Source organism: Chanodichthys erythropterus, chromosome 16, assembly GCF_024489055.1.
Source record: "Chanodichthys erythropterus isolate Z2021 chromosome 16, ASM2448905v1, whole genome shotgun sequence".
Lineage (NCBI taxonomy): Eukaryota > Metazoa > Chordata > Actinopteri > Cypriniformes > Xenocyprididae > Chanodichthys > Chanodichthys erythropterus.
This window is the reverse complement of record NC_090236.1, coordinates 27,013,033-27,073,980: the sequence shown is the minus strand read 5'-3', so window position 1 is coordinate 27,073,980 and position 60,948 is coordinate 27,013,033. Positions and strand designations below refer to the sequence as shown.

At 39.0% G+C, this 60,948-nt stretch overlaps 2 protein-coding genes across 12 annotated transcripts in view; both read right to left on the bottom strand.

Annotated features, from left to right (window-relative positions):
- Positions 1–1,013: 1,013 nt before the first annotated feature.
- On the bottom strand, positions 1,014–49,758 carry map4l (microtubule associated protein 4 like). Of its 10 annotated transcripts, none has more exons than XM_067363791.1 (18): positions 49,705–49,758; positions 33,774–33,955; positions 26,934–27,047; positions 26,745–26,834; positions 26,436–26,630; positions 22,977–24,080; positions 11,718–12,151; positions 11,271–11,468; positions 9,688–9,811; positions 9,271–9,315; positions 8,022–8,278; positions 6,094–6,147; positions 5,680–5,706; positions 3,765–3,857; positions 3,479–3,560; positions 3,266–3,375; positions 2,099–2,279; positions 1,014–1,167 (listed from the first exon to the last, which is right to left on the bottom strand). In XM_067363791.1, exons 2-18 carry the CDS (start codon positions 33,952–33,954, stop codon positions 1,163–1,165), a joined length of 3,294 nt encoding a protein of 1,097 aa, XP_067219892.1. In that variant the 5' UTR covers position 33,955; positions 49,705–49,758; the 3' UTR covers positions 1,014–1,162. The 10 variants fall into 10 exon arrangements, with proteins under 10 accessions (XP_067219892.1, XP_067219891.1, XP_067219894.1 ...); XM_067363790.1 differs by having other exon boundaries at positions 33,774–33,958; positions 49,705–49,751; XM_067363793.1 differs by having other exon boundaries at positions 3,269–3,375; positions 33,774–33,958; positions 49,705–49,751.
- Positions 49,759–51,863: 2,105 nt separating this feature from the next.
- The window catches only part of kcnh2a (potassium voltage-gated channel, subfamily H (eag-related), member 2a), a 56,139-nt gene continuing 47,054 nt past the window's right edge, over positions 51,864–60,948 (bottom strand). The window contains exons 6-15 of one of the 2 annotated variants that reach the window (XM_067362241.1): positions 60,583–60,948; positions 59,828–60,224; positions 58,295–58,494; positions 57,898–58,150; positions 56,975–57,168; positions 56,754–56,874; positions 56,419–56,673; positions 52,671–52,866; positions 52,384–52,576; positions 51,864–52,279 (exon numbers count right to left, since the gene is read on the bottom strand). The exon at positions 60,583–60,948 is cut by the window's right edge and continues 57 nt beyond it. In XM_067362241.1, coding sequence (XP_067218342.1) covers positions 51,896–52,279; positions 52,384–52,576; positions 52,671–52,866; positions 56,419–56,673; positions 56,754–56,874; positions 56,975–57,168; positions 57,898–58,150; positions 58,295–58,494; positions 59,828–60,224; positions 60,583–60,948 — 2,559 coding nt within the window. In that variant the 3' untranslated portion in view covers positions 51,864–51,895. The remainder of the gene's footprint in view (positions 52,280–52,383; positions 52,577–52,670; positions 52,867–56,418; positions 56,674–56,753; positions 56,875–56,974; positions 57,169–57,897; positions 58,151–58,294; positions 58,495–59,827; positions 60,225–60,582) is intronic. The other variant, XM_067362242.1, reaches the window with a different exon arrangement.

Below are 60,948 nucleotides of genomic sequence, written 5' to 3'. Positions count from 1 at the left end.
GATGATTTGGACCTTTGAGCAAATAATCATGACCTGTGTACGGAGTGTAAACATTTCCATTCTAACTTTCTGACATCTTTCTTTATCCATCTATATTCCTTATTCCTTTCCATCCTGTCTGTTTGGTTTGCGTGCCACTGCCTTTTTCTCTTGCTGTATCATGCTGTAGTTTGTGTGTCATGTGTCCTATTAGTTCACAAGATGCTTTGAGAGAAATGGAAAGCGGAAGATGTAATCAGTTGGTTAGACATCATTATGATACAGCTCATTGTTACAGTAATTTACACAAACACAATACAGCAAACTCATTGAAGATGTAAATATGCTATTGTTTGAACATCCTATATGTTTCAAATGATTAAGTGCTCATTTAAATACTAGGGGAGACCAGGGGTTATAATTCTTGTGAGGTGGACAAGGTCAGTGGAACAAAGGAAGCAGATGAATGGATGGATGGTGGCTGGTTCGTCCCTTTTGACTGGGATTTAAGACAGCCCCACATACTAACAATACAGGGAGCTTAACTGCCATAATATGATGTAATAAAGCTACATCTCGAGTGAGTTCTGGGGTTCCCATTGGAGAACATCTACTGCCAAACAGATACAGAGAGAAAAGAGGGTGTTTACCTCTAAATTTAGGTCTTTCTAACGGACAACACAGGCTTGTAGGAAGTCTAGAAAGAAACGCTGTGCTTATAACAAAGGTGATATTAAGAGCTATGCGGCTGGACAACCATCCAACCATCTCCAAACATCTGGAGACTTCATCTCAAATCTAGCCTCAAACCAAACCCTGCGTTCGAACAGGAGCGCTGTAAATTAAGTCTTTCCCAAAACATGATCTCATTGGTGCTCTCCCAGCAAGGAATAAACAAGAAAATGAAAACTGAAACCAAGAGAAGAAGCTAATGAGAAGATGGGTTTTAAAGGGACAGGCTGTGTTGAAACACCCTTCTCCTGCTGGTTTGCACCCATCTCATGACTGAGTGAATGGGACAAGCTAGGTTGAGTGTGAGGACATGGCGGACCCCAGAGAAACACTGAGAGAGGTGCTGCGATGTGGGTGGGGGTGGCTGCCACTCAGGGGGGACCAGGAGATGATTTTAGCGCCGTGGTCCGTGCGAGCTCGTGCATTCTCGCGGTAGTTCAGCTTGTAGGACTCAGTCTGGTAGCAAAGAAACAGAAAAGCTGTATTACAAACGTAACAACTGAATTTCATAGACAGTGGCAGGAAAAAAACACAAATAGCTGGGCACAGATTCATACATCGCAATACATTTGTCAACTCTGAAATATCCAAAATGTTTGATATTTAAAAAAAAAAAAAAAAATGAAGATTTTTCTCCCTAACCTAATCTGTTCCCAGTATAAATAAGAGTTGTGCGGTATTCGGAATTGAACTGAGAATGCCTATTCAATTTCAGTTTAGTTTCTGAATTTGACTTGGGGTAGGAAACAGGATGTAGAATTGTTAATCGAATTTAAATCCTTGTTTGAATTTTGAAAAATAGTACAAAAAGTATTTTTAATTCATAGCGCTTTATAGTTAGAGAGAATGACATTAAATAGATTTTTTGAAATTCATATATTTCATCTTATTTAATAAATTAAGCTTTGTACAGTTTAAGAGTTTAAGAACTCTTCATTTCCCAGAATGCAACACTTCAGTATGGGAAACAATTCTCACTGTTAACTAGTTGTTTATTAGCCTGCATATTGCCTGTTTATTAGTACTTATGAAGCATATATTAATGCCTTATTCTGCATGACCATATTCTACATCTCTTAATCCTACCCAAAACCTGAGCTTAACCACTACAACAACTACCTTACTAATTATTTATAAGCAGTAGTCATAGTTAGTAGAGACTATGTGTTCCCCATACTAAAGTGTTACCATTGTAATTCAGTAAATTATTTTTCCTGTCATTCCAGTTCAACTTCCAGTGTGGTGTGGCCAATTCAATTCAAATTCCAACTCAAGAATTCAAAGGGAGCGAATTCTTGAATTCTGCTATCCACAATATAATATGTATTTCCGTGTTCGTCTACATAAGGTGTCGTATAAGGGCTTAATCTGTCAAGTTTGTACTTACTTGTCCCAGGGATGCGCTTGTCCAGGCCCTGGGAGTCCCGGGGCCCTTCTCCCAAAGAAGGTATGGGAGTAGGAGAGCTCTCTTTCAGCCCGTTCTCTTTTGCGCCATTGCCTGCTTGCAAGGGCGGGGAGACGGCAGGGGGAGATGGACTTCCCTCAGATTTCTGCTGAACCCCCTCTCCCTGGAAACACATTGCAAATGCAAGGAGTCAAAAAAATAAAAAATACAAAGGAGATAAAGATGAATTTATTTAACAATAAATGCATCTTTATAAATTTAACAATACTAGTATATAGTACAATATAGTATTTGTGCTGAACAAGATACACAAGATACACTACTTAAAAGTTTAGGGTCGGTATGATTTTTTTCAAATTTTCATGCATTTATTTGATCAAAAATACAGTATAACAGTACTACTCTTTGCAGAAAAATTCAGTGTAAACAAGCATGAATTCCATGTTGGTCCTGGCTGTTTTTTAGTAGGATTGTGAAATAAGATACTGTGATGGCAAAGCTGAATTTTCAGCATCATCACATGATCATTCTAATATGCTGATTTGCAGCTCAAGAAACATTTCTTATCATTATCAAAGTTGAAAACAGTTGTGTTGCTTATTTTTTTTTGTGGAACATCTTTACTGTTGTGCATCTTTTTCTGAATAAAAGTATTAATTTATTTAAATCTTACTGACCCCAAGCTTTTGAAAAAATAAAAAATAAAATAACCAAGTGCAAAAACATACATGCACACAGACTAAATGAGTGGTGCTCAGCCATGTGAGGTGCCATAAACCTGACCAAATTTCCATATGCTGAGGGGGTTAAATCTCCTTACAAACTGTCTAGCTCATATTCTCCTTTCCACGTGGGTAACTAAGGAATTATATTATACGTTGGTTGTTATGCTCAACCTTCAGTGGGCATATTTAATATGGTCTGTACAGTATTATATTACCCAGCATGTGATTGTGGACCACATACTGGACCACATCATGTAACTATGACTTTGTTGTGCAGTACTTAAAATAAATTCTCTGGTACTGCTAATTATTAAATGAAGGTAAGTACTTTACTTGCTTTTAAACAAACCCCACGAAAATATAATATCAATAATGAAAGAGGGATGGTTTCTAATATGTAATATCCTCTCAAGCTATTTATTACCACTTTAACATTGCCACCTCCTGGTTCATGGCCTACATTGTCCAGTGATCCCACTTTGGCCTTGGCCTTGACATTCACCTTATGGGATTCAATCTTCACTTCTCCACCACCTGAGAGAGAGCAATCATCATTCACATGGCAATTTATTGCATGTACTCACAATGAGATTCCATTCACAGTAATAGGCAACATTAAAATTGATCCATCTCATACCTGGCTTGTGCTTTATGTTGTCCTTGGATCCACATTTTGCGGTCACTTTGCTCAAGTCAACCTTTTTATTTAAAATCTGAACCTGGAGACCATGAGTAAAAAGTCGCTAGATTGAATTGTCATTTGTTTCTTATGATGGAATGGATGTCTTTAGACTAGAGGAAAGTCAAGCTAACTCATTATAAGCTGATCTGGTTATATTTGGCTCATCACATGCTTGTACTTCTACGAGCAACATTTTGTTATGAAATGAGTTAACATAAGAGAGGTGACACTGTACACTTACGTTTCCTCCACCAGGTACATGCTTGATATTGTCCTTGGAGCCACATCGGGAGGTTATATGGCTGAAGTCCAGTTTTTTGTGGACTATCTGAACCTGAACATAGCACAACAGCACAGAGAACACATTGTCATTGGTTATTCTACCGTAACACATGCAAAACAGAAGGTATGAAGGCTATGAGTGTGTTAAACAATGTTGTACTAAAGTAAAAAGTAGCACTGAACACCACTGAAAATACAAAATCATCATGTTCATGTCAAGTAGCTGAATTTTAATGATCAAGCTACACATTTATTTATTTTCACAGGTATTTTGTCTTTCTTGTATTTGGTGATGTAAGCTGATTCCTGGACGTTTTATGTGGCCGCCCTCTGGTAGATTCAAATAAATGTTCATTGTCTGCTGTGTTGTTTGGTGCAGTATTTGTTTGTGTGACTCATATATTTGTTTGGACAGAGTAACGGCAGGCCAGGAACACTCTGTCTGACTCAGAGGGTGTTTTTCACAGCCTAAAGCTCAGTTTATTGCGATAATCTCAGGTACTGCTTAAACACTCGAGGGTCTACAGTCTAACTCTGATTCATTTGACCTGCTGTAATGGACCACTCCAGGAAAAACAAACAGGATTTGGAGTTAACTGCATAGCTCAAAGGCTGTTCCAAAAACATGAATTTGTTGAGAGAAAAAAAAAGAAGAAAAAAAAACATGATCATGATGATTCTTTGAGCAGCAAAGAAACACCATTAGCACTAAAGTTTACTTAGTAATTAACATGCAAAGCACTGTTGGATATTTTCTATGGAACTGCATACATGATATAGAGTAACAGATATACAGAGGCACAATTTCTGAAAACACACATCTGGCATTGTGAAACAACAGGAGGCTGTAGGTGATCTTGGGAGTTAAAACACATTTAGTAACATTATTTTTGAATACTAGGAAAAGCTTTTTTTTTTTTTTTTTTTAAATAACACACCAATAATATATTTTAAACAAGATAATGCAATACAAATAATATGACTCGAAGGCACCCCACTGTCCAACACGATATTCAAAGGCACCCTACAGTATATAATATTAACAAAACTAATATAAATGTTAACAATATAACATTATTATGAGAAACTAGGAGTGTAGATATATTATAGGTAAATAAATTAACCATAATTCATGTAGTGATTCTAGAAGTTTCAAGAACTTCATGTTCTTAAATAAAGACTATAGTTACTGAGGAGGAAAAAGATTTCACCATTTAAATTAATTTAGATTATTTTAGTCATTTTAAAGTCATTTTAAGGCCTCCTTGGAAGTTTATAGAAAATGAAAAGTCACATTTTTCATTTCATACATTCTCCAAGAATAGCTACAGTCTCCTTTGTGTTGCAAGAAAGGTGAGATAAATAGCACTTATTATATGTGCAGTGGAAACACATTTTCCCCCCCTTAAAAGCAAAAGCAAGTGTGCAAATCCAACGTAGAGTAAAAAATTAATTGCACTACAGAATGTTGATACAACTGCTGAGTCTGTACAACATGCAGTTATGCTATTTTTGGACTATGGTTAGTGCAAAGCTCAAGAACAAAACACTATGACATTTAACTGGTAACAATGGTAAACCAGACTCTACAAATATTCGACAAAGAGTGGCACAATGTTCATGGGTGAACTACTGAGAGACACAATGGTGTGGTGTTAAATCCACAGAAGACATACAGGGACAAGGCTGAGTTAAATCGACTCTGCTCCGATTACATATGATCCCTCTCTACTAAGTGTTAAAGTAACACTGAAGCAGAGTTAAAGTTAATGAGATAATTAAGTGATTAATTAAGTTATGATTGAGCATTAGTGATGAACACCTGCTGTTAACAAGCAGAATCACTGAAGAGAAACACAAGAACTACAACTGACCTCTGCCACAGCCTTAGATGAAATCAACTGAAGATAAAAGACATAAAATATCTCAAGATCTGATGAAACAACTCCACAAACAGCATGTTATCTCATTAACTTTAACTCTTGTTTTAATTCCATGTAGAGAGGGACCATATGTTCTCTGAGCAGAGTTGATTTAACTGTGATTTTGCTGTGTAACGTGTATGTGGACAAGTTTATCTACAATAACAACAAATGTGCTCTCATGTTCATTCAGAAATCCATTTGACCCTAATTTCACTACACAAACTGTCTGTATTTAAATGTTTAGTGGTTCTGTGTACACTCAATTTCTACAGGATCTGAAGATCTTTGGAAAGACAGCGAGAGTAAGAGCAGAGAGTGATACTGAGGCAGTGAGTCAGGGAGATGTTATTGGGAGGGACTCACTTTGCCCTGGCTGGTCTTTGGCAGAGCATCGGTCTTGCCCTGGGCTGCAGGGACCTGAGGAGACAAGCACCCCTTTAGTCAGTGCAGTGCAGGGAGGAGATACAGAAAGCCCAGGGTCGCAAGGTTGGAGGAATAGGATGTACCACAAGGACTGAGTCAGTATGCTAAGTTTACTTTTAAATCTGGAAGAATCACCTGACAGTTTGTGTCTGATGAATTGTGCATGAGAAATAGTGTGTTTAACTGTGTGTCTTTTTAATTAACTACATATACAGATCTATGGCACCATTGGAACTGAAATGGATAGTTCACCCAAAAATGAAAATTCTGTCATTTTCTCACCCTTACTTTGTTTCAAACCTGTATGGCTTTCTTTTTACTATGGACCAAAAAAAATGAAGAAAATAAAATATTTTGTGTCGTTTTGTGTCAATACATTTGAAATCAATGGGGTACAATGCTGTTTTGGACTAGCAAAAACATTATTCAAAATATCTTCTTTTGTATTGCACAGAAGACATAAAGTCATACATTTTTCGAAAAACAAGAGGGTGAATAAATTATGACAATTTGGGGGGTGGGGGGTGAACTATGCATGTAAAAATTAATGTATGTGAAAATCCAGAGAGCAAACTTAATTAAAGAGTTAGTTCACCCAAAAATGAAAATTCTGTCATTAATTACTCACCCTCATGTCGTTCCACACCAGTAAGACCTTCGTTCATCTTCAGAACACAAATTAAGATATTTTTGATAAAATCCAATGGCTCAGTGAGGCCTTCATTGCCAGCAAGATAGTTAACACTTTCAGAAAGCTACTAAAGATGTATTTAAAACAGTTCATGTGACTACAGTGGTTCAACCTTAATGTTATGAAGCGACGAGAAAACAAAATAACGACTTTATTCAACTAGTGATCTGTTGTTTCGAATCAGTGGTTCGGAGCGCCAAAGTCACGTGATTTTAAGTAAACAAGGCTTTGTTACTTGATAAGCGTTTTGAAATTTCAATGGTTCACCACTGGGGGGCGTGACTTTGGCAGTTTGATACACGCTCCGAACCACTGATTCGAAACAAAAGATTTGTAAAGCTTTGAAGCTTCATGCATGCATGAAATACGTCTTTAGTAGCTTTCTAGGTACTGAAAGTGTTAATTGTCTGGCTGGCAATACAGGCCTCACTGAGCCATAGGATTTTATCAAAAATATCTTAATTTGTGTTCCAAAGAAGAACGAAGGTCTTACGGGTGTGGGACGACATGAGGGTGAGTAATAAATGACAGAACTTTTATTTTTGGGTGAACTAACACTTTAATGGAAGGCTTCATAAAAAAGATTAAAATATATATTGTGGCCTTTAGTTGACAGTCACTCTCTGAAATCCAAATGCATTGTGTTTTCTAGATCCTTCCTGATAAGAGAAAAACATTTAGGGAATCCTTTCATAAGGTCTTTTTTATTTCAAAGTGATGGCTGGGAGATGGCTATGGAAAACAGACAAATTCATTCTACATCAATTCTGTAAGAAAATCTCAGTGTACAATGAAAAAGTGAAAGCTTTGTTTTCCATTGTGGCAGGTAGACGTCAATCACAGAGCATTGATGGAAGTTGTGCATCCATGAGCTCAGTCAAAACTGTCTGTATCTTAAGGATCAATCAGATAATAGCATTTACATTGACCAGCAGCGATATGAGACATACGTATGAGAAACAACTTCAACAGAATTTGAGATTTCTTAATGGCAGCAATAGTGCAGAACATGAGCTTATGATCATGTGTTGCCAAATATTGCATCAAATTTATTCTAAATCTGTAAAGAAAATAATGAGGTTATGTACAGTATCTATGCGTGTCTTTAAAGCCCAGATTGTTTAATTCCTTGCACGCATGCAAATTCTCCTGGTTCTGTCCTGACCAATCAACTCACCTTGCCTCCTCCAGGTTGGTACTTCATGTTATCGGTGGAACCGATCTTGGATCGCACGTTTTTTAGATCCGGCAGCGGTGCGTTGGTGGGCCGAACGTTCCGGGGGGCTCGAGGCACAGGAGGCTTCCTCTCTAGGGGTGTCTGCTTGGGTACGGGGGGTTTGGTGATGCGGGACGGGCGAGGGGTCGGGGTCCCATTGGTGGCTGCTGTGCTGGTGGCAGAGGATGGTGTGCGAGTTGTCCTTGGAGTTGTTTTAACTGCGCAAATATGAAGCAAAAAAATGCACATTAAGTATTGAAGCAGAAAACTACCACAACACAAGAGGTTTAATCCAGTATGCATGTGAGAGGTCACAGACAGTCATTGACCTCATGAATGTTTCTTCTTCCTAAGCCACTGCAAAAGTGGCAAGCCCTCATCATGAAGAGAGGAGTTGAAGGCTCTATCAGTGTGATGGTTTGAGACAAGCCTTTGTGAGTAAGTCTATCCCTGACTATGTCAGCAGCTTCAGATCTGATGACTAACAAATGTACTAGTCAGTGTGTATTATCTCAGAACTGCTGTGTTTTCAGGAAACTTCCCACCTTTCTCTTTAAGCCTCCATCAAAGCAGCATTTAGTAACAGCTACAGACAGGTAAGCACCTTTATTTGCACAGAAGCACCTCTGCTGACCACTGTAAAGATAAACTCTCGACTTTTGAATCTTGGATGGTCTCTGTTTACTTGACCAGGATATATTTCTCTACATTATTTAATTGAATCTAATTTAATGGTTGTTATTCAAGTCTCTGCTAATTGAAACATTTGTCTTAATATCTTGATGGCTTGTTTGTTATATCACAGTTAATCACACTTCATATTACTTCCAGTCTCATAGCTTTAGATTGTTTAATCATTTATATTGCTCCTAAAAATTGAGGAGCAAGACTGTTCGGAAACCGCAAGTTCCAATCTTACTGGCTGCCCTTCAGCAACTTTTGGGAGTTCAAATGTACGGGAGTTAGAATTTACTAGTCCAGTGGGAAATAAATGTTTTGTTTATAAGGTACAACACTGCTACAATAAGCCAGGAAACAACTAGTCATTGAATTCTGACACAGTCTTATTACTGTATATAGTAAATATAATTTCCAGGTCTTCTAACATTTCATGTAGTTTAATTTGCTATGTGTAATTTACTATACCACAAAGTCTATTGCTATCCTATCAAAAATATTTCTCTAGATAAGAAAACAGCTTCATTCTCACCTGGTGCCTTTTTCACCTCTCCTGCTTGGATTTCAGTCTTAGTAGCTATAATCAACACACAATCAAATTAAATTAAGTACATTTTAATGTTATTACATCATTATGCCTCACTTAACCTTAACCTGAGATCCTAAATACTGTACCTTAGTCATGGTAGTGCCATATTTAACAGGACTTTTGACAGGAATCAAAATGAGGCTCTGAGGGACAGAGGTACAGTATATTCAACTGATTGTACTGTTGTTTAGCAACATGCCAATTGTTTGGCTGACGAAACACCTTAAAACTGTTTTGACTTTCATACTATGCATGCCATTGTAAATACTGTAAGTCTATGACTCACAGCCTCATTTTAATCCATGTAAAATTCAATGTGCTGTCTACCCTGACTAAATTATATATGACGGAACAACTCACCTGAGGAGGGTCGGGCAGAGGTGGCAGCTGGGGTGCTTGTGCCGTTTTTAGAGTTAGTAGCAGATGCAGATTTAGCCTTTGGGACTGGAGGGCGACGCTGAGTTGCTGTGCCAGTCTCAGAAGACTGACAGAAACAATAAGACATCAGAATGCTTAATGAACAGGCATAATCAGTTGACGGCAAGAGGTTGATTAGATGAGCAACATACACAGTGCCTTAAAGGGTTAGTTCACCCAAAAATGAAATTTCTGTCAGTACTCACCATCATGTCTTTCCAAATCCGTAAGACCATCATTCATCTTCGGAACAAAAATCGAGATATTTTTGATGAAATCCAAGAGGGTTTTTTTTTTTATCCTCAATAGAAAGCAATTACCATATTCAATGTTCAGAAAAACAGTAAAAACATTGTTCAAATAGTCAGCGTGACTACAGTGGTTCAACCTTAATATTATGAAGCCACAAGAATACTTTTGTGCACAAAAACAAAACAAAAATAATGACTTTATTCAATAAATTCGTCTCTCCCCTGACATTCTCATGCACTATTTACACTGCAGCACTTCCATGTTTACGTCCAAAAGACGTCCAACACTGAGCTGGCGTTCTGACGTAAACATGAAAGCACTGCAACGTAAATAGCGTATGAGAATGACAGGAGAGACGAATTTGTTGAATAAAGGTGTTATTGTTGTTTTGTTTTTGTGCACGAAAAGTATACTCGATGCTTGAATGTGGTAATTTGGTAGCTTGGTTTGGAACGACATGAGGGTGAGTAATAAATGACAGAAATTTCATTTTTGGGTGAACTAACCCTTTAAGGGTGGCTTAATGCTTGAGGGTGATTGTTCAATTAAGACAGAGTTTCACTACTTGAAATCTTGAAATAAGATGTTTTATCACATGACCCTGATTAAAGATCAAATCATGGTCTTGATCAACCTACAAGTAGATTTTGGTATAGTGGCTATTGGTGTGAATTTTTGATATTGTATGATGGTAATGACTTTGTAATGAAGGTAAACCTTGAATTTACGAATGCGACAAGTTTGCTAGCAGTCAATTAACTAAAATTAATCAACTGTTTCCATATTAAGCATATTTGAAGCATATTATAATCGACTCTTTACAAAGGGATTTTTTAAATGTTAATAAAACAAATAAATAAATAATCGCCTAATTAAAAAATCACCCATATAGACAAGCAGACACTTGATAAAAAGGTGAGAATGAATTATAGATTAATTATATTCCACAAGCTTCATGCATGAAAGCTGGAGAAAAAGCAGTTTAAAACCTGATATCAATAGAGAGGCATATAATTAGTCTTTATTTGATATCTGTCTTTGGAAAAAATGTATGAGACAGAACATAACTGCACCTCATATTTTATCAGTGGCCTAAAAGCATGCCTCTCTCGTGAGATTTTGCTGGTGATTGAAATTTTGAATTAACAATGACACAGACAGCAAGCCATGGGTTGATTTTAAGGAGATGAGCACCGGAGGGTGTTGCAGAAGTCTCCCCTGTGGATTGTAGGCTGGGTGCCAAACCACAGATGAGGGAAATGGTGTTAACTCACCTTGGCCTTAGTCTCTAGAGTAGATGTGGAGGTGGGGGTTTTCTTGGTACCAGCAGTGGGGGTTGCTGCCTTGGGCATAGGGCTTTTTTTATTGGCAGAGTTGGTGGTGGGAGAGGTGCGTTTGGTGGCACCAGCACTGTCTCCAGTGGACAGAGAGTTTGGTCTTGCTGAGCTTTGTTTGGTTGACCCAACTGAAGGCTATATGCATGTATTTGCAAAAAGCACAAAAGAAAATGCAAACGTGGAAGCATGATGAAATCAAAGTAGCAGCAATGGTTGTACAAATTGTTCATAAATCATAAGTTGTGAGTTTGGGTAACATCTTTAATCTTTATAAAGATGAAAAAATGTGAGCAAACACCTCTTCTTCTCAAATGTGGCAGTTTAAATCAAAGTTATAGCAGCATATCAGATGAATATAATCCCTTTGTTTTTTTTTAGACTTACCTTGGTCTTACTATCTGGGCTGGTCACCTCCTTGCTCCTATTTGCTGTTGGAGACTTAGCAGGTCCTTTAGCAGCCGTCACATTCTTCTCAGCTTTGGCTGTCTTGTCTATTTTTTCTCCATTGTCTTTCTTCTCCTCTTTCTCCTTGTTCGTCTTCTCAGGTTTGTCTATTTTCTCAACCTTGTCCTTTTTCTCAGCTTTATTATCTTGTTTCTCCTCTTTCTCGACTTTCTTCTCATCTTTGATGATCTGCTCACTCTTCTGAGTCTTATCCACACTGTCTGTTTTCTTTGTAATCTCATCTTTCTTGTCCAGGTGATCAATCTTCTCCATTTTCTCAGGCTTGTCTTGCTTCTCAATTATGTCAATGTTTTCCGTCTTCAGAGCAGTTTGCACATTCTCTATTTTCTCCTTGGCTGTCTTATCTTCTTTTACTTAAAAAAAAAAAAAAAAAAAGACAAATTTGAAATTTATTAATCAAGCAAATGTGTATCGATTATCTTTATGAGCATTACAATGCATGTTTGTTCACACTGGGGTTTTGGTTGTGGTTTAATATTCAAGGTGTTTTGGGGACATAAATTATCAGTAAGCTGCACTTGATGCCTCAATCTCAGTATATTCTGACAATAAGAATGAGAGTAGATGAGCAGGAGAGGTCATGAAAAAAGGGCACAGAAAGTGCCTTGAGCGGACAGACAGAAAAGCACATTGTCAGCCTGGATGCCTTATGTAACTTGGCACCATTCTCTCCGCAAAGTGAAAAATCAATGGCCAACGGAGGACCAAAACATCAAAAACAAATTGTGTGTGAGAGAGAGAGGAAAAGAAAGAAAGAAAGAAAGAAAGAAAGAAAGAAAGAAAGAAAGAATAGAGGAAAAATATTAATTGAAAGATGCAATGGGCCAACGTAATGCCACAAACATCCAGTTTTAATTATATATAAATTCTAGCAAAATGTATTTTTATAATGAAATGAAATGAAATTTTATAGGTCTCTTTTATATTTTATCCTTTATAGCAGCTGATTTTCAACCTAAAATCAGCTAGATTTTCTCTGTAACACTTTTTAATAATGTTCATGAAGAATATAATGCTTATAATTCTTAAGAGATCATTAATTAGAAATTTAGAAATTTGTTATTAGTTATAGAAAAGTTAAGAACATTTAGAACAGACCCCCTATGGTACCTTCTGCGATGCCTAGATGAAAACCTTGGTTCTGTATCTTCCTCTGAATCTCTTCTCACATTTTCAGACAGATAAATGAGTGGTAAAGTGTATACGTGTCAAACGTGGGCTTATCTCAGTACAGCAAAAGCAAACTATGACAAAAGGACATTCAACTGTTACTCTGGTGATATATTGTATATCCCTGCAGGTGGCCAGAGGCACACACAGCAAATCTTATCCATCTTTCTGTCAATCTTATACTCGAATCTGTGACCTCTACATTTGACAATCTGTCTTCATCAGGTGTGTTAATACACAGACATGCATTCACACAATGAAAACAGCGTACCATCTGCTGTAGCATTTGAAGAAACTGGTTTAAGTAATAAAAAATATAAATAAAAATAAAAAATGTTTTAAAGGCACAGTATCTAAGTTTCGCCATTAGAGGTCACTTATTCAAAACAATAACAAAGGGGTAGCTTGAAGACGCAGTGAATGAGTGTGGAATCATGGGGGTTGTTGTCTTCACCTCCACAACCGATGGAAAACAAACCAATGGGACTCAAGGTCATAAATCATGTTTATTGGTGAGCTAATGTATTAAAGTTTTATTAACATTACTATGGTATGAAGCAGGGCGGGCTGAGAGCCTGGGACATTTTACGTCGCAGTTTTTATTATGCTTATATGCCGCTGATGCTCCTTTTGTTTTGTTGTTTATGTTTATTTTACAATTAAAGTTACGTTTAACATCTGCCTCCTTCTTTCTTGAACTTGAACTTTGTTACATTTATATTTGAACACTTAAATTCACATTTTTCAAGTTCATTCTAATGAAACAGCCACAAGTGCTGATTTACTACTCTTATAGGTCACTTTATCTGACGAATTATCTGGGGGGTAACGCAGCACACACGTTACTCGCGGTAAATCAAGAAAACGAGATTCAAACAGTGTCGAAGAAGACTAACAATGATTAGTTTTATGTTGATAAAGGTATCCAAACATTTGTTCTAACCTGTCTAATAAAACACATAATATATTAAAGCATCTTTGTTGTTTATATGGTAAAACCGGAAATCAAGGGTTTTGCGGATATGACATCACTGACAGGCGACGCAACGACACGGGACATTACACTGGTTCAAATAGCTGGTTTCTCTGGATTTAAATATTATTAGAAACATTTGCGATAATGTAAGTACCCAAGTCAACAAAATATATAACATTGTTCTAGTGGTTTTTGGATGTTTTAATCCAAAAATCGTATATATTGTGCCTTTAAGTGTCTTAAAATGTAGAATATGCGTACATGACAAACTGAAAGCTGTTAGATATAACTTAAACCCACAATGAAGAGTTAACTATAACCCTCTTTCTTTTTATTTCACTCTATCAGCTGTGCTTAATATAATTTTTCAATGACAACCATCTATAACTGACCATTGAGAGCATGTTTATCACAGAAACAAAACTGTTCAAAAGTCTGGAGTTAGTAAGATTTTTTTTTTAAATTACTTTCATTCAGCAAGGACACATTAAATCAAAAGTAATAGTAAAGACTATCCGTTTTACATTGTTACAAAAGATTTCCATTTCAAATAAACTTTAAATTCATGAAAGAGTCATGAAAAAAATGTATCAGTGTTTCCACAAAAATATTAAGCAGCACAACTGTTTTCAGCATTGATAATAATAAGGAATGTTTTTGAGCACTAAATCAGCATATTAAAATTATTTATTAAAATGATTTCTGAAGGATCATGTGACACTGAAAACTGGAGTAATGGCTGCTGAAAATTCAGCTTTGACAAAGAAACAAACTACCTTTAAATATATTAAAATACAAAATAGTTATTTTAAATTGCCATAAATGCTGCCATGGTGAGCATAAAAGACTTAGTTAAAAAATATTTGAAAATCTTATAGTGCATGTTCAGCTCTGTCACACATACTATGTAAAGACATCTTCTGAAATAAACATCTGTTTATGCGTAAGGGACTGGTACACGTTGTAATCCAATAACCATATATTGAATAGATCACAAACCAACCATTGTAGACCATTGCAGACCTTGAAACCTGGACCATTGACATCACCGTAGCTTATCTCACCTACCATCACAAACACCTTTGGGCTGAATGTCTCGGGATGAAACAGCATTCCCATTTTCTGACAGCTTTTGCGGTGACTGTATCCTGCCAGAACTCTGTGGCACACCAGCAGGCTGTTCTTTCTTTGTAGTATGGTCTGATGGGATACTCGTGGATGGTGGAACGCTCTGTTTGTCCTCTATGGTGAAATATTTGACGGCGGTCTGGGGTGGCGGCACATCCTTGCCTGGATATTTATCGGGCAGCGGGAGGCTAGCAGGCACTGTTAGGTGGGTACTATCAGACATTGTGCGCTGGACCACTCGGTTCTGTTGCATGGGGGGTGATATGGGTGGGCGTGTCTCAGTTTTGCCCTCAACCACGCCCTCCATGTAGTTGTCATTCACCACACCGATCACGCAATAATTCGGCATGGGGCCTGTTTTTGAGATGCTGCGGGGCGGATCCCAATCGCTGTCTGAAGATGTCAAGACAGTACTCGGTGGTGAAGGTCTTGATGTCACGCCATTGGTGGAAAGGGCTTTTCCTGGAGACACGGGGGACGGAGAGGACGAGAGGCTTGTGGGGCTTTCTGCTGTACTGCCCAAATTCTTCCCGCCCCTGCTGTATGGGTGACTGGTTGCCCGTTGGTCCACCTCTGGGCTGAATGCTGTCGTCTTGGTGGAAAGGTCCTGCTTGTCGTCCTCTAACAGTCTGGAGGATTGCAGACTGCCTGGCTGCCCCTGCTGCCAGTTCCAGCCCTGGGCAGCTGTTGACGATGCCAAGCTTGGCATGGAGGGTGGCACTGAGCACAGATCTCTGCACTCTGAGCGCTGGGATGACATCCTTACGATCCTTGCCTCTCTAGATATTTTTATCCCGTATCAAGGTGTCTATTCGTCAGTAAACGGCATTGACTGAGATGAGTTAGTCTATAGCGCCGGTCTCTAAACCTCTCTCAATGCCGAGCCTGAGATGACTCTGCGTCTCTCTCCCAAATCCCCCTCCTCTCTCTCGTTCTCTCTCTCACCCTAATTCTGTCCGCACATTCCTTCCAAGTCTTCGATCACGTGATTGCGTGAGCCGCGTCCTTATTGGCCACTCTGCACTGAAAACCCTTGCTTTTAGCATCCAGCGTGTTTATAAATACCCCTTTCTCTCTCTCGCACTCACACATTGTCTGGTTTAGCAGTCAGAATGTTCTAGCAGACGCAAGCGTTCACCTTTACCCTTCAGTGGTGGAGGATGTCATTATTGCCTGGTCCTCAGGTGCTGTGTCCCTCGATGAACACCATAACATCGGTATCATTCACATTTTAATTGCATATCAGCTTATTGGAGATCTGAACCATTATATTCCTCTGTCTTTCACAAATGAGGCTGATGGAAGTGTGACCTCTGTTGTTTATTGTGCCTTTCACTCTATAGAAACACTATGTTCTGTATGAGATTGTATTATAGGGATTTTTCGCAAAAAAGAAAGGTCTGTCATCATTTACTCAATCTCGTGTTTTATCAAACCTGTAGGACTTTCTTTCTCCTGTGCAAAGCAAAAGAAGATATTCTACGAATGTCTTTGCCAATACAATGGGGACCAAAAAAAAAAAAAAAACAATTAAGAAAGACCTTTGAAAAATACAATAGGATTGCAGACAGCATGGACAAACAATGCTAAATGCAAATTATATAATGCAATTAAAGGGTTAGTTCACCCAAAAAATGAAATTTCTGTCATTAATTACTCACCCTCATGTCGTTCCAAATCCGTAAGATAATTTTTATTGAAATCCGAGAGCTTTTTTAATCCCTCATAGAAAGCAACGTAATTACCACATTCAAGGTCCAGAAACGTAGTAAAGACATCGTTAAAATAGTCAAAGTGACTAGCATCTGCCAATACTGAACCCAGAAGCGTAAACAGCATGGAGAATGACAGGATAGATAAGAAATTGTTGAATAAAGTTGTTCTTTTTGTTTTGTTTTAGTGCACAAAAAGTATTCTCATCGCTTCATGACACTAAGGTTGAACCACTGTAGTCATGTTGACTATTTTAATGATGTTTTTACAACTTTTCTGGACCCTGAATGTGATAATTATGTTGCTTTCTATGGGGGATAAAAAAACCCTCGGATTTCATCAAAAATATCTAAAGTTGTGTTCCAAAGATGAACGAAGGTCTTATGAGTTTGGAACAACATGAGGGTGAGTAATTAATGACAGAAATTTCATTTTTAGGTGAACTAAAACTTTAACGTCAACTCAAAAAAACAAGGGTGGGGTGAGGAATGTTCTTGTTGGTGTCAAATGTTCTGTATCCAATCAAACTCCAAAGTATTTACTGTTGCCAACACAAAACCGATGCCATCACAGACACGTAGCAGAAATCTCCTCATCCTTAAACACCATGAACAACACAAAGTGAAAGAAAATGTCACCCAGATTAGATTAGATATCTGTTTACTTGCAATGGATAAACTTGTTTTGTGCAGAGCACAATGTGATTGTGGCTTGTTGAGGGCAAGAAAGCATCAAAAACTCAATCAGATAAATCAGATTTCAGACACTGCCATTTCCCCCAGCCATTAGATACACCGGCCTTTTTCTTTTTTTTTTAGTTCAATCATGTCATCTCACTGTCTTCTGTCTTTGAGAAATTATGGTTTTTATGATGACACACACCTGGTGATCATCTCAAGCAAGACAATTATTTATGAAAAAAGAAAAAACTCATTAAACTTAAATAGGATGAGCTACATAAATCACTTCCACAATCGGTCACAACAGAAGAGTTCTGCATTATTCAATACTTTACAGTATGTATCTGCACAGAAATAGCACTAACAGTTAAACCTCTATATTAGGTAACCTACTAGACCAGTTAATTACAAGCATCCTAACATGAAAAATGTGAGCAGCAAAAACGGTGGTTTTCAAAATTATATCAGGGAAACCACAAAACCTGTATTACATATTACTTTTCTAGCTCCCACTGCATCCGCCCTTCCAGACTTGAGCAGAAGTATGTGTGATGTCGTAATATGCGTATAGTCTGATTGGCTCAGGCACCTTAATTAGAGTGAACTTTCCACACACAAACGACAATGCATCAACTGCAGAGCCATTCCAGGCCACTGACAGATATAAAAGGGATCTTTTCTCTCTGCCTGTCTCATTTCAATAATGGGCCAGATTCTTGTGAATGGATTTTGTTGCATAAGGACATGTCAGATGTATTTTATTGTTTACATTCCCTCAAGAACTCATTGCACCACATCATACAGTTCAATATACAGAGGATATTGAAACTTTCTGTCACTTAATTGCATTTGTTTGTGCATTTTCATCTTAGTCTTCAATTGTGTTATACACTAAAAAATGTTTGGTTGGGTTGAAAATGCACAAACCCAGCGATTGGGTTAACCCAGCAGTTTGCCCAACTATTGTTTAAAAATTACTATATGGCTGGCTTAAAATGAACCCAAAATACCTTAAAACCTTACCTTAGCCCGGTTCACAACAGCAAGCTTGTAATAATGTTTTATAATAAATCGATACTGGTGGATTTCTGCGGGAAATACGAGCATGCAGCAATTCGTCTTTGCATCATTACGTCACGTCTGTAAACAGAAGGAAGGAGTCCCAGCTAAACTTGCATATAGGATGCTGCTGGTAGCGGATCATTTATAGTCTTTTCTCACAGCAGCTGCAATAATTAAAGTTATCATTTTGATGGCGGATTGTAATCCAGAAGGGTCCAAATGACAATCTTCAATGACAACTGGAGATTCAGCCGTGGTCAAAAAGCAAAAGACTTCGGACTTGGCTACAAAAATTGAAATCTACAGATAGCGATACACACTCACTGCAAACCCTAATGCTCAAAATACTTAATTGATCTGAGTAGGACAAACTTATAAAAATTGAACAAATTAGTTCAGTTAAATTAACTGCTATGAGTATTTAGAACTTTCTTTTTCTTTTGAGTTCACAGCACTGACATATTTCAAATAAACTGAACTGTTTCATTGTTTTGAGTTGTATGAACTAATTTCTTTTAATTTAGACAAACTTCAGTTTAACTGAAACTGGACTGGGATTTCTATTTCCCAGCATGGAGAGTAAATGCTAAAATTAAGTGTTATATAATGTTTTTTGTTGCAAGATTAATGGTAAGGGAGATTTAGTAGTGATTAACCCTCTATGGTACGCAATATGATATCAATGAGGAAAAAATTATTTGTGTTGTTTTTCCTGCTTAAAATTGGACACTTTAACAATATCAATAAACATTTTCACAATTTTTTAATTTATTTCATTTTTATAAGTTTGTTGCCTCGAAGCAACATTGTATCACAATGGAAACATTTAAACATTTGGCATTTTCATGTAGAAAAAATAAATATATTTACTGAAAACACTTTTACTAGAAACTTAAACAAATGTATCTACTTTTTAATGTATTAAAAGTTTCATATTTAATAAAAAGTAACATTTTATATCCAGCTGTTGCCCTCAGGCAACATTGTACCATAGTGGAACACAAGTATTACCAAACCATCATATTTTTATGTTATTATATCAAGTTATCATATCCATCTTCATCCTCGTCTCCATCTTCTCTCTCACCCTCACTCTCTCCCTGATGGATTGTCACTATGATTTCATCTTCCTCATTACAGTATGACCCCTCATTAACTCCTCATCCTCACCCTCATAAACTGGCTTTGCTACCTGTGTTTTATACCTTTATGAAGTGCTATAGAAAATGTGCAGATCATAATATATGCAGATATAGTATGTGAATTAGTATTCTTATAAGTGCATTACAAAATCATGTGAAAATGCAAATATATTTAGATAATTCTCACTCTCTTCCTTACAAATATGATACATTTGTATTCAAACCTATTATGCCTGTATGGCCTTATGCCATTTCATTATGGTACAATGTAGCCTTGAGGCAACATACAGTTTTTTGTTATTTTCTCTAAACCATTTGATGAAATATAAGTTCTTAAAAATACTTCTTTACTTGCCAGTGAAGGTGAATCATCATTTTTTGTGGGTGATTAAATGGTTACAAACAAGTGAAAAAAGCACTTTTCAATGGAGAAAATATGGAATCATGTGAAATGTGCATATGTGCTGAAACAGGACACAAAATGGACCCCTGAAATTCTGGGGTCTTTACAGTACTTCAATTTACAGTACTTCAATTTCAGCCCAGTACCTTAACAGTATACTTCAAGACTACAATCTGTGATTCCGAAGTACAGTATCCACACCGGTATTTTGACTGACAGCAAACATTACATTCATCCTCGCTTAGGAGCCGTGCTGATGCACAATGCACGTAAAGATAATAATTTCGCATATAACTGCAATTGCAGGTTTCAAACAGAGATGGCGACTAAGAGGCAAATCTTACGGACAGCAGCTTTAATTATTATTCATTAAACGTATTAATAAATGGTAATTTCTAACATATTTGGGTTCATTTTAAGCAATACAGTAATGTTTTAAACAACACTTGAGTTAAGTAAAACTATCCAGCAGGTTGGGCAAACATTTAACACAACCGTTGGGTTAAACCCAACCCGATCGCTCGGTTTGTCCATTTTCAACCCAACTTGGATTGTTTTTAACCCAGCATTTTTTAGAATACATTCTCTCAGGAATTGTTGTCCTTTTTTATCTGTTTACTATAGTTTATGATTAAAATAAATAATGTTTGTCGATATAATCCTTTTTGTTGTCACTATGTGACATTTAGAAATAAATTAATGAATTTGACATAATAATTGACAAAGTTATTATATTATATTATATTATATTATATTATATTATATTATATTATATTATATTATATTATATTATATTATATTATATTATATATCATAAGAGTTTCATGATGACTATAAATAGAGCTTTTGGACAAATTTTATGCAATTTTATGCTAGTACACAATCATTACCAATATACCAATGTTCTTTTCAGTAATAAAAACACAGCATCAGAAATGCATTTAACACATTCAGCATGGGGTAGAACATGCATGCTCATTGAGTAATCGGGATGTCACAGAGTTTCTATTTCTGGAACATATCCTACAGTTACACCCTAGCTTGTTCTTTGGCAGGTCCTATTCGCTGCATCACCAAGGAAACCGCCTCCCATATCCATAGCAACAGTCTCCCCGTCAATGCAGCTGCTGATATTAGGGTCCTGTGTGGTCGGAACCACTTGAGGGGAGGGAGAGGAAGTGAGTAAGCAAGGGCAAGAAAGGACGAGAAGACTGATACGAGTAAAGGGAGGGAATAAAGGGCCATCTCTTATTTCTGCATTAAAAGACTGAAATCCAGAGAAGACCAAGTGCTGTGTCAAAAACTTCAACACGCCAATGTCTAGCTAAAAAGTGACCACATTATTTTTGAATGCATTAGCAAATATTAATAATGGATAACTCATAAAAAAGAAGAGCAAAAAATATCACATTTGCTCACAACAGACAGGAAATAAACCAATAAATTTCTCCTCAGCAGGAAGTGGCATTACATGTAAAAGCATTTTGCTCTTGTGAGCTTGATGAATGTTCTGACTCATTAAGTCATTCAAGACGTCATCAGGGATCTCTGCGTTAACATTTAATCCAAAGCTACCGCCCAGTACTCAGTATCCCTCAATATCCCAGCACCTTTCAAACGCCTCTGAACACACCCTAATCGCTTGCTATAAAAAGAACAACTCTATAAGTCTTATATAATGGTGAACGGCAGAGCCATCAATTTTACATGAGCTGTTGCAAGAGGATGGGAGAGATAGGAGGAGATGTGTGTATGAGAAAGATGAAAGACAGAGAAAGCCACAAAGGGGAGTATGAATTCAACCTATAAATACCACCAACTATAAATAACTGTTCTTAACTATTATGTGCTTGAATCAACTATTATTTGATTAAGCAAACAATTTAGTAAATGGAAAATTTCTTTCACATTAAGTTAAAAGCTTATTTCATTCGAACCAAACTAAATCAGTCCAACTTTTCATTTTCAATGTTAGAGATTGCTGAGAATGCTGGATAACACCCATATAAAGGTTTTAACAAGAAAATGGAAATGTTCTTTCACATTAAGTTAAATGGATATGGATCTACTATACTGATAGGGGCTGTACCCACACTTAACAGTAAGATAATGAGTTTTCTTACCTGGTTGATGTCCAGTGTTGTCCAAATAGTGATTAACATGAAAAGAAGAAGAAAAGAACATCATTAACACATACTTGCAACTTGAGTTTTTCAGCTAAAAATGAAAGGTTATGGGTATGGAAGAACTAAATCTAAAAGATTTCATAATCTATGTGTAGCAGGTGAATTGGCAGACAGACCTCTTAATCTCATAAACATTGGATTGACAGTTTTGAACAAGAATAAAAAGCAGAATAAAGAGTCATGTAGCATAAGATCACAAGGAGTGACATACAGAAAGATTTTCACCCACAGAACGATTAGCAAATGTAAAATCCCACATAGACAGACTGGTTGACACACATCTACAAGACATGTGCATTTTGAGGGATGCTGTGACCAAGAGAAATTGTATTGAATTCCAGGTGATGGTAAACTAAAGAGTAACAGTTAGTTGGCGATGCATAGCGATCAGTGTGTTATGACTGCATTGAAATGTTAAAAATCTTTACTATAAGAATGGATTACATGCAGCAGAGGTCCAAGCTATAGAGGACTGACACAAAGAAAGAAAGAAAGAAAGAAAGAAAGAAAGAAAGAAAGAAAGAAAGAAAGAAAGAAAGAAAGAAAGAAAGAAAGAAAGAAAGAAAGAAAGAAAAAAAGAAAAAGAAAAGCATGGACTACTTAGTGTCCTGCTACAGTTTTTTTTTTCTGCTACAGAGATAGCTAAGCAGAGGAGGGCCCACTTCATTGAGCCATGCATTATGTAAATCATCTCCATACAGTCTTCATTATCACCAACCTTCCAGCAGGGGGGGCTGTGCCAGCGGTGGCTCCTGCTGCTCTGTGATTGATGGGATGAAAGGCGTAGCTTCGGAGTTTAAGCTCACTGCAGTGCTGGGGGGAATTGTTGGGGTGCAGTGACTAACAGCTGGTGCACTCTGAGAGCCAGGGATGTCTGTGCTGATGGACAGTGGGGTAGGGGTCAGATTGGGAGCAGTCTCTGGGGCAATGGTGTGAGGGATGGGGGTTTTCACAGGAGTGCTCTGGGATGGGGGGCTTGCATCTGGGGTCTGTGCCTGCAGCACGGAGTCAAGGAACATAACAGTCTGAGTTGGACTGAGAGCAAGGGTTGACTTTTGATTGGGATCAGTTGGGTGAGTAGGGTCAGTCTTTGAGTCCACGGGTAACTGATCTGAACGGTGAATACCAGGCAGTTCTAGGTTAGTCTTATTAATATCATCTTTAGATTTATCCATATGAAGCATATCCCTGTCAATCTTAAGTGTTGAGTCATCTATGGGATTCGCAGTGGAGTTGGGGTAATTTGAGAATAAGGAGGTGTTTTCCTGCCCAGTAGGTTCTGGTCTGCATGCATGGGTGTCCGTGAGGTGCAAAGGTTCAGGTGTGAGTGAGGGTGGTGCACTTCCCTGATCTATGCTAGCAGTGTATTGGGGCATAGAATCTCCCAAATTAGGGCTGTTAAAGTCCATGTCCATTACGGTTGAGGGAGCACTCCATTCTTCTGGAAGCTTCTTCCTGCTCTTACTTTTCCTGGCCTTGATGCGTCCTCCCCCTTTCTCCTGGAACTCGCTTTCCCAAATCTCTTCATCCCTACTGGGAGGTGAGGGGCAGCCATGGTTGGAGCTTTCAGAAGGAGTCTCTTCTGAGTCAGGGGAACCAAGACTGTCCAGAAGGTCATACATTTCTTCCCTGTTCTTGCGTTTCTTTTTTTTCCGCTTCTGCTGCTTCTCGGTTCCTTCCTTAATGGACTTTTCCTCGCCAGACGCTGCATCTTGACTCTGGGAACCCAAGGCATCAGTGCAGCTCTGTTCTGCCTTGTCGGAAGCATGGGACTGCTCCGTAGAGAGCATTTCCTCACCTGTCCAAGGGCTTCCACAAACTTCTTTGTGTACAGAGAGGAAGAGGAAGTGTCACTGACTACCATACAAATGATCGGACAACAAAGTTTGTGCATCTCCAACGCATAACAGCTAATAAGAGTTCAAAGAGACATTAGATCAGCTACCTATGAACCACTGATCACTTGCATCATATGGTGCATTACATCAGGAGGTGATATGAGGACAGACAAAATTCACTATTCACAAATTCACAATGAATAGAGTCATTCAATATGTAGTCCTAAATTCAGAAGATAATTAGCATTAGCATTAGTTCCCTTAGGAATTTCCAATGGGCTTTTAGAATAGTTATTTATAATTAAAAGATCTGTGGGTAACATTACTTGAGGAGAACATTACTCACATTTTGTTTCACAAGCTAAATATGCATGCTCACCATCGTGTGGAAACTGCTGATGCTCATATGGTCCATCTTGCATTATGTGAAATATTATGACTAGCACATTTTAAGCTCCCAATCCTGAAATTCTGTGTTTTGGAAGCATATGCAGTCCTCACTTGACTCTGTGTTTTCAAATGCTAAAAATAGTGCAAAAATGTATGTAAAACATGTATTGTCCCTTAGAACTTCCTAGGTTGTACAGACATGTCATGGACCATGAGCATTCTGTACGACTTCAGGGGTTCTGAACTGTGGCCATCGAGGTCCACTTTACTAGAGAGTTTTGCTTCATCCTTAACCAAACACACCTGAACAAGCTAATCAAGATCTTCAGGATTACTGGACAGTCATAGGCAGATAGGTTTGATAAAGTTTGGAGCTAAACTCTGCAGAAAATTGAACCTTGTGGGCTCTTGACTGACAGAATTTGTACTGTGTACACCTGTGCTAAGTTGCTAGCAAGTTACTTACAGGGACTAGAACAACAACAAGCATGTACATGCTAATTGGACATTTGTTGAATTCCCTACATAGCAACTTATTATCAACTTGGGTTTTAAACTGCAGAATTCAAGTTCAAAATATGACTGTTTGTAATTTAATTTAATTTAATTTAAGCAGAACAGAACAAAACAAAACCCATTGGAAATTACCTTCAAAGCTGGCAGATAAATTAAACATCTCTATAGGAAATAAAATGGCTTTTCAATTCTTGTATATCTGTATGTTACATATATTGATAAAGGCCTATCACTACTGTTTCCTAAATAGGTACTTATTATAAGATAACAGATCTGAGGGTATCATGCACATACTTGCTGCACAGAGCAGTTAAATGGGTGTGATAGTTTCAACAGCGGCTAAGAGAGAATGTGCTGAGACTATGATGTGCTCACTTGAGAGCACATCAAGTGGAAGTGCAAATGGGCAAATGAAATCATGGATAAATAACAGGCAGGGATAACAACAGAGGCAAGTCACAGAGAGACCGACTCAAAGAAAAGCCACACTGAAGAGTCACATGACATGGAATACCCAGTACAAATCCCAGCACTGAGGACAATAAAGGTTACTGAAATGAACCAAAATCAAAAACAAGACAGACACCGAACACACAATGGTTGATAACATCAAAACGAATTACATTTAAAAGGAAAGAAAACATACTACTAATTGAATATGGATTATGATTATTAGGAATATAGTCCAGGGCATATATCAAGCTGAAGAAATAAATTCATTTCTAGACCCACACAAATTGTATTTTTATATTTTACATAATATGATCACTAACCCAGTCTTCTTCATTGATCTAATGGTTATAAACAGTCTCTTGGAGGAAGTGTGAGTGGCAGTAATCTATATTTCATATATGCAGTCTAAAATGTGAAATGGCTCTGAGCCAGAAGACACATTTCTCTCCTAGTTTCACGGCCATCACGTTCAAAAAATAATATTACAGAGAGGCCAAGGATAAATCTTTAAAATGCCTTCCACCATAATGCACACTTGAAGATTAAAATGGGCCAGTCTGAGGGGTATCCAAAGGACCAACATGGAATAATGATCATTGGCTGTGATGATCGGTCATGTAAAAAGAACAAATTATTTGGAATTGACATTACAGTATGCAAGATATTTAGTCAAGTCACTGACTAAAAACACGCCTGTTTTTCAAGGTATACTCATGGCATTCAATGTCACAGTTGACATCACTATCTGTCTCATATCAGAGGTAACTTGAAGACCATGAAAAGTATGAAACAATTCTGTTATGACAAAGTATTGATGAGGCATCCATGCCTTGACCAGACAGAGTGGAATGACATGAGAGCTGAGATCATAGAGACATTCTGTGACATAATAATCAATCAGAATCTTAATATCTGGGTTTAAAGTCTTTCTTACCTGTTCTAGCCTGCACTGAGGTGCCTTAAGTGGTGATAGACTTTACCTGCAGAATTTTCCTGGCTGTTACGAGGGCTTGATTCACTTGGATTAGCAGTTATCTGGGTTGGTTTGGGTGGTTCATTGGCAAACAAGGGTGAGGTCTTCTGAGGTTCAACCATGCTGGGGGGTTTGGAGCTCTGGAAAGGGGCCATGCCAACATTCATATTCATACCAATATTCATCCCAGGCTGAGAGAACCCTGAAGCATAGAGCAGCAGAGCAGTATCGCATTAAAACTTAACAGAGCCTGAGGAAATGAACTGAATCGAACCCACGATCTGAAGTCAACAAGATTAAACACTGCTGTGGTTACCCAGAAAAGAGTCCATGCTGTTATCCTTCACCGTAGATCCCATCTGCTGGTTTCCCAATTGCACAGGCATTCCAATCATTGATGTTGGACCTGGAATTAGAAAGACTTGGACTAATATCTAGTACATGATTGGATTTTTGTTGAATTGCTTCATTCAATTCTCAAGCCTGACATATGCAATGATCACACCTGATTGAAAGTCATTCTTATTATAGACATATTGTCCAGGAGGGCTGGGACGAATCTCTCCTTGAGGGTCCTGACGTTGGCCTCCAGTCTGGCCTGCAGACATAAACCCAGACCCTGAGAAAAGAGAAAGCAGTCAAATTGACTTTATTAGTGTATAATTTTAAAACTAAAGAGCAAGCGATTTGTGCAGGAAATATTGCAAGCTTTTTAAAAGCTAGGTAATTAATTAATACAATCAGAGTAAGAAAAATGCTAAAAACCTTGTTTATCTACACTTAAAAAGGTACTACATTTGTAATTTCACCATTCAAAGATAAATCTCAACAGTTATGGATAACACTACACTACTAAAATAACACAAAATCATCATATTCAAGCTAAGAATAGCTGACTAAGCCAATTAGCTTAATTTATATTATAACTTGTCATTGTTTTAACAAATGTTTTCATTTGTCACACTTCTGACTTGGCTAGATCAGTAATCTGAAAGTGAATATACAAGGTCCAAGAGCCCAAGCAAATAGAATACCGATCACCATTGTGGTGACTTCAAAACAAGTACAGTGGTAAAAATATAATTTCTTGGCATGGTTAAAGACAACTTTATCATGTGAATTCACGGTTAAACTAGAGCAGTAAATTACTGTGATGCAAGTATGATTTTGCTGTTGATTAACAGTAACTTGTAAGAAAATGGCCCAGCCATCATGCATTAATTTCACTGTAAATTTCTGACTACAGTAATTTATTGTAAAATAATACTCCAAATTTTTTGTCCTAAAAGGTCTGTAAATTTAAATTAATGTAGTGCAATTGTCAGCATATTCCATAAGTTATTTTTCATGATTTGTTGAAATTTATTATATTAAATGTTTTTTTAATCCAATTTTGAATGGATGAATTGAAAACATACCAATAAACGTTTTAATAATGATTTTATATTGTAATTTTGAAATGCAGAACTCATCTTAGAATGACCCATATGTGGAAAAGAGTTGTGTAACTGCTTTACAGTGAGATGAACACTTACTCTTCATTAGTAACTAAGTGATTTAGTGACATTTATTAGGTCCTGTAAACAAGTAACTGTCATGAAATCTGATCGACTGTCTAATTTAATATGTCCCCTGTCGGCAGTGGGGAGGGGCATCCCTGAAAATAGGCCTGCTCCCATCCATTCTGATATTTACACATTATGAGAAGGGCAAATGGAGATCAGTGATGCTGAGACAATGGGACAGGCTGGAACTGCAGGCCTGTTACCGTAGTTACACAACCAGCTGAGGCTGCTTTATGTTCCCTAGGCAGCGCACTCTGTCAGCATCAAGACTGACTGACACGAGGAGCCAGCACTGAACCAGCATTAGCTCAGATACCAGCCCAGGATTAATGATCATGCTCCCACAGGGCTGGGCTGTACCAGCTCCATGCAATTATCCTCTTTGTGGAACAGGACCGGTATATATGTCACTGCGAGTCACGCTGTTATATTATCAAGGATGCACTGGGAATCTTTCCACCAGGACTTTGTGTTGCATGTTGATAAAGTAGAGGGGGATCGTCCCCAATGGGTCTTCAAGGTTATTTGTGTGTTTATGCCTCAAGTAGCACATTTTCAATCTTCTTTATGTTTTGAGATGCTGATGGTGAACTAAACTAAACCCGAGCAGGAGCATTAGCCTCACAAAGAAGCATATGAACCTGAAAACAAGCTTCAGTTAAAAGCCAAAAAATTGAAGAGGAACTAAAAATAGACACTTTTGTCCCAGACATGAGGCACTTGAGGTACAGACTGCCAAGTCATGCTGTGGTAGAGAGCCTCCTTTTGCAGTTAAAAAAAGGGGGGTGCAGCAGACATCCCATTCAGCACAGAATCGGTTACATAACATCATAAACCAGTGCTGTAGAACAGACAAAGAACCTCTGAGATGCAATATGGTTACAAAAGCACACAAAAATGACAGATATATTACACAATTTTATGCAATTCTTAATGTTTTTTATCGAAACAATTTGTTCTCATAGAAATTATTTTAAAAATAGTACGACATATGACGATTTTACAGAAATATTTTTTAAAACTAATCAACTTATTAGAGAAGAAATTAAGATATTTTGAAAAATGCTGGTAACCAAAAAAATTGATGGGCCCCATTGACTTTTCTCCCATACTATGGCCCATCAACTGTTTGGTTACCCATATTCTTAAAAATATTTTCTTTTGTGTTTAGCAGAAGAAATTATTTCATACAGGTTTAGATCAACTTGAGGGTGAGTAAATGATGACAGAATTTTCATTGTTGGGTGAACTATCCTTTAAATACAAATCATATTAAATCTAGTGATAATATGCTTAACAGAGGACATTATATGCAAGTAAAGTAGTTTGGACATTTTGTTTAAAATGTACAGTATGCATTTTAAAAATAGAACTACGACTACTGACAAGTCTTCCTACAGTACATCAACGTTCCCACATATCTCAAACCTAAAATCCTTTTAGAAATGATCACTGTTTGCAGCATATATTTTGCAAAAAAAAAAAAAAAAAAGTAATGGTAATGGTTTATCCTAGCAGTATGTTAAAAAATATTAAACTGACAATTGTATGTTATACTGCATAATTACAGTTAAAACATATGAAAAAAAAAAAAGATTCCTAACACACATTAGAATGCAGATGCCCTTGATGTCTTCAACAGTCATCCATTTAAATAAAAAAAAGGTCATATGAGAGTGGAGAAGGACAAGAGCCTTGCAAATAATGAGAGCATTTTACCAAAATCCAATTATTTCATCAGTTTATAGATGATTTAAAATGTTCATATAAAAAAACAACAACAAAAAAACATGATAATGGTCTGCAAGTGTAATATTATTATCTTTCCAAGTAGTTGCACAGCCTGTAATAGCCATCATAGTTATTGATTAATCATCTTTACTTGTACTTTGTTCTTTGGAAATGAGCCTCTAAGCGCTTGTCAACAGACAACTTACAATTTCCATAAATCTTTATTACTTTGTCAATAAAAAAAGCTTCATTATCTCACACAACCTTTTCAGTGGAAAAAGCGTGGCAGGAAAAAATATATTGCCTGCTTGCTAGCCATAATGTTTTGTCAGTACTGACAACTTGCTTAGTAACTATTTCTCACTGAAATTTAAGTTCCAGCAAATCATACAATGATCTGATGAGAAACCATCATAGAAAAACATGCTTTTGCGATACGCTAACTGTGATATGCAACAGCCTTACTATAACGAGAGTGCTAATCTTTACAGCAACATCAAATACATGGACATTTCTCTCTCTTAATGGAGGCAGAAATTTAATATCATATGGATCTTTGAAACGAAGCTATTAAAAGTATCCGTCACATCTGCTGTGGACAGATCTGCTGATATCAGCATCCACATACAGCTCAGTGCTGCACACATATGCATACAGTATACCTTGCTCTTCTTGAGCGTGCATCCTGCTGTATTGATGTCTAAGCATTCTGTCAAGATCATAAAGGTCAACACTTCTGTATATTCTCCTACATGTAGAAAACAACACAACACTTTCATATGATTTATGAATGACTAACTTCACAAAAAGCACCAGTGTTAAACAACAATAACAGATTTTAATGTATTTATTTAGTAGTCTAGACACTATTAGCGCCATCATGCATAACAAGTGATTAAACTGTGAAAATGTGCCGCAGTAAATAATAAAAGCATTTGAGAATATATAGTGGTGATGGTTGTAACCCAAGAGGAAGGCTGTCCGCCTAACTGAACCTAGAGTTCACTCGAGATGCTTCTTGGCAGAAGACAGCACGGTTTAGGCAGTAGGCAAGGCGAAAAAAAAAATCTTAGGGGAAATTCTTAGATCAGAGATGTTGCCAACCATGATCAGGCGTATGTCCTAGACAAACAAACACAAAAGCAACCTGAAAATACCACAGAATATCAATGTGTTTTTCCTCATAAAACCAACTTGAACAGGATCTGAAACCAAAGAAAAGGAATAAAATGTGCTTCTGCCACTGGCCATTATATGTTGTGGCAGATAGAGATAAGAAATACACAAATAAACATCAACAAAAAGCATCTACTTCAGATTAGATACATCAGATTACAATCTAATGCAGAAGGAAGACAGTAAAATAAAAGGCTGTTCCTGATGTTGCATTGCACTACACAATATATCCAAAATATCTGCATCAAACAAAAAGAAAAAAATAAGCAGCAAATAAATGTGCTGATGTTCAAAAGTTTGTGATTGTTAAGATGTTTTTATGTCTTTGATGCGCACCACCAAGGTTGCTTTTTATTTTATCAAAAATACAGTAATATTATGAAATATTATTACGATTTTAATATAATATCTTTTATATGAATATATTTTAAAAAGTAGTTTATTCCTATGATGGCAAAGTGTGATGAATTTTCAGCATCATTACTCTAATTTTCAGTATCACATGATCCTTCAGAAATCATGCTGATTTGCTGCTTAAAAAACATTCCTTATTATTAGTGATGGGACGATTGCTCCGACACAGTTTTCAAAGCACTATTGTATTACACATTGTACCGATGCTTGTATCGAAATGACAATACCACGTGATTGATCTAGTATCGGAAAGTCGAGAAAAAATTGGTGCTTCAGCTGATGCATAAAAAAGAAAATGCATTTATGTTTTATTGCTGGGGTCTCAGAGACCCCAAACAGAACATAAGGGTTAAACAGCTCACCCAAAATATTTTTCAACTACTCACATCAATTATGATCACATAATTGTATATTTTATGACCAGGTTACACATGACACGAGTGGTGGTCTCATTGTCACAAATTAATTTAGATGAGATTACATCAGATTTGATAGAACTGATCCAAGACAAGAGTGATTCTGTCACAGACTTCCGAAGCTTTGGTCACATGCTTTTTCAAACCGTATCTGCTCCGCAATGATTTAGATATGGTGGAGAAAACAAGTCTGCCCACCAGATGTCTCTAATGCGCACTGTGTTAAAAGCTTCGAGTAATGAACCGTTTTTCGGCACAATTTGATGAAAGCCTCAAATGCTTCAAAAAGCCTCGGTTTCCCATCACTACTTATCATTATCAATGTTTAAAACCATTATGCTGCAATATTTTGCAACATTACTTGAAACTGTCTTTACTAACTGATAAAAGACTATTTATTAGGTGCACTGAAAGGAATAATATTAATATACATCATCTGTGCACGAGGTAGGGCATTAAAAACATCAGCCAATCGTTTACGCGATCATTGCGTAAACGATTGGTCCTCTGGCTTGTCAATCACTGCCATGACGTTCCTTGTGAGAGACGTGCGCGCTCCAGTAACTTTCCACAGGCGCCACATGCAATGTTTTTGTCAGGAGTAACAACTGCAGATTATGAGTTACCTGCGGTGAGTCCGACATAATGAATCCACTAACACGACACAGCGAATGCCGGTGGTAAACACTCTTGTTCCAATACTCGTGCACGAGTTTTGGGAGGCGTTCCCTTGAAATGAGCTGTGAAGTAGGGGGGTTGTTCTTACGCATGCGCTCATTTCAAAAACTCAGTAACAGTCTTTGGTTTCTCAGTCGTCGAAAACATCCTCTGTAGCACCTTTAATGTTTTTGAGAAAACCATTTTTTATTCTTTAATGAATAGAAAGTTCAAAAGAACGTGATTTATTTGAAATAGATTTTTTTTTTACATTATAAATGTATTAAGTATTATATAAATTATTCAACATTATAAAATGTGTAAATGTCACAAGTAATATGGACTACTTTTATGGGTTTTTTTATCCATTTGGAAGCCTAGACATAAATATCCTTATGTAGAGATGCACCGATTGCAATTTTCATGGCCGACTCTGATTTTCCATTATTTTTGTTAGTGATCTGCCGATACCAATTTTTGCAGATTCCGATTTTCTTTCTAAGAATAACACGGTTTTATTTTCATGAGAAAAAAAAAACACACACACACAAGTAAAAAGTCAGCAATAAAATAGAACAAATTGCAAACAACAGCACAAATAAATGCAATAGAATTAAGAGAACTATGAAACTTTAAGTTTTTCCAGGTTAAGTAGGTTTTTATTAAGGTAAGAAATACTACAGAAATTAAAGTAATTAAATGTAAAATAACACTGGATAGTCAACATTGTAAATATTAAATACAGATTAATGCTTACAATTAAAGTTATAAAACTTATTCAGTCAAGAGCAGAAAGTGTTTTTCATCTTTAGTTCTTTGATTAACATGACAGAGAGCAGCAGGAATATTAGGCTGCAGTTACTTTAAGAGTTATGCATGGACCAATATACTGTTACACAACATGCATTCTCTTTCTCAACAATTTAACGTTCCAAAACTGACTATGTTTAACTGAATACTCACTAAGACGTGCATTTTGACATAATTTTGTATGTATTGGACCATTTAAGCACAGTAAGCCACTCATTTTGGTACTATTGACTTACAAGCTTTTTCAGAATGAGAAGCGGCTTGTGCGCTCCACTAATATAGATCAGTAGTGCGCACGCTTTTGGTGTGAGCACGAAACCTGTCAGAATTACTAAAATTATGCGCAATACAAGCACTTTATTAGCGAATGAGACGAGTGAGAGAGAGCAAGAATGCTCAGCTGACATTATTGCTGGTAACAAAATGGAATGGCTCGGAATCAGAAAGACGTGAGATCCGGGCTGATCATGTGGAAAATCGTCCGATTTCGATCCCTGGCCGGTCGACCTCTAATTTAATGGCATAAAAGTGAGACAATTTCATTTATGAAAGAGTGTCTTATTCAGAAGGACATACCTTCCCTTTTCCCATCCATCCCATCCAGAAGGGGGCGATACTCTGTCTTCCCAACTGTCTCGCCCACTTTATCATCAAAGGTCTGTGCCTCCAACCCGGCCACAAAATCCCTCTTCAGCAGGCTGTCCTGGGTCGCCTTAGATGCTCCATCTGTGAAGGCCTCACGTAAACTGAAGTCCATCCTACTGTAGAAAAAAAATTTGAGGGGCAATTAGTCCAAACAAAGCAGGCCTGGACCTTCTCAACTAAAAAGTAATGCAGCTAAAAGGGCATGTACAGTATATACTCTGTATACATCTTGCCCTAGATACTCCTGCAATAAAAACTGAATGGCCTATTTTTGAATCCCCCATCTATTAACATAACATATAGATAACAATTCATATCTTCAAATTAATGTCCAATTTCTGGTACACTCAGAGGGGTCATGCACTCATATGGAGGCTTACAACATGTAAATGTGGGCAGATGTTCAGACCTAGACAAATCTGATCATGCGCCTATGCACCATATATTAAGATCAGCTGCCATTTTGAAGAATGTGGCTAAATGCCAAATGTACAGCAGCCATATAAGTTGCACTTTAACTATATCCTAAGGTTAAAACAATAATTTCCTTCTTCTATAAAAGGCAGAACGTGAGATAATTTACTTCCATAAGGCATATGTGAAACAACTGTGTACTGCCAGCATAAGAACCTGTGGGACATCAGATGTCATGTTACACAAACTAAAATTCATTTTCTTAATTTGCTCACATCTGTCCCTTTACACACAGAAAACCTATTGTGCACTTAAACAGTGTCAGTGAGAGAAAATAAGGGAGGAAAAGTCAGAAAGGGATAGTGAGAGAATGAAAGGGATTGAGAGAGAGAGCTTCATTGTGCACTGGCCCAAGGCAGCGCGTTTGTTTGCCATTGCATGAGCTTAACTGTGTCTCATTGTTTCTCTAGCTACCACACCATCCACATTCAGAAAACTCAGATTAACACAATTACACACTGTCCTGTTCAACAAATGTCCAAAAAGCCTCATCACCGTTGCGTGACATACACTCAAACCATCACAAACTAAATCAAACCATTATGCATTTTGACAGCGGGGGGCAAATGAGTTAAGAGCTAAACAAATCTCCACAGCGGTTTTGATCTATCCAGCATAGACATTAATATGATTATGCAAGTCTGTTCAAGGCTAAACATGGGATTAAAATGCTACTGCCCCAGAACCTACCCAGAATCCATCTCCTCCCCCTGAATCTTCCTCCCTCTCACTCTCTCTATGTCAGCGGTTGGTCTTTCCTATTCACTTTCATTACTTATCCACAGATTTGGCTTTTGTATTTCCTCCCTCCTCTCCTTGTCTTTCCCATCCCCCTGCATGTATATGGATGTAAAATGTAATTCTGTTGATATCCTGCTGATGGATGGTAAGAGGCACAGCTGGTCCAAAAAAATGAAGAGATTAGAGGCAGTGTGATTCCCCCTCGTATTTGAAGGCTGAACTGAATCCCCTCAGTCCCTGCAGACGTCACATAATCAGCCTGAAACACTTACTGTATTCAGCTGTTACTGTACAGCAGCACACAGTGATGTACAGTATGACATTGGACAGTTAAAAAAAAAAAAAAAAAATCAGCAAAACAAAGCTTATCTGCTATAAGGTTTGAAATGATTCCTCACATGACTCCTTGTTCAGTTTTGTTGTTAAGTCATATATGTGGGCATATTTTCCTCAGTGATCTTAAAGTGTTAGTTCACCCAAAAATGAAAATTGTGTCATTAATTACTAGGGTTGCAAAGGGGCGGAAAGTTTCCAGTAAATTTCTGGAAACTTTCCACGGGAACTTAACCGGGGGAATTTAGGAAATATTCCAATTAGGAAACTTAACAAGAATTTACGGGAATTTATGGAAATTTATGGGAATTTATGGGAATTGATTGGAAATTTTGGGAAATTTATAATATTTATATAAAATGTATCATATACAAACATAAATATAAACATTTTGTTTGGTCATAACATGAAATTTCTTTTTCGCATTCAATTAATTCTAATTTAGTAAATATGTAAAATAAATATTTTTATTGCAGCAGTTGTTATGTGTTATTTATTTCAGTGTCAAATGATCCTTCAGAAATCATTCAAATATGCTGATTTGATACTCAGTTACTGTCAATGTTGGAAACAGTTGCGCTGCTTAATATTTTTTTGGAACCTGTAATACTTTTTTTAGGATTCATTGATGAATAAAAAGTTAAAAAGAACAGCATTTATTCAAAATAGAAATCTTTTCTAACAATATCACTTTAATATCACTTTTTTAAAATAAATTTCACACATCCTTGCTGAATAAAAGTAGTAATTTCTTTCAAAAAAAAAAAGGAAAAAATTACTGACCCTAAAATTTTGACTGGTAGTGTATTGTATTTGGCAACCATTACAAAATATTTCTATTTTAAATAAATGCTGTTCTTTACATTTTTATTCATCAAACAATCCTGAAAAAAGTATCACAGGTTATAAAAAATATTAAGCAGCACAACTGTTTCCAACATATATAAATTCCCATATATTCCTGCTCCTATTCAGTCGGTCACGTTCGACGTACACAATCCCTGTCTGTGTTGCGGTGGCCGTTCCCCTGCGTGCTTCAGCACTTCTAAAAGAGTAAAGTCCCTGAAAGAGCTTACACAAGTAGATTCGCGTCTTTTTAAAGACGACATCCTACTTGTGTTTCTGGATGCGGTCGTTCCTGTCCTCACTGACGGCCTCGATCACCGTTTCACATGTCTGGGCGCGTGCTGAAATGATATTCGTGGGTGTTCATGTTTTCATATGATCACGTCGACACGCCGGTCGTGACTCTTCTTTCTCCGGGAAGCTTGAGTCCCCTCTGTTGCTGGCCAGCTGCCGCTTGTGTGTAAAAGCACAGCCGCGGGTCTGCCCGACACTCTGGGAGACCGTGGAGATCAGCGAGAGCAAACCTCTCGCTCCTCTGCGTGTCGTGTGCCGTCGAGCTGCCGGGCGGGTTGTCACGGCAACTCAGCGCTCGCTTGGCGCTCTTGATGCGCGGTTCCCTTGCGTAATCTCCATTGTAGCGCCCTCTCTGGTGCACCAGAAGAGGTCTACTTTGCTGATATGGCTTGGGTGACATGAGGTTGAGGGGTTCCTTCGGGGAACCAACCCCCTAGGGCCCCTCTAGCGCATTGCAAGCTGTGCAGTTTCTGGATTGAATTGCTGGTCCTTTTCATAGGGGAACCTAGCATTTCATTCAGAGCTCCAGCTGAGGGACAGACGTCGATTGCAGCATCGGAGAGAGTGCTGTTATGCTCTGGAAATGAGGGTGACGCTGCCCACTGCAATGGTGTGTGCTTATGCTGACTCAGATTCTGAGTTTACAGCCATGCTTTCCTGGGTCTTCCAGATGTGCATGGAAAACTTGGCAGTATGGGGGTATATTGGTGCCATAAATATGGAATGCCAAAGGTGCCAGAATCTGCATAAGTTTTTCCTCTCTCACTACCCTCTTGGATGGGGTGGCTGTACACAGACCACACCCACCCTGCATGTGAGGCCAAGGCACTCTTTTTGCATGAGGGTAGTTCTGTGCTGGGGTTGAGCTGCGCTTGTTGACTAACCGTGATCAAAGTCACGGCGCAGGCCCTCAGCCAGACAATGTCCACCTCAGTGGTCCAGAAGTGCCCCCTGGCTTACCTTGTGAGGTGTGAGAGGTTGTCAAGCTAAATGCTTTCTCAATGCTCCCATCTTACGAGGTGGCCTTTTCGGTGACACTGTCGAGGACTGAGCCCAGCGGTTCTCCTCAGTTAGTAGCGGATCGGGGAGCTTCCCATGACAAACCATTGAGTTCCTCTTGGGCCGCCCCTCAGTCTGCTCATCGCCAAGGGTGTCGTCCCCTGCAAGAAACTCCGGCCCAGCAGGCTCTGCTGTATCCATTGCGGGGAGATGACGCCTCCCGTCTCTGCAGCTGTTTAACTGGTTGGTGAGAATCACCCCTGAGACGGGCGCCCCAGCGATGGGTGGGGCTGCTCTTCCACCCCTGGAGGAGGGCCAGGTGGTAAATCCTTTTATTGGGTTTGTTTCTGTTCCGCCACTGACCCAAGAGGCAGCGGTACCCAAATTTAAAAGAGCAGTTCCTCCATTTCCAGGTCTGAAGAGGGTTTGGAGAGCAGTGGGAGGAGAAAAACCTCACCACTCTCATCCCCCTCTTCTGTCGCCAGCGGACAGCAGCGAGCAGCGGGCAGCCAAAGCCTCGACTGCTCCCTCTGTCCATCCGTGGAGCCAGGTAAGTGTTGCCTAGCACACTGTGACGCCGCTTCGGGCCGCCTCACAAAGAGAGCCCCCTTAGCCGCGTCCCTGTGTTCCACCTCGCAGCCCTGCTGCGGGTACACCGGTGGTCCCTTTGGTCCTGCTTGTACGGTCTCTGCGAGCCGGGTTAGCGCTCCCCAGTCCGTCTCGCTGGCTCCTTCGGACCATCAGGGTCGGCTTTGCGATTCAGTTCGCCCGGCTTCCCCCCCAAGTTCAGGGACGTCCTCTTCACTACAGTGAAAGATGCCGATGCCCCTGTCCTGCGTGCGTAGATTGCAGTCCTACTGGCGAAGGACGCGATAGAGCCGGTCCCTCCAGCCGATTTGAGGTCGGGGTTCTACAGCCCCTACTTCATTGTACCCAAGAAAAGCGGCGGGTTACGACCGATCTTGGACCTGCGAGTTTTGAATCGGAGCCTCCACAAGCTACCATTCAAAATGCTCACGCAGAAACGCATTTTCGAGTGCATCCGTCCCCGAGATTGGATTGGATCGGCCGAGTCCCGAGATGGGCGTGGCGGCGCGGCACGTTACGGGTGCCAATCACTCAGGAGTGCCGCCGAACCTTCAGTCCGTGGTCGGACCCCTTGTTTCTTCGGGCAGGAGTGCCCCTAGAACAGTTGTCCCGGCATGCTGTGGTGTTCACAGATGCTTCTACCACAGGCTTGGGTGCCACGTACAACGGGCATGCAGTGTAAGGGGTTTGGACGGGACCCCATCTGCATTGGCACATCAACTGCCTCGAGTTGCTGGCAGTACGCCTTGCTCTGAGCCGCCTCAAAGGCCTGCTACGGGGCAAGCATGTACTGGTCCGTACGGACACTGCGACCATTGCGTACATCAACCGTCAAGGTGGTCTACGCTCCCGTCGCATGTCGCAACTCGCCCCCCATGTCCTCCTGTGGAGTCGGAAGCTTCTGAGGTCGCTTCGCGCCATTCATGTCCCCGGTGTGCTCAACCGTGTGGCCGACGAGCTATCACGAGCTGCGCTGCCAGGAGAATGGCGACTCCAACCCCAGGTGGTTCAGCTGATCTGGAGAGAGTTCGGAGAGGCTCAGGTAGACCTGTTTGCCTCACCAGAAACCTCCCACTGCCAGTTGTTTTACTCTCTGACCGAGGGGACACTTGGGACAGATGCACTGGCTCTCAGCTGGCCCCGGGGCCTGCGCAAATATGCGTTTCCCCCAGTGAGCCTACTTGCACAGACCCTGTGCTAAGTCAGGGAGGATGAGGAGCAGGTCTTGTTAGTTGCGCCTTACTGGCCCAACCGGACCTGGTTCCCAGAACTCTCACTCCTCGCGACAGCCCCTCCCTGGCCCATCCCTCTGAGGAAAGACCTTCTTTCTCAGAGACGGGGCACTCTTTGGCACCCGCGTCCAGACCTCTGGAAACTCCATGTCTGGTCCCTGGACGGGACGCGGAGGTTCTAGGTGACTTACCCCCTGAGGTACTTAACACCATCACTTCGGCACGTGCACTGTCTACGAGACGTGCTTACGCCTTGAAGTGGAACCTGTTCGTCGAGTGGTGCTCTTCTCGCCGAGAAGACCCCCGAAGATGCTCGATCGGAGTCGTGCTTTCCTTCTTGCAGCAAGGGTTGGAGCGTAGGCTGTCCCCCTCCACCCTCAAAGTCCATACTGCTACCATATCTGCTTACCACGACCACATAGATGGCAAATCTGTTGGTCAGCACGACCTGGTCATCAGGTTCCTTAGGGGGGCGAGACAGTTAAATCCTCCTCGTCCCCCCTCCATACCCTCTTGGGACCTTACTCTGGTGCTCAGAGCACTCCAGATTGCTCCCTTTGAGCCTTTGCTGTCAGCAGACTTAAAGATTCTGTCTATGAAGACTTTGCTGCTGGTGGCATTGGCCTCCATCAAGAGGGTAGGGGACCTGCAGTCAATTTCGGTCGACGAATCGTGCCTAGAGTTCGGGCCGGGTGACAGCCACGTGGTACTGAGACCCCGGCCTGGCTATGTGCCCAAGGTTCCTACCACTCCCTTCAGGGACCAGGTAGTGAGCCTGCAAGCGCTGCCCTCGGAGGAGGCAGACCCAGCCCTGGCTTTGCTCTGTCCAGTTCGCGCCTTGCGACTGTACATAGACAGAACTCGAAGCTTCAGGACCTCTACCAGCTCTTTGTCTGTTACGGAGGCCAGCAGAAGGGAAAGGCTGTCTCCAAGCAGAGGATGGCCCACTGTATAGTGGATGCCATCGCCCTGGCTGACCAAGCTCAGGGCGTGCCCTGCCCGCTCAGGTTGCATGCTCACTCCACGAGAGGTGTGGCATCCTCCTGGGCGCTGGCTCGTGGCGCCTCGCTAACAGACATTTGTAGAGCTGCGGGCTGGGCGACACCTAACACGTTCGCTAGATACTATAGCCTTCGTGTCGAGCCGGTCTCCTCCCGTGTTCTCGCCTCAGGTCAGAGGCACGGAGAGGCCCCGGCTTAGTGTCGGCTTGCTGCGCTACATGCGTGTTCTATTCTCCAGAGAGTCCCTACGGGCAGACCCTGTTGAGTCCTCCGGTTACCCTTCGGCAGCCGACGTGGCGGAGCGTCTGGCGCCAGGCCTATACTCCGTTGTATCCTTGAGAACCGGATTTAGGCTGGGTTCCATATGTGTGACCCTACGGGGATCCCATACGGCTTTTTCCACGGCTGCTCCTAAACGAAGCCCGTGTCTTTCCCTCTGGGAGAACCCATCTCTCACCGAGTGGAGTCACCCCAGTTCTTCCATATGTTGTACAACCTACAAGGTTAGTCCATATGTACTTATCCATATAACTCCTTCGGGGAAGGATATGGCTTCCGCAGCGTTCCTTATTGCATGTAAGGCTACGCTTTCCCAGCGTTATCCAATTGTCGCACCTGCTGCTCATTATATACCCGCGCTGCGAGGCGAGCAGCTGATGCATATGATTGCATGCCAATGTGCATTGGCTCGTTTTAGTTACACTCGAAGTAGATTGGCCTCTCTAGCGAGATTCCTATTCGTCGGTCTGTCCGACGTACGTCTCCATTCCCTCCTTCAGGGAACGAGGGTTACCTATGTAACCGAGACGTTAATTCCCATGGAATTTTGCAACCCTATTAATACTCTCATTTAGTTCCAAATTCATAAGACTTTAGTTCATCTTTGGAACTCAAATTAAAGTGCATATTGCAGGTTAAAAAAATTTTTCGAGATGAATATATAACCTTGTACAAAAATACCATATAAAAGGGTACTGCAGGGTTTAAAAATGTTTTGCAGGACATAAGGGCATGAATTTAGTAGATAAAGTGGCGGTCTCTGTAAAAACCGCTTTTTTCAGCTTCGCATCATTTTACGTCATTACAGGGAATCGTTCACCGAGCTCAGTGTTGATTCAGTGCAGAGTAGGCTGGTATTCAGTGACAGCGGTCGTGAATCAGTGTGTTTTCTGTAGTTTTTGTGGTTCTATTTATCATCGTCATGGTAAATTATTGTGTTTGTGGAGGTTGCACAAACTTCAACCTTCAACCTTCAAGTCCAGAGGTTTAATAACAAGAAAAGGGATGCTGCTATCTTCCGTGCCGGTGTGTTCTGTGCAGGTGAAGAGACTGGACTTCACTTCGGCTTCTGCTTTTTTTTCAGCTTCGCATCATTTTACGTCATTACAGGGAATCGTTCACCGAGCTCAGTGTTGATTCAGTGCAGAGTAGGCTGGTATTCAGTGACAGCGGTCGTGAATCAGTGTGTTTTCTGTAGTTTTTGTGGTTCTATTTATCATCGTCATGGTAAATTATTGTGTTTGTGGAGGTTGCACAAACTTCAACCTTCAACCTTCAAGTCCAGAGGTTTAATAACAAGAAAAGGGATGCTGCTATCTTCCGTGCCGGTGTGTTCTGTGCAGGTGAAGAGACTGGACTTCACTTCGGCTTCTGCTTCGAAAAACGCGTTCATTATATACCGGAGGATTATCATCCTGGCAATATGATGGAGTTCATTGTAATACTACTGTAAATAATGATAAGCTATTAAATGAATAAACTTACACACGCAATGCTTCTTCACCGTTTTCACTTGAATCAGTTTGAGCACTGATGAATACAAATTATGTACACATGCTTACAGTCTCACACTTAAACAAAACAGTTTTGAATTATGTGCTGGTAATGTGAATACTCCAATTTCATTCATGCCATGTCGGCTATAGCTATACTGTAAACGTATACATTCAAGTTCCCACAGCTACATAATCATGGCGTCATATACATCCGCACACTATCAGTGAATGGGCACGGAATAAACTCATAACACAGAATTAATGAATAAAGGATAACATTACATGAAACGCACTACTACGTTCGGCTGCCGGCGAGAGACATGATCACGGATCCGTCAGAGATGCAGCTTGATGAACATGTGAATTGTGCACCGTAAATCTTTATTATTATTATTATTTTATTATTTTGCTAACTACCAAATCAGTCGTGATAAGAAACCGCTATATCACGTAACTTTAGTGTGGACGGATATTAACGCGTGTGACATAGGCTAGGCCTGATCAAGGTTGATTAGATTCTGTTATTAGTAATCAATAACGTTAGTCCTAGATGACCAATAGCTTTGCTATTGCCTGATTCATGATAATAATCTGTACAATATTGTGATCTGAGCACATATCGTTAGCTAAGCTAACAACGGCCGCTGCCCTGTTCTCCACTGGTTCTCATACAACAGCTCAATTTGTCTCTTTTGACCGTTATTCTGTCTAATTCTGACCTGTCCCTGCTCTCTTGGCCACATAGCAGGCTAATTGTATGGCTGTGGTTTGTGATACGAGTATGAATAAACATTTACAATTTCCTCAGCGTCCGAACTGTCATTGCGATCCATTGTTTTCCTATTGTTTATACTGATCGCGCTCCCTTGAGTTACGTCACTTCCGATTTGGCATTTTTCAGATGCGGAAGTAAAATTCTCTCACAAAAAACGACTCCAGAAGCTTATGTAGCGTATTTATACGTGTTTTTTTCAAGAAAATCTATTTAATACATTATTTTTCTATACATTGAATCACTAAAGCTCTAATCTGCAATATGCCCTTTAAGATCTTTTTAAGATCAAATTAAGAGCTTTCTTTCCCTCCATTAACAGCCTACACAACTACCATTTTCAAGCCACAGAAAGGTAGTGAAGACATCATTAAAGTAATCAAAGTGACTGTTTATACAGTGACTTTTTATAAAGCAATGCGAGTGCTTTCTTTGCGCAAACAAAGCACTTGCGTCAGTGGAGGGACAGAAAGCTCTCAGATTTCATTAAAAGTATCTTCGTTTGTCTTCTGAAGATGAACGAATGTCTTATGGGTTTGGAATGACATGAGGGTGAGTGAATGATGACAATTTTCATTTTTTGGTGAACTAACCATTTAAAACCAATAATGATCTGATTTGCAAATCACTGTTATTTCAGTATTATTTATATACTCTTTCATTCATTTATATTTTGAAGTAGCTTTAACGTTTTTATTTAGCTTTATTTTTAGATTTATTCATTTCATTATTTCTTCTTAAAGGTGCTCTAAGCGACCCTGGGTGGAGTAACTTCCTGTTGACATTCGAAGTGTTGTCAAACAAAACAGAGGCTAGCTAGACCCTCCCTCCTCCTCCTCCTCCCCCTCCCCTCCGTGCTTCCTGAAACAGTCATGAATGCGCATTTAAAATGGAAGTAGCTTGCGTATTGGCTGGAGCATGTTTATTATGTTTCATGGTCCAGACTGCACCAGTTTGTTTTTGTTGCCGTTTTTGGAGCTTGTGGTGTCTACAGAGACCGCGTTTTTTACAGTGTGTTCAGGGGACAGGCAGCTAATGGATAGTGAGATAGTGAGATGTTTGCTGTATGTGACAAAAAATGTTTTGGCCTAAAAACGCATGACATCGCTTAGAGCACCTTTAAACTTATTAATTTCAGTTTCTAATGTTCGATTCCTATTTGTTATTTTTTTAATGTTTCATTTTCCACATAGTATTTATATTTTATTTTATTTCAATTTCATTTCAGTTACTGAAAAAAAAAAGATTTTTTTTAAAAATAGTTTTAGTTTTATTTGACAATAACATCACGGTTGCTTATTCATAGTATTTATTCAAAAAAGGAAAAAAAGACCAAACCCTAGTTTTTCAGAGAGAATAAAACATGTCATATGGCAGGTCATATGGTGCAGTCTCCTAAGGCTTATTCATCAGACCATGGCAAATGAGACACAGGTACATCCCTGCACTTTTACTGCTCTGATACGGCCCTGTGTCCTGCTGTGATTCAGCAGTTTTTCTTGCATGATCTCACCAGCCCTGGCACAGAGTGGCATCTCACAGAGTGCCATCACTCTCTGTTTAGGAGGGACACTCTTGTTCACTTATTCATTCATTTGAGTCAAGAGGCCTGGACACTGTGGGTGGGTGTAAATGTGAATATGTTAAAGGGTTAGTTCATCCCAAACTGAAAATTCTGTCATTAATTACTCACCCTCATGTCACTCCAAACCCATAAGACTTTCGCTCATCTTCGGAACACAAATGAAGATCTTTTTGGTGATTGAGCTCAAACGTGCTGAGTAACCAATGATGTTCATTATCATGTGTTATGCAGCACGTTTGAGCTTCCGGAAGAGGTTTGTTCTTGTGTGTCATTCAGGTTTGGCATCTACTTATGTTCGCTGATCAAGGTTTATATGCAAGTAAAAGCCTAAATTAAATCTGTTCATCATAAAAACCAATCGAGTCTCTTCAGAAAATTTAGACTAAATAACTTGATTCTTATGGATTATATTTCCAATCTCTTTATGAACTTTTTGAAGTGTCAAAGATCAAGTTGCAAAGGCAGTCTATGGAAGGACAGACATCTCTCAGATTTATCAAAAAGATCTTCATTTGTGTTCTGAAGATGAACGAAAGTCTTACGGGTTTGGAACAACATGGGGGTGAGTAATTAATGACAGAATTTTGGGTGAACTATCCCTTTAAGGGTTCAAAAATCTTAGACTGTATTGAAATATAAGACTATAGAACAATAAGAAGATATTTTGAGAAATTTCTCTGGTTCTGTTCATACATTTGGAGCGTTAATGGATTTCAATGATATTTGGTTCACAAAAATATCTTATTTTGTGCTCCACAGAAGAAAAAAAGGCATAGAATTTTAGAACAACATGAAGGTGAATATACAGTATAATGATAGATTTTATTGGTGGAGTATCCCAAAAAAGAGAAGAAAAACAAAACAAATACTAAGACATCCTGAAATTCAAATTGTGTGTAACCACAGAGACTCAACAATGAACCAGATGCATCTCTTCAAATGTAGCTCATGCCAAAAGTCCAAAATCAAAACAGATTCTGACAGAAGCACATGCTCTGTCCTCGTGCGGTTTAAAGAAGAATGGCGAGCTCACAAGAGTTTCTGAGCAGAGACTGGTCTGGGATTTGGCAACCATTTGTGTTGCTGTGTAAATTCTGTATTCCAAACATTCCTGTATGAATGCACACAGAACGTGGGACGAGGGTCTGGCTCAATGTGTTCCATTGTGTGCCAAAGCCACTGAGCATGTGGTTACTGGCTGCCACTCACTGTGACAGGGTTTATGCATCTGCAGCACTACCAATCTCTGTCTATCTCTTAGTTATTCTGTGAGGCATCCAAAAATGTGAGGCATATTTAAGTGAGGCATCCAAAAATGAGGCACCTTCAAATGTCAAACTGCTGTCAGTCAGACTGGAGTGATGCATTAGTGTCAGGTACCCTTAGTCACTGGAGCCATCCACAATAACGATGTATAATATTTTTTGTAGAACATTATTCTTCAACAAAGTATGATCTTGTCTATTTCTCACCCCAATAGTGTAATCAGCTTACATCATCATCCTAAAAAGGGGAGAGTGCTATTGTCTCCCCTTATAAACAGCCTGCCCATGGTCACAGCAAAACAACGGAGGAGGGGTGTCTGTGCGGATTAGAGTCAAAGGCCATCAGTGAGGGGAATGAAGATTATGTATGACGGGACGCAGGGCATCACAACAGGCCAGCAGGCACTGACTTGACACCCCAGAATCACGGCAGTCCAGAAAACAGCATGCCATCTTACTGAGCTTCCCTTTCCCAGCAACATATGATGACGCTGTGGTTCATATACATTTACATTTTTTTATTTTACTGAATGGTAAAGCAGTAATTATTTTTGAAAATAATATTTGTTTTTTTTAATATGTTATATTATTATCTTTATTTCATTCTTTTTATGAGTCATATGAAAAAATATTTCTGAAGAATCTAGAAGTAGGAAGACACGGTGAAATCTTATATATAAAAACAATGCAAAAGTGGGACATTTTTTGTTACATTCACAATGGATCAGAAAAAAAAGTGCTGTATACTCTTTTTTTGTAATGTATCATGTATCAAAAAAATAGTAATTCGTGTAATTTATATGTGGGATGAACACAAGGTTAGCCACTGCATTTCACTCTTAAACAGTTAAAGTTTATAGAAAATATTTTTACTGCACTATTGAAATGCTTCAAAAAAGCTTTATTGAAATGTTCCTCTATAAAAAGTGAATTTTTGTGAAAAAATTGGGTCTATATCCCTGCTCGCGTCACATCTGTTTATGGTGCCCAAGCTGCTTTTTTGGACATGGTAGCTGGAGCTATTGTTTAAAAAATACTGTATTACTTGCTAAAAGTTGCAATATGTAAGATTTCTGTCCGCTAGAAGTCGCTAGAGGCCTATTCTAAACAAAGGCATAGCTTAATGACGGCAAGTTTGAGCGCAAAATCTTGGGACATGTGGTCTTCACATCACAGTCGGTGGAACCAATCGGGATAGGACTCAGGAAGAAATCATGTTAATGGGTGAGATTATTAATGTTACTGTAGTATGAAGCAGAGCAGGACCAAGTGTTGTGGGAGCTGAACGAGGCCGCTGGAGCAATTGCGCAACACACGCCTCACGAGCAGCGGAACTTTTATTATGCCAGTTGCTGGCGCCACTTCCGCTTTTCCGGTCTTCAGTATGAGGTAACGCAGCTCTGTTTATCATATTGGATACATTTGAGTGTGTTGAAAATGATGTTATAATGTTACTCTGTGCATTACTTTGCAACCCAAAGTATGATGGAAATTAATAAGTTTAATGAATAACAATTAAACGACAAGGATTTTTTTAAATAGTTTATAAATAAATGTTCCCCTTTTGATTATTATTGTTGCATCTAGTAATTCTGTGTCTGATTTTTCATTCCCGACCTATTTTGGGTTCATTTTAAGCCAGCCATATAGTAATTTTAAACAATAGTTGGGTTAAATAAAACTGCCCAGCATGTTGGGGAAACATTTAACCCAACCACTGGCTTAAAACAACCCAATCGCTGCATTTGTCCATTTACAACCCAACTTGGGTTGTTTTTAAAGGGTTAGTTCACCCAAAAATGAAAATTCTGTCATTTATTACTCACCCTCATGTTGTTCCACACCCGTAAGACCTTCATTAATCTTCGGAACACAAATTAAGATATTTTAGTTCAAATCCGATGGCTCAGTGAGGCCTCCATATAGTAATGTCACTTCCTCTGTCAAGATTCATAAAGGTGCTAAAAACATATTTAAATCAGTTCATGTGCTTACAGTGGTTTAATATTAATATTATAAAGCGACGAGAATATTTTTGGTGCGCCAAAAAAAACTAAATAACGACTTATTTAGTGATGGCCGATTTCAAAACGCAGTGAATCTGTGTATCGAATCTGCAGTTCGGAGCGCCAAAGTCACGTGATTTCAGCCGTTTTGCGGGTTTGGTTTGAACCGCGATCCGATTCATGATTCGATACACTGATTCATAATGCTCAGATGCTTCATGAAGCAGTGTTTTGAAATCGATCATCGGTCATCATTTGCCGCACCAAAAATATTCTCGTCGGTTTATAATATTAATATTGAACAACTGTACTCACATGAACGGATTTAGATGTGTTTTTAGTACCTTTATGGATCTTGACAGAGGAAGTGGCATTAGGCTACTCCCTATGGAGGCCTCACTGAGCCATCGGATTTGAACTAAAATATCTTAATTTGTGTTCCGAAGACTAAATGAAGGTCTTACGGATGTGTAACGGCATGAGGGTGAGTAATACATTATTTTTGGGTGAACTAACCCTTTAACTCAACATTTCATAGAGTGTACAATTAAGCATTTATGAAATATTATCCAGATTTTAAATGTTGCAGTTAAGGTATGATGATTAATGATCATAACCATACAATATGAAGTACAATATAGCAATGCGCAATAGTTTGATTTTATATTACTTGTAGAGGCTTATGTTTAAGAGCAACACTCTCATTTACCAGTGGATTTTTCATGTGCTTCCTGGGATTATTTTATGATTAAGCGTGATCAAACCCACTATGAAAACATTTGCTGATGACATTGACCTTTGTTGCATTAATCACTGTTGCATTTGATCATCTCCTGATATATAAATGCTAATTAATCTTTAAATATATTAGTCTCAGTTTACCTGACACCACACTTTTACTGGCCTCACCCATACAAAAATAAATACAACAGACAAGAATACAAACCCAAGAGGGACCTCCTTGTCCTTCACACCTGGTTTAACTGAATAAACACTACTGTGACATTTGTTCATGACCTGTATGCAAAGCAAACAAAGCCAGTCATAGTGCAAAGAAGGAGAAATAAATGTGCAATAACTGAATAAGGAATAAGCTTTAAGGGGGGGTGTGGTCAAAGTGTTCCTCTGCCCCTCTATAATGCAACAATTCGGAATATCAAATGAGAAAACGTGCCTATAGTTTCATAACACAAATGAACCGAATACCAGGAATTCATACATGACCCTCAATGCGTCAATTTCGGATAGTGATGCATTTCAATTGCATTTTACAGTATGACGCATGTCCGTGAAGCATGTTGAAGAGATGCACTGCAGAGAGCCGAGCACGCGATGCACAGAGGCACTGGACGCGCAACATTGCCAGTATGGATGAGAACAATGCGATGAGACGAGACAAACTAGAACGCGCCCATTTTAGTAAAAAAAAAAAAAAAAAAAACTCAGCTTCGTTTATTATTACTGACTCGTTCTGGTTTGTCGCGTCGCTCGTTTGCAGTTTATATGTGATGTAAAGCTTGAACCGTCCTTTATAACAACCTTTCACGGTTTCATCATTCTAAAATGTTATGTTAAAGCAATACTGAAGTTATGACTATAGTAGCTTTCTATAGAGGTTTGCTGCGGAAGACACCTGTCCAGAGCATCCAAACTGCGGCAATGCCCAAACAAAGAAATCTCGGCAGGTCGACGTATTTATTAACGTTTGGAAACGAGCGAGAGCGAAGAGTCATAGGCACTCTGTATTTACATTGCACTGTTATCTCGCGTGTATATAACAATAACTATAACGCCTGTCATCCAGGGACTGCGACTGTATCAAAATCTACGCGTGCACGTTGTCAATTTTAGTCTTCGTTACGGTTAAGCTTTCTTAATGCACATGCCTTTATGTGAAATGTGAAACATGCCTAAAATGTGAGTACTAATCACAATGTCAAAGTACACTTACCCGTTGTTGTTGTTTTTAAAATTCAGTACGCTGTAGTGTTGGTCGATGTGCACAGTCAGATCCGCCCTCTCATACAGTGCGCCTCTGTGATCTCAGGATGATGCCCCGCCCCTTACTCCCATCGACCAATCACAATTCAGGAAAATTGTACTCTAGTCTAGTCACAGCAGCGCTATGCTGTTCTTGGACTTGACTCGAGCATCCTCTCGTTTCTTACATGCGTCTCCCAGTATTGATGGACAGCTAATGGATACAATGGGTATGTTGATGGCACATGAGAGGCAGGGAGTTTCGCCAATCAATACTTCAACAGCAGCGCGGTGAATTGGCACAAAATAGATCTATTTGGGCATCAGACAAGTTGATATTGCACCGAGAAGCGTCAGACTGTCCGATGTGAGGCGTGATACCCTTTCCATGCAGTCCTTAGGAAGATTCGTTTGAAAATCCCCAGAATACATTTATGACACCCTTATAAAAATAGGCTGCAAAAAAAAAAAAAAAAAAGCATCAAGTGCTGTGGACGGACGGAATTCCTCTATTGTGTTGTTTATCCGGTTCTGGAACATGATATAAGGAGCTCAGTTGAAGCGTTAATATAAAAATATAACAATAATAGGCTTCGTGCAGGACCCTTTTTTTAAGAGGGTGTTTCTCTTTCGGTTGGTTTCACAGTACACTGAATTTGTGTTTCCTCTTAGGAGTTACACATGAATAAACAGTTCAATGAATTGTCCTTTCCACTCTATATAATACAATATACTGGTCATAAAGAAACACTGACAGGTTGAACTGTGTTTATTATATGAATATGTTTCTATATTTGCAGCTTTAGGTGGGTCTTTTCCTGTCTGCCAAAGCGGGAAGGGGTTGTCTACGTTTTAGCTTTCCTATTACAATTTACACAAAGTTATTTGGGTTTGCTTATACTCATAGTTATTTGATGCTGAAAGGATATTTGAAAGGACGGTTACAGTTTAGCTTGAGAGCAAAACAAGTATGCACAGAAATTCAGACACTCATCAACTTCCTGTTTTAATTTAGCAGTACAATGGAAATCGGGCAGAGCTTGAACGTGACTTGGACTCAATTCTGCCTCTAGCTCTATAGATTAAATTCACTCAGATAAATACCAGAGCCTCAGCATTGCAGAGGTGATGACATTTGGACACCAGAGCACCAGGAAAAGGACATGGATTTTCTTTCATTCAGTGTTTCATAAACTTCGATAGTCTTGTGAATTTTGTGAATTAATTTATTCAGTGTGAATGTGATTACAAGTTCATAGGAGATAAAATGCGCACAATAATCAATTTATAGTAAGGTAACAATAAATATGCAATAAATTACATGTTATATTACATTTGAACATTCCAAGCTATACTCTGTCTAATACCGCATTCCCTATAAATGTCTTTCTAGCACATTTAAATATGGCTTACTACTGGATGTGTTTGGCATGAACCAGTGGTAACTGATTATATATGTATATTTCAACACTAATAGTGATATGGATTGATATGGATTTTCAGTCACAATCTGTCTAAATCACATTTTGACCCCTTGGCCAAACTGATGATTATATATTTAGAGTGATAAAATATTGTCATGGGAAAATCTGTGCAGTGGATGGCTTAAAAAGAAATAAACACATGCTTTCATGTAAATTACTGTAATGTTATTCAGCAGGATTCACCATTGTTCCCTGGATTCACTCACTCTGAGGTATTCGAGCTACTAGAGATGAGCTTGGGGTTCTTCCCCCTGAGATAAAGTTCCAAATGATCATTTAAATCATACTCTGATGGGCCTTTCCAGTGTATTGCTACACTATGTCCAAGATCTTTTCTCCAAACAAACAATCACCAATTCAACATAAAACCGCACTGTTAAAAAACTGATATGCTAATGCAAATCATTACATTTACACCTCAATATGACAAGTAAACACTTTCAGAAAAGAAAACGTTTTCAGTGAGAGGCAGGTAAAAACAACGAGTATCGTTAGACCAGCTAACACAAAAGTACCAAACTACAGGGACATTGACGATGCCTCTACGTTAGACTTTCTGAGGTAATTAATATGAACCTGAAGTAGACGGTCTTCAAAACATCCTGCCAACATTGTGGTGATCCGTCAGGTTGTATGCATTGTTTTCCACTGAGAGATACTGAAAAAAAAGTTTCTCTCTTAACACCTAGGATCAGAGCCATGTCTTTTTTGGATTGCAGAATCATCTTCTACCTGATGTTGCTCTGGCAATGACAGGCGTCTTGAACACTCCAAATCTGACCTCAGTCCAGCCTGTGGATGGTGAACAGTTCCAATAGGCTCTGCATCTATTAAACAATAACTGCCTTGATCGGCCATGACTATTTGTTGGCGATCGGTGTGTGCTGTAAGATCATCAGGGGCGTTCCCTGCATTGTGGCTCATGGTACGTGGCCATCTCCCTGTATAAGCCCCAGAAGAGGAGGGCTGTGAGGAACAGTCCAGGAGCTGGAGCTCCATTGCACCTGACAGACTTTCAGTGGATTTGATGGGTCTGCCAGCAAAGTCGTGGGGATCAAGTATCTGGGAAAATCAAAGAGGATAAATTAACAATTGGAGTTTGTATTGCCTATCATATGAGATTCTATAAAAAATAGATGACTGTAATGCGATAGTTTGTGAAATACCTCAGAGAAAATAGTTGGCGTTTCTGTCTCTAAAGGGTTGACAGGCTGGACCAGTTTCTGGCCTGGTTTTGGTGGATTTGGAGATGCTTCTATAGGGGACGTCACAGAGCTGTAGGCTGGTGGAACGAGCACCATCTGCCTCTGAAGCAACTGCATTATGGCCCCAATGTCTGTTGACATGCGCTTTTCCAATCTTTGAAAAAAACAACACAACAAACACAGCTTAAAACAAAGGTATAAAAAGTAAAGGACATCAAGATAACATCAATACTGTAGTTTGATCTCACCGGTGGAGCTGTCTATGCATCATTTCCAGTCTGTTCTCTACTTCAGTGCAATGACGATGGGTGACATTATGCAGGACGGTACTGGAGGGAACCGAAGATGAGGGGAAAGACATGCTGTGGCTGGGTACTTCCTGGTACTGATGGCCACGACTGTCCCCCCAAAAGCTTAAGACGTTAGAAACCCCCGCAAGTGCTCCTAATTTAAAATAAGGGTAATGTCAAAATGATGCATTCACTGCAAGGGAAGATTTCACCCAAAAGTGAAAATTCAGACATTATATGTTGTTCCAAACCCATAAGACTTTCCTTTATTTCTAAAACACAAATGAAGATATTTTGAAGATTTTTTTTGTCAGTCCATTGAAAGTACATTCATGTATTCATGAAATTTATGAACAGATTTAATTTAGGCTTTTATTCACATACAAACTTTGATCAACAGACATCAAATATGGCAAACAGAAGCTGGGCAATGAGGTCTGTTCTCACGTGACACACGAGCACGTTTGAGCTTTATGTAAGTGTTTTGTTTATAAGTAAAGAAAAGCCTTCAAATCTATTCATCATATGAAGTAATTGTGTCACTTTAGAAGACTTGGATTAAACTGCTTGATTCATATGAATTTCTTTTACAATCTCTAGAACATTTTAATTTGGGTGAATGGATTTTCTTTGGAGGGACAGAAATTTCTCAGGGTGTAATAAAACATCTTTATTTATGTTTTGAAGTTTAAAGGGTTAGTTCACCCAACAATTACATTTTTGTCACTCAACCTCATGTCGGTCCACACCTGTAAGACCTTCATCTTTGGAACACAATTCAAGATATTTTTGATGAAATCCGAGGGTTTCTGAACTACACATGTGCAGCAACGTCATTGCACATTTTGAGGTCCAGAAAGACATTAAAATTGTCAACGTGACTACAGTGGTACAGTGGTTGTGCACAAAAGCAAAACAAAAATATCTTTTTTTTTAAACAATTTGTCATACTCAGTTGACGTAGTGAATGCAGTGTAGGCTTCCAGGTTTTTACGTTAGAACGGCGACCCATTATTGGCCAGCTCCTGTGTGAACAGCATCTGCCAATGCTGAGCCGACATTCGGATGTAAACACAGAAGCACTACATTCACTACGTCAACTGCGTATGACAAGTTTAAATTGTTAAATAACGTCATTTTTTTGTGTGTTTTTGCATGCAAATGTAATCTTGTCGCTTCATAACATTAAAGGATTAGTCCACTTTTAAATAAACTTTTCCTGATAATTTACTCACCCCCATGTCATCCAAGATGTTCATGTCTTTCTTTCTTCAGTCGAAAAGAAATTAAAGTTTTTGATGAAAACATTACAGGATTATTCTCCATATAGTAGACTAAAATGGGCACCAAACAGTTGAAGGTCAAAATTAGTTTCACTGCAGCTTCAAATTGTTCAACACGATCCCAGATGAGAAATAAGGGTCTTATCTAGTGAAACCAGCGCTCATTTTCTGCAAAAAATGTAAAGTTTTTAAGTTTTAGCCATAAATGCTCATCTTGAACTAGCTCTCTTCTTCTTCTATCTTAGAATTCCAGCATTGTAGACACTGCTAAGTGTATTACTGCCCTCCACAGGTCAAAGTTTGAACTAATTGTTATATACTATTGAACTAGCATATTGCTTATAAAAATTAGTTCAAAACTTTGACCTGTGGAGGGCAGTAATACACTTAGCAGTGTCTACACTGCAAGAATTCTAATAGAGGAGAAGAAGAAGACAGCTAGTTCAAGATGAGCTTATGGTTAAAACTTACATAATTTTCAATTTTTTTTCAGAAAATGAGCAATGGTTTCTCTAGATAAGACCAGTGGCGGCTGGTGCAAAAAATTTTTGGTGGGGCGCAAATTTTTTTTTTTTATATATAAATGCAGGAATGAATAGGCTAATTGTTAAATAATCATTTAACAAGTGATATAATCATGTATCATTATTGCTTATCTAAAAAGTGGAAAATTCAATATTTAAAGCATGCCATAGGGCTGGGATCTAAAATAAATATATCTGTATTTAATTTTTTTTTTTTTTTTAAATTCACATTCTGCCCAAGATTGTCCTAGAAACAATGTTCATATTGAAGGCTATAAAAAACAAACATGAATGTAACTGTGTAGTATATGATATATTATGTGCAAAAAAAAAGGGGGTCAAATCACATTAGGCCTAGGCTATATTCTAAAATTCTAACTTTACAATCTAAAAGCAAAATGTTTTTTAAAGCAGAAGTTAAATACACTAAACTAAAAATGAAAATAAAATTAAAAAAAAGAACAGACTAATTATTATTATGTTGATTACCCTATTAACAGTCACTTTACACAGTTACTGCTATCGTACAAATACACTGTTGTATTTTAGAAATTCTACATATGGCATAATTATGTTCGTCAACAAAAACAAATTTTCAACAACAAATATTTTTAGCAAAATGTATTTGACTCAGATTGAACTCCGTATGTTTGGCGTGCATACTCGCGGCGGCGCTCGTTCACGGAAGTTTGTGTTTGCTGAAGGCTCGTCCACGCCTGGCTGCAAAATGGAAATATTTTCTCGACTTTCTAACATTTGCAGATGGAGAATATACCTGTGAAATGTAAATATGCACTGAGGAAATTATTGGATGTCACTTCAGCTTAAAAAAAAAAAATATTAATAGCGGTATGTTTGTTTCCACCAATCGCTTGCACAAGTTAAGGTTACGTATGATGACGAAAGCACGTTAGTGCGAGCCCTCCCGGAACCCATAGAGAATGCATTGCAGTGCCTGCAGTTCGAAAAAAAAGTTTTTTGAATGGAAGTCTATGGGAGCACTCGGGGCAAATCTCGACCAGACTGAAATCGCCCAAAAAGAGGCGGTACTCCACAGAGCGTGACTTGACGCTGATTGGACTATATCCAGAGGCAGAACAAACAGCCTAGCAGTGACAGCAAGCGTAACTCTGTGGTTGACTTTCTTTTACTGTCTATGGTGGTTGAATGTGATTGAAAAATCCGTTCCTTTCTCACTTTGGTGGTGCGTCGCCCTATTGCCCTAATGAAGAAACCGCCCCTGGATAAGACCCTTATTTCTCGTCTAGGATCATGTAGAATGTTTTGAAGCTGCATTGAAACTGTAATTTTTTAACCTTCAACTGTTTGGTGTCCATTGAATAATCCTGGAATGTTTTCATCAAAAACCTTAATTTCTTTTCGACTGAAGAAAGAAAGACATGGACATCTTGGAAAAGTTTATTTAAAAGTGGACTAATCCTTTAAGGTAGAACCACTGTATTCACAGTGTAGGACTATTTTAATGATGTCTTTAATACCTTTCTGGACCTCAAAATGTGTGGTTTAGAAAGCCCCAGATTTCATCAAAAATATCTTAATTCGTGTTCTGAAGATGAACGAAGGTCTTACGGGTTTGGGACAACATGAGGGTGAGTTATAAATGACAAAAATGTCATTTTTGGGTGAACTAAACCTTTAAGGAAAGTCCTATGGGTTTGGAACAAACTGAGTTTGAGTAAATGTTGTCTGAACTAACCCTTTAAGTGAAAATGAATCCAATTATATTCAAATGAACATAGATGTTAGGATCATGGTAATTTTTTTCTTGTAGATTTTTCTAGTCCACTTTTCTCAGCTACGCGAGCTAATACATACTGACAGTAATCCAGTTATAACAGGAAAGAGACTTAGTCACAGTTTACATTATCAGAATCCTACCTGACAGCGCACTGAAAGAGTTACTGGTGTTGAGGTTCTTGTCCCTATTAGCATTGCTGACGCTAGTGATATGGCTCTGAGAGCAGTCCACTATCGTAGTGGGACGTTGAGTCTCTTCCTCTTCATCACTGCTGGACTGGGAAGCAAAGATGTCCGGCTCTCGATGAGTGGCTTGTCTTTCCTCGTGCTGTTTGTTCGGATTCTGTGTTTGGAGAGTCATCCTATTGAGTTTGTCTCCTGTCCGCTCTGTATCTGCTACTAAGAGAAATTGCAGCTGTAATGAAATCCAAGAATCTGGAAGAATCTAGAAACTATCACACAGCGTTAGCTCTTACCTTGTGGGATGGAGTTCCTTTTGGAATGAAAGAACAGCTTTGCTCTTCGCGTGTGATGATCAAGGCAGCCATGGTCAGAATCATCAGGGTCACTGCTCATTGACCCAGCTTTAGTGTTAGTCTGTTGAGCAGATAAAGACAAATGTTTAAAAGCACACTCATTCAGCCATGTACTATAATGTAAACCTATTATTAAGTTACAGAAACATGTGTGAGCTTACGTCTCTCAAATTAAAGGTGATCTCCAGGTTGCTCCAGAAGTAGTCTGAGAACTCTGGATACATGTCCAAGACCTCCAGTACATCTTCTCTGTGGATTTTGTGCAGGTCACAGTACGTCAGTGCTCTCACATCAGAGCTTGACTTTCCAGGACGCGCATATAAGTTAATGGGCTCTCCGAATATATCATTCTTGCCTAAGGATAGGCAAAGGGAAATGATATTTACCATAAGCTTTAAGAGACAAAAAATGCTCAAAATGTGACTCATAATAAATCTTTCCTCAGTTAACAAACACTAAACACTTTGAATTCATAAAAGTATACGACCACACAATTCTCACTATTTTCCCCATACAAACAGAAAGAGTAATATGCTAGTATGTAGTAAAGAAAACAGAAAAAAAAATAGTTTGCATCAACAACAGATGGCGCTGCTTGGCATTAAAAGAAACATAAAAAAAAAAAAAAAATACCAACATGTCCACAAGGTGGAGCTACACAACAACAGCTTTCTCATTTGAATTCTCAGGATGAGTACTTGTACTTTATCTTTGAGTAAATAAAATAAAATAAACATTATTATTAATTTTTGTTGCTTTTCTGCATTCATAAGTGAAGTTAATCACAAATTATTTCATTGTATTGTTTCTCCTCAAGTTTACATCTAAAAGTACTCTAATGGTGGTGATGTCAATGTAATATAAAGTATATATTTTCCATAATATCCATACATTCATAATATTGTTATTAAATGGGTCTTTAAAGATGAAAATATATAGCAGCCTTTATATTTTAGGAAAGGTGACCTGCTCAAAAGATTTTTTTAGGGTGGTCAACGGAATCAAAAATGTGGAAAATCCCTGACATATGCACATGATCACAATGAGATGGTCAGTTTTTGTGACCCAAACTCTCTTCCTTTACCTAAAATGGCCACTACCACATCTCCCTTTAAGATCTCAATGGAGCCACGAGAAATGAAGTATAGTGCTGAAATCACATCGCCAGCATGGACCAAGGTGTCTCCTGGTGGGGCGTGTGTGGTCTTGAACTTCATAGCCAAAGCACGCAAGCAGCCTTTAGTGGAACCCTTAAAAGCTTTACAGTTCTGCAGCAATGTACGGTTCAGATGCAAACAGATGTCTGCCTGTAAGCACTCTGGGAACCCCTTCAGCACCTGCAATGAGATAAAACAGGTTAATGTGATAAATTATACTGCGTAATGTGCCGTGTCATGTGTATGCAAAAATAAAGAGAGTGGGAAAAAATAGAGTACGCCCAGGTGTTCACAAGGTATTCTGTATGTGGCTCTGTGACTCACAGCATTCATGTCAATGCCGTTAGTGTAGGACCAAGCATGTTGAAAGTACTCCTCCAGTTTTTGCCTGAGTGGGTTGGGGATTTGGTGGAAACGGATAAATTCCCGAACCCGCAGCATCTGAGTGTGGTAACGTGCGGTGCCAGAGTACAGCCTCTGGATGATGGCTGACACATTTCCAAATATGCTAGCATACATCAGCGCTGTTAAGAAGACAACAAGAAAACACTTATATTCAAATGGAAAGTTTTTTTTAATTGTAAACCCTGTTGAAAATATGCTGGTTAGGTATGCTTTGAAACATTGAAGCTGGTTTGAGATGGTTTATTCTGGTCCTTAGTTGGTCATGGGCTGGTTTAAGCTGGTCAAGAGCTGGTCCTAAGCTACGTTCTTAAGTTGAATATGGAAGGCGGTCTGGCAAAAGCTAGATATTTTACTTTATACTTGTTAAATATGGATATCTATATTACACAAACTCAACACTTTGCATCAGAAGGTCTTTATTAACCCCCCCGGAGCTGTGTGGAGTATGTTTATGATGAATGGATGCACTTTCTTCAGCTTCATACTCGTTGGTCTCGTTCACTGCCATTATAAAGCTTGGATGCCTCAGGAAATTTATTAATATAACTCTGATTGTGTTCCTCAGAAAGAAGAAATTATATATACCTAGGATTAAAGGTGAGTAAAGCTTGGGGTATTTGTCATTTTAAAGGGTTAGTTCACCCAAAAATGAAAATTCTGTCATTACTCACCCTCATGCCGTTCCACACCCGTAAGACCTTCGTTAATCTTTGGAACACAAATTAAGATATTTTTGTTGAAATCCGATGGCTCAGTGAGGCCTGCATAGCCAGCAATGAAACTTCCTCTCTCAAGATCCATAAAGGTACTAAAATCACATCTAAGTCAGTTCATGTGAGTACAGTGGTTCAATATTAATATTATAAAGTGAGGAGAATATTTTTAGTGCGCCAAAAAAAAAAAAAAAGACTTATATAGTGATGGCCGATATCAAAACACTGCTTCAGGAAGCTTCAGAGCGTTATGAATCTTTTGTGTCGAATCAGCTGTTCAGAGCGCCAAAGTCACATGATTCAGCAGTTTGACGGTTTGACACGCGATCTGAATCATGATACGATACGCTGATTCATAATGCTCCGAAGCTTCCTGAAGCAGTGTTTTGAAATCAGCCATCACTAAATGAGTCGTTATTTTGTTTTTTTTGGCGCACCAAAAATATTATCGTCGCTTTATAATATTAATATTGAACCACTGTACTCACATGAACTGATTTAAATATGTTTTTAGTACATTAATGGATCTTGAGAGAGGAAATGTCATTGCTGGCTATGCAGGCCTTACTGAGCCATCGGATTTCAACAAAAATATCTATCGAAGGTCTTACGGGTGTGGAACGGCATGAGGGTGAGTAATTAATGACATTATTTTCATTTTTGGATGAACTAACCCTTTAAAGTGAACTAATCCTTAAAAGGCTGTAAATAATACTAAACTTCAATAATAAACACTGACCTCCAATAAGCATGACACAGATAGAAAAGATCTTCTCAGAATTGGTGTTTGGGGAGACGTTTCCAAAGCCCACGCTGGTGAGGCTGCTGAAGGTGAAGTAGAGGGCAGTGACATATTTATCTTTAATCGAGGGTCCTGATCCAGGACTCGTTTCATTATACGGCTTCCCCAGCTGATCACCCAAAGAATCAAGCCAACCAATTCGAGATTGACTGCTCCTCTCCACGTTCCCAATAGCATACCAGATGCAGGCCAGCCAGTGGGCGATAAGTGCAAAGGTGCACATGAGGAGAAAGAGCACTGCAGCTCCATACTCAGAGTAGCGATCAAGTTTACGTGCCACACGCACTAATCGCAGCAGCCGAGCCGTCTTTAGTAGGCCAATCAGAGTCGTCGTCTGCCAATACATGAAAACGATTAGGATTAAAAGGTAATGACAGGTTTGGTAGCAGCTATAACAGAATATTAAAGTCACAATAAAATCAACATTTTTTATTAAAATATTTATTATAAATGATTTATCTGTGCACATCATATTTTTTTACGTGCCCTCATAATCTTTAATTGAAATAACTTCCCCTCCCTCTTGCATCTCCTTTTCTCTGTGTTTACTGGAGTGAGTGCGGAGATTCCTGATGGACAAAATCAAATCCCACCCTACATTTTTTCTTGTTCAAGAAGCTGTTTCACTTGGACATACACCACAAAAGGGAAGTAAAACTTTCAAAATCAAAATTACCCATAAGCTCCCTCACCTCTTCTCCAGAGCGATAAATGAGCAAGTCAAACGGAATGGCAGCCACCATGTCAATGAGGAACCATCCTTTAAAATAGTGGACGGCGATCCGGCCGGGCTGACTGACCACTTCGTCGTTGCTGTTTACATAGGTTGTGCGAAAGTTAATCACTATGTCCACTACGAACATGATATCCACAATGAGGTCCACCACGTTGAGCGGACTGCAGGAGTAGCCGCAGCGCTGCATGGCAGCCTCTTCCTCGTCGCTGAGCAGGAACGAAGCCGAATAAGGTGTGAAGATTGCTGTATAGATGACCAGCAGCAAGATGACCCAGTCCCAAACTGCCTTGAAGGGGCTGTAGTGTAAGATGGTCCATTTGTG

Coding starts and splice junctions, on each gene's coding strand:
- map4l (XM_067363791.1), bottom strand. CDS start 33,954: ATGGACTTCAGTTTACGTGAGGCCTTCACAGATGGAGCATCTAAGGCG. Junction 11,469..11,717: donor GCCCAGATAGTAAGACCAAG/GTAAGTCTAAAA, acceptor ACATGCATATAG/CCTTCAGTTGGGTCAACCAA. Junction 3,858..5,679: donor CATCTAAGGCTGTGGCAGAG/GTCAGTTGTAGT, acceptor TGCTATGTTCAG/GTTCAGATAGTCCACAAAAA.